Source organism: Quercus lobata, unplaced genomic scaffold (genome assembly GCF_001633185.2).
Source record: "Quercus lobata isolate SW786 unplaced genomic scaffold, ValleyOak3.0 Primary Assembly Scq3eQI_1902, whole genome shotgun sequence".
In the NCBI taxonomy this organism is placed as follows: domain Eukaryota; kingdom Viridiplantae; phylum Streptophyta; class Magnoliopsida; order Fagales; family Fagaceae; genus Quercus; species Quercus lobata.
Window position 1 is genome coordinate 734,445 of NW_022154706.1, and position 65,555 is coordinate 799,999.

At 34.5% G+C, this 65,555-nt stretch overlaps 4 protein-coding genes across 8 annotated transcripts; 2 read left to right on the forward strand and 2 right to left on the reverse strand.

Moving 5' to 3' along the window:
• The first annotated feature begins 13,486 nt into the window (after positions 1–13,486).
• Positions 13,487–13,972, forward strand: LOC115972915 (TMV resistance protein N-like). The gene has a single exon (XM_031093142.1). It carries the CDS (start codon positions 13,487–13,489, stop codon positions 13,970–13,972), a length of 486 nt encoding a protein of 161 aa, XP_030949002.1.
• Positions 13,973–26,327: 12,355 nt separating this feature from the next.
• LOC115972896 (DNA polymerase I-like) lies at positions 26,328–51,351 on the forward strand. Of its 5 annotated transcripts, none has more exons than XM_031093118.1 (17): positions 26,334–26,438; positions 26,534–26,621; positions 27,218–27,419; positions 27,638–27,860; positions 31,537–31,616; positions 33,666–33,704; positions 34,031–34,049; positions 37,187–37,240; positions 41,440–41,567; positions 41,651–41,719; positions 44,127–44,212; positions 44,550–44,659; positions 45,441–45,491; positions 46,939–46,997; positions 48,118–48,162; positions 49,932–50,006; positions 51,118–51,351. In XM_031093118.1, the coding sequence occupies exons 3-17, from the start codon at positions 27,261–27,263 to the stop codon at positions 51,238–51,240; spliced, it is 1,320 nt and encodes a 439-aa protein (XP_030948978.1). In that variant the 5' UTR covers positions 26,334–26,438; positions 26,534–26,621; positions 27,218–27,260; the 3' UTR covers positions 51,241–51,351. The 5 variants fall into 5 exon arrangements, with proteins under 5 accessions (XP_030948979.1, XP_030948982.1, XP_030948978.1 ...); XM_031093123.1 differs by having other exon boundaries at positions 26,374–26,448; positions 26,560–26,621; XM_031093119.1 differs by lacking the exon at positions 26,534–26,621 and having other exon boundaries at positions 26,328–26,438.
• On the reverse strand, positions 32,692–33,376 carry LOC115972897 (40S ribosomal protein S9-2-like). The gene has a single exon (XM_031093124.1). It carries the CDS (start codon positions 33,286–33,288, stop codon positions 32,692–32,694), a length of 597 nt encoding a protein of 198 aa, XP_030948984.1. The 5' UTR covers positions 33,289–33,376.
• Positions 51,352–53,681: 2,330 nt separating the features above from the next.
• Positions 53,682–60,147, reverse strand: LOC115972886. The gene is made up of 8 exons (XM_031093112.1): positions 59,979–60,147; positions 57,737–57,834; positions 56,830–56,903; positions 56,571–56,665; positions 55,923–56,031; positions 55,062–55,075; positions 54,030–54,131; positions 53,682–53,946 (listed from the first exon to the last, which is right to left on the reverse strand). The coding sequence occupies exons 1-8, from the start codon at positions 60,048–60,050 to the stop codon at positions 53,806–53,808; spliced, it is 705 nt and encodes a 234-aa protein (XP_030948972.1). The 5' UTR covers positions 60,051–60,147; the 3' UTR covers positions 53,682–53,805.
• Positions 60,148–65,555: the final 5,408 nt, after the last annotated feature.

Sequence of the window (65,555 nt, forward strand, 5' to 3'; positions counted from 1 at the left end):
AAACACCTAGAATGAAATGCATGAATGTTATGCTATGCAAATCCTAGAAACACAAAAAAAAAAAAAAATATAAACCAAAGAACAATGGTCACAAAGGGTAGAGCAATGAAGCACAAGGATCATGTCAGAAAGACTCAGTTAGGTCGAGTCTTTTGCATCCAAAACCTTTTAGATGCACCACGAGCATTGGAGTTTTTATTCACTTGAGAATGATTACCAACTCCAGGATTGGAATAAAGGTTTAAAGCCTTTACCAAATCACCAATAAGTACCATAGGATCAAGTGCTTGAGGCACATGTACTTTTGGTTTGTTTGCTCTCTTTGCAGCTTGCAGATTGTATCAATTTGGACGAATGTGTCCAGTCTTTCCACAAAAGTGACAAACCCATGCAGGTTTATCATGTGTCTTGTCCTTAGGTAGGGTAGGCTTCTTAGGCTTAGATTCTTTCAGATCAACCCTAATCTTTCTAGATGATGAACCTTCTAAGTGTTTAGCAACCTCACTCACAGAGGGTTTGACAGTTTCACTTACTATCTCACTCACTAAAGGTTCAGAAGAAGAAGATGAAGGAACAAACTTAGTGGAATGGGGAGCGGACACACAGATGTTATCAACATAACCTAAACCAGTTTTGTCAGAAGACGACTTTTGAACACTTAACATTTGATCAAGTTTAGTACTAGCAGATCTAGCAACAGATAAATCAAGTTCCAAAGATTTAACTTTATCATGCAAAAGCATGTTTTCAGTTTTCACATTGTTCAAAAGATCATTAGCATCAAACAATTTAACAAGCAAATTTTTCTTTTCAAGCTCAAGAGATTCAATTTTCTTCAAGCCAAGTTCAACATTTATTGCATCCTTTGCAGCAACTTTGCAAAGTTTGTTATAGGCCTCTTGAAGATCTGCATCTTCAGAGAGTTCCCCATCAGAAGGGTTCTCTTCAATAGATATGCTCTCATCAACTACAGCAGTAGCAGTGAAAGTAATGAAGTTTCCATCCTCATCACAATCAGACTCATGATAAGAAACTTCACCATCACTAAGGGTTACAGCCATAGCCTTACCTTTAGACTTCAAATAGGTTGGACATTCAGATTTTATGTGTCCATAACCTTGACACCCAAAACACTGAGAGCCCAAGAAATTATTAGAAGCTTGACCTACTCTTTCTCTAGGCTTATCATTGTTGTTAACCTTAGTGGGATCATGCTTCCTAAAATTTCTAGGTTCAGCAGTGTTTGTGCCTCTTGCCTTTCTATTACTATTCCTGAGAAAATTTCTAAAGTTCTTGGTAAGATAGACAATCTCTGTAGCAGAGAGCTCATCATCAAATCCACCACCTTCAACATTATCAACTGACTTAAGAGCCATTGATTTGGATTTGGTAGTTTTGGGTAGATCCAACTCATAGGATTGAAGAGATCCTACAAGCTCATCAACAGGGATGGAGTCCACATCCTTGCTTTCAGTAATGACAGTCACCTTGGGTCTAAAGTCTTCAGTCAAAGATCTAAGAATCTTCCTAACAATTTTAGATTGATCATAGATTTCACCCAAGTTAAAAGTAGAATTAACAATATCATTCAATTTAGCATAGAATTCATCAAAAGTTTCATCATCAGACATCCTAATGCTTTCAAATTTAGAAGTCAATTGCTGCAATTTATTTATTTTGACAGCCTTTGTGCCTTCATGCACAGTCTGGAGGATATTCCAAGCAGTATGAGCGATCTCAACATTCGAGATTCTCTTAAATTCCTCCATAGAAACAACGTTAAAAATCGCATTCATAGCCTTGCTATTAAATGAAGCTGCTTCTTTTTGAGAAGTTTCCCACTCACTGACAGGAGTAGTGGGCTTTTCCCATCCGTATTCAACGGAGTTCCACACCCTCTCATCAATGGATTTCAGGAATGCTTTCATCCTTACTTTCCAGTAAGCATAATTATTCCCATCAAAGTGAGGAGGAATAACTAGAGAGTGTCCGTGTTCCATGACAACAGGGATCAAGGATCAACTTAGTGATCAAAAGATCAACAACAAAAGAGCTACTTGGCTCTGATACCACTTAATGGTTTTTAGACCCCTTAAACAATTGATTAAACCTAGGTAATTAGCCAAGTTGTTACTTAGTCCAATTAAACAAGTCTAGGTTATCATAATATAAAAGATCAAATCATGCAAAGCAGCGGAAAATAAATAACACAAGATATGATCACCTAGGAAACCAAAATGGTAAAAACCTGGGGAGGATTTGACCTATCTATCCTCAAGGTAAACTTGAATCCACTATCTTGAAAGAATCGAAGTTCATACAATAAGACTTGCAAGCCCCCACGCTCGACTTCTTATTGCTACAAACCAGTAGAACTTACTGACACGACCACGTGCAAGTTCCGAATCCACGGACTCCTTCTTTCTTGGATTCCCACTAGCTACAAGCACACCCGCTTGTGTATTCTTTAAGCTTCAATGGCAGCAACTGAATTGATCATCAAGGTGTAGAAAATATCTCCTCCTTGAAAACCCTAAGTTTGTGTAAAGGAAAGCTCCTCTAGATCTCACAAGAGATTCACACAAACCGCAAATATGAGCAACACTAAAACGTGGCTAGGGTTTGCCTTTTATACTTAGGACAAATAAGAAACCCTAAAAACGTTTTAAAACAAATAGGGCTGAGTTGGACGAATCTGCAGAAAAGCAATCTGCCCGAGCTTCGATCGGTCAAGCCTAAGTTTCGATCAATCGAGCCAGGCCAAAAGCTACAGTGCTTCCTGCTTTAAACTCGATTCCAACTTTACATTGACACACAACTTTGAGCTAATTTTAAACACTTTTAAACACAGTGTTTTGATTATGGTTTGCCAACAATACACATTAGAGTTCTAAATACATAAAATCCTAAACTTTAAAACCTAACAGTCTTTGCATAGCTCTCTTCACGAGAACACTACAGAGTCTTGTTATCTAGTGACTCTTGGCCATCGTATAATTTCAGGCAGAACACATTGGGGCACTCTTTTCAAGATCAATGGAGAGTGGAGTTACATACCTCTATATTGGGAATGGCTTGAAGACGATCTATACAAGACCTTGAAGATGAAGATTGCCTCGAAGATAAAGACTATCTTGAAAATGAAGACAGTCTTGAGGACAAAGACTTGCCTTGAAGATGAAGACAATCTTGAAGACGAAGACTGCCTTGAATATGAAGATTGTCGATGCAAGGTCTTGAAGATGAAGATTGCCTTGAAGACAAACACAATCTTGAAGATGGAGTTTGTCCATGCAAGGATGCGCATTGGTATCTTTGCAATGGAGCAACTATCGATACAACAATCTAAGGACGCGCTTTGGCATCTTTGTAATGGATGCGCATTGGCTTCTTGCTATGATACTTTTTAAAGGTATAAAATGATGAGTACTAGACTTTAGAGATACGGGATGACACCATTCAAAGTTTAAATATGTGAGAAGATGACACCAAAACTTCGAGGATTTGAGGTGATCCAACTCAACAGAGAGGCAACTCAGTCCAAACTTTAGAGATGCAAAGAGGTGCCACCGAGTTTTTGAAGATGCAAGGAGATACCACCAAGTCTTTGAAGATGAGGGGCAGCACTATGCAAACTTTAGAGATGTAAGGCAACACAACTTAGAAGGAAAGCAATGAAATTCAATAAAGAGGCAATGCAATGCCAACTTTGACAATGCAAGACGACATGACTTTGAAGGGTTGCAATCCAGACTTCAAAATGCAAGGAGATATCACCAAGTCTTTGAAGATGTTAGGAGATATGTACCACCAAGACTTTATACGTGAAAGGTAGAACTACTTGACTTTAAAGATGAGAGAGAAAGCACATTTTAGAGATGCCAAGAGACATTCTCACAATGATGTTTGCTTTCATGGTGACTTTGCATTCCTTTTGGTTGCAATGTCTTACAATGATGTTAGCCTTCATACGGTAGCATTGTCTTCTTGTAGCGACTATCTCATAGTGATGCTCGCCCAAAACTATGATTGCACTTAGTGTGACATATCAAGTTTTGCCTGTGTTGCACTTAAGAGAGATCGAGTCATCACGTGGTTCAAGAAAGTTTTTTATCAAGTAGTTCAGGAGGAGTTTTTTTTTTTTTTTTTTTTTTTTGAGGATGTAATTGAACTTAGTAAATGATACCAAGCTGCATACATACCCGAAAGGGGATCAAGTCAACACGTAGTTCAAAAGGAGATTTTTTTTTGAAGATGTGACTGAACTCAGTAAATGATACCAAGCTGCCTATGTACCCGAAAGGGGATCAAGTCAACACGTAGTTCAGAAGGGGATTTTTTTTTTTTTTTTGAAGATGTGACTAAACTCAGTAAATGATACCAACCTACCTATGTACCCGAAAGGGGATCAAGTCAACACGTAGTTTAGAAGGAGATTTTTTTTTTTTTTTGAGAATGTGACTGAACTCAGTAAATGATACCAAGCTGCCTACGTACTCGAAAGGGGATCAAGCCAACACGTAGTTCAAAGGGGATTTTTTTTTTTTTTTTTTTTGAGGATGTGACTAAACTCAGTAAATGATGCCAAGCTGCCTACGTACCCGAAAGGGAATCAAGTCAACATGTAGTTCAAAAGGAGATTTTTTTTTTTTTGGAGGATGTGACTGAACTCAGTAAATGATACCAAGCTGCCTACGTACCCAAAAGGGGATCAAGTCAACACGTAGTTTAGGAGGGGCAAAGTTTTTTTTTTTTTTGGTGCTCTAACTTTTGCCTAGGCTGCCTTTTTAAAGGTTTTTAACCTAGCGAGCTTTTAATATCCTAACTTTTGCCTAGGCCACCTTATAAAAAGGTTTTCAACCTAGTGGGCCCTTTTTTTTTCTTTTTTCTTTTTTCCTTAGAACACTTTCAAGAGTAATGGGAAAACATCATGTACTCTTTGAGTGTTGAGGTAGGCAGTTTAGGCTCTTACCAAGGAGTGCTTCAATCTTTAGGCATAATAACGTTTCAAGAATTTGCCGTTGATAAGGCCAATTCTCAAAACGTCTTTAGTTGTATCAGTGTTGATTTCCTTCAATTCATCAACTGTAGCTTGTATGCCTTCTTCAAATATGGGTGGCACATCCTTAACATCATCTTCGACTTCTTGGTTTGTGGTCACCATTGTACACCTTTTTACAGTCAAGGCTTCTCCAGTATTCACTTTCCAAATGGTTCTACATTTCATACGAGATGGAATGGAGTTTCGAATCTCATTTGAATCTTGATCAACAATAAGTGTGTTGTTAGCACCTCTAAGGAGGAAATTTTTCCTTTCATTCTGCTTTCACTTTGCCTTTAAATCTTTTGAGAGTCGAAATGGGATTGAATGACTGAGCCTTGTGAGAACTGAACCTCGAGTGCCAACTTGAGAAGGAGTTGAGTGACTAAGTCTTGTGAAAATAGAACCTTGAGTGTCAACAACAGAGTTATCTTCTTGAGTCCCCAACCTATCAAAGACTGAGATATGTGAAGTAGGTCGCCCAATGCGGTCAAAAACAGATGATTTCTTTGATAGATTCAAAGATTGTTCTTCTTCCTCATAATTTGCCAAAATTACAGAAACACTAGCTTTTCGGATGGGAATATGAACATGAGTTGGTAGGGTGTATCCAATTCCACCCTTAGAACTTGTTAAACTGAAACCTTTAGCCTTTGACCCCTTATGTTCTTCTTTTCCAGAGGCTTCATGAACAGTGCAAAACTGCAAGTGCACAGTATCATAGTTTTATAGTAAAGTGATGAGAAGAGTATTGTCCTCAGGGATTGGTAACTTACTTTTGACAAATACCAAAATTATGCTAATCTTGATTTTATCTAGAGAAGTCACTAAAGTTTTTGTAATTGGAATTCAAAATAAAATCAATTTAAATAAAAGATACGCAGAGGAAAAGAAAGATGTTGCTTGAAAATCAACTCATCTAGCTAATTGAATTTAATTCTCTCTGTTTGTTAGCAATCTCCAAACTCTTCCAAAAGCCTCTTTCGACAGTCAATTAGAAACATTCTTGTTCATCAATTTACACAAGAGTATGCAATTTAATAAAACAAGAAAGCATTAAGACCAACGATTTTAATACTACATAGGTTCATATAAGTCTTTCGATCTCTATATTTACCTATACTGAAATATTCAAGATCTATCTTATAATTCCCTCTTTCAACAGTAAATCACAAGATTAAAATCATCTAATTAATGGCCAGTTAATTAGAAGCAATAAGCTTAGAATAAATCAGACAAACATGAAGAGAATTTGTTCAAATTAACACAGAAAAGCAAGCATAGTTCGAAACTAGATTACATCGTTTTCCTAGAATAAAGAAAGTTTAGTTCATGCTAAAAATTAAATTCAACATAAACGAATTCACCATAATTTTTCTAAGAAGATTTGAAGGAAAAAATGAACACAAAAGAATCTTTTTCGGTGTCTTTTCTGCTTCAGCCCTCCTTTCTGCTTCAACCCTCTTTCTTTCTTTTCTTCTGTTTCAACCTTCTTTCTTGTTTTTGTTCAGCGCCACTTTTTTTGTTTCTGTTCAGCACTCCTTTTCTTGTTAAGCTCCTCCTTTTTGCTTCATTTAGCGCCTTCTTTTTGTTGTCTTCTTGTAGCCCTACGTTTTTTTTTCTTTTCTTTTTGACGTGTTGCCCTATTTTTTCAGCCCAAAACACTTTTTCAGCCCAAGAACTTTTTTAGCCCAAAACGTTTTTCAGCCCTCTTCTTTTTATTTGTGGTTCAGCGCCTCCTTCTTTTCTTCTTTTCAGCCCTTCTTTTTTTCTTAAGCGCCTCGTTCTCTTTTTCTTGCCAACTTCTAAGGCCAAAAATATTCTCTCTAGCTGCTTTACATCTCTTTTATTTGAGTAAATCTTTATTTTCTTCAAATCTGGAATAAAATTTAAATAACAAAAATCAAGTCTAAAATCAACAAAATAAATAAAATTAGACTAAAGTTTAAAGTTGAGAAGTGATAAATTACACTCAATTATGCAAGTCATCACTTCAAAGATGAGCTTACCCAAACCACTCGGCTTCTCATGGTCATAACTAGCCTTAACCATGAGTCTATATGCATTAGGGTCAAAACCCTCTTTGGTTCGTTTGGTGGGCAAAGTCCCATGTTCAACAATCAGCCCTTGGGACGGTCTTGTGAACCCTTTCAATGGTTGGCTTGTGATTCTTGATTTTGTGATTTTAGCAACTGGGAGAGTTAATCCCTGCAAATCTTCCAATACTAACTCTCCATCTCTTGAAAAGGGTGATTGGCCCTCTTTTCTTTTGGTGACTGGGACATAGTGTAACACAAGAGCTGCCTTAATAGCTTTAGGAACTTGATGCTTCTTCTCTTCTGTGGAAGTCTTTGTTTGCTTGGTTTCCTTCTCCTCAATTGGCTTGGCTTCCTTCTCCTCAATTGGAGAGTCAATCCTTGAAGTTTTGTAGTGGAGGTTTACATCCTTGCTAGATGGTGAAATAATGACTTGTACTTCTTCTAGCATATCATCTTCCAAGTAAAATTTTGCATCAGCAAAATGTGATTCAGCTACAGTAAAGGGCTTTTGATCAGCTACTATCTTCTTAACTTGTCCATCTTGGAAATATTTAAAGCATTGGTGATACGTAGATGGCACAACACCATACTCATGCAACCATGGTCTTCCACTAAGTAGTTTGTAAGTGGTCTTGGCATCAATGACATGAAAGAGTGCACTTGATTCCATTTCCTCAATGAGCATATGAAATCTAATCTTCCCAATAGCTCTCTGTCCACCCTGATTAAAGCCTTGAATAATCAACCTACTAGGAAGTAGTTCATCCAAGGAGATTCCAAGTTCTTTCAATATTTTGAGTGGGAGGATATTGACTGCAGATCCACCATCAATAAGGATACGATTGACTCATTGTTCTCGAATGTACCCAGTTACAAACAAGAGGCGATTGTGAATCTTGGAGCCCAACAAACGATCATCATTAGTAAAAATGATTGAAGACCAGTATGCCCTATACATGATAGCCCGTTCTGTCTCTTCCTCACTATCTGAAGATTCTTCTTCACCACTTACTTGATAACATGTAAAAGATGAAAAGATATAATTCTCGGGAATTGGCACTGTGGAGAAAGGTACTTTCACCTCAATAGGCTCAAATGAACCAAATTGAATGGTGAGAAAAGTAGAAGTGGTTGTTGAGGCCACCATGGCAAGATTAGAAGTCACAGCTTCATCATCAAATGTGATCTTTCCTTGGTGGGCTAGCTCGATAATTTTGTCTTTCAACACAAAGCATCACTCTATAGGGTGGCCTATGAGACAATGATACTTGCAATACTTAGGGTTATTTATTTGGTTAGCTTCTTTAGGCCATTTCATCTCTGGTAGCTCAATCAACTTCAACTCAAGTAGATGATCCAACATGTTGGAGATATCGGAATCAGGGAATGGATATTGCTTTTCTTGCATTTCCTGTAAGGTTGGTCTTCTTCTTCTTTCTTGTATGAGAGCATATGTCTATTCTTTTATCTTGGGTTTAACTGGAGCTTTGAGAAGAGCAATAGTTACAATTAAAGACTACTTGTTTTCTTGTTTAGGAGGGAATTTGCCCCCTTTGTGAGTATCTTGTCTTTCTCTCCCATTGTAGGGTTCTTGAACAAGCGGGCCTTAGTGACCATTGGAAGTAATACTAAGCTCCATGTCATGAGCACGTGTTGCTAATTCTTCAAATGTTTTAGGCTTTATTCCTTGAAGAATGTAGCTTATAGCCCAATTCATTCCTTGAATGCACATCTCAATTGCAAATGCTTCAGATAATTGATCCTTGCAGTTGAGACTAAGATTTCTCCACCGTTGAATGTAATCAATGACAGGCTCTTCTTTCCACTACTTTGAATTGGTGAGTTCTATCATGCTAATAGTACACCGAGTACTATAGAAACAGTTTAGGAATTCTCTCTCCATTTGATTCCAACTATCAATGAAGCCGAGCGCTAGATCAGTATACCAATCAAACACATTTCCCTTCAAAGAGCGAACAAATTGCTTGACCATGAGATCCCCAAAAGTTCCAGCATTGTTACAAGTTTCCACAAAGTGAGCTACATGTTGCCTTGGATTGCCTTTACCCTCAAATTGTTGGAACTTCGGTGGCTGATAGTTTTGAGGCATCCTCAAGAGATCTATCCTTTGAGTGTATGGTTTAGCGTAGGCAATGGATGCTTGACTTCCACCCCCAACTTGGTCTTTGATAGCCTCCTTGATTAACTCCTTGAGCTGGTTAGGAGAGATAGACCCCTCTGTAGAGAAATTAAGATCCTTTGTTGAATTTTCAGGTCTATCATTATGGGTTTGTTTCGGCCTAGAGCTTTCATCTTCACGATTCTCTCTAGATGTATTCCCCATCTTATCCATTACGAGAGTTATTTGTGCGTCTTTCATTGCTTCCCTTTCTTTCATAGACTTCATTAATTCTTCTAAGGTCTAGGCTATAGTCGAGACTTGTTCCTCCAAAGATGTTGTGTTAGTCATCATAACTGGCATGGAAAATGAGCTAGCAGAGTGAGGAGAATCCCTAAGCTTGGAAGCAGGAATATCGTCTGAAAAAGAGACTTCAGAGCCATCAAGTGATTCATCCTCTTTGTCAACAATCGGAGCTTCTTGTGTTGGTTCTGGTGACAAAGCTGGTTGAGACAACATTTCTTTGACGAGGCTAGCTACATCTTTGCTTGCCCCCTGAGTAGATGAGGCTGTTTGTGACCTCTCAGTTTCAGAAGTGTTGAAAACAGACGAGGATTGGGGTATAGGTGTTGTTTGAGCATAGACTTCTGCAAGGGCTTTTATCCTTCCCCTTGTCATGGGTCCATATAAGGAATATCAGAGTTTGAATCAAGTGTAGGAACAACTTCACTTGTTCCAAAAAAAGGGTTGTTGATTTGAGTCTTCTTTGAAGCCATATGGCTTCAAAGGATGTGACCAGTTGATGAAGAAGAGATGAGAGGTAGAGATTGTCTTACTGGGCGTGCCAAAAATTTGTAAACACAAAACTTTCTCAATTGTAGAAAATCAAACAATTGAAAAGAAATAGGTTTGCAAATATAAATTTATATTGATGTATAATGAGCACAATCTCTATTTCGATTCTTTTACAAAAGAATACCCTCTGATTCTATTTTCATTGAATTTGACTCAAACAAGAATCTTCTTGACTTTGGTTGGAAGATGGATTGAACAGTCTTCACAACAAATCTCTAGCTTTGAGCTTATTAGAGATTTGTTGTTCTTCAAGTCTTCGAACGTGAAGGCTCTTAGGCTGAAGTTCTTCGGGGCTTTAGAGGCTTGATCTGTTGTGCTTCAAAGATTTGGGTTTGTTGAGGTTTATGGAGGCTTTTCAGCTTAATTCCAATAGAACTTCAAAGAACTCGAACAAGAGATCTTCTTGATTTTGATTGGAAGATGGATTGAACGGTCTTCTTAACGAATCTCTAGCCTTGAGCTTGTTAGAGATTTGTTGTTCTTCAAGTTCTTCAAGCCCTTTGAATGTTCTTCAAGTTCTTTAAAGATGCTTCAAGCTCTTCAAAGATTCTTGAGACAGAATTTCTCCAGAGCTTGGACCCCTTTGAAAACTTGGTGTTTAAAATGAGAGGAGATGTCCTCTATTTATAGTGATTTCAGAGGATAAGCTCCACTATGAATTGATATGCTTGAAAGTATGTAGCAAACTTTTGATTGGTCCAAATTCTTCTTAGAGATAATTATCTTTATTTATCTTTAATAAAGATCATATTTTGATAAAGATAATAATCTACAAAGATAAATAATTGTCTCTATTTAATTTATTTAATAAAGATAATTATCTACCAATTTTGAATAGAAAATTTGTCTTTATTTTATTTATTTATTTATTTTAATAAAGATAGTTACCCATAAATTTTGAATAGGAAATTTATCTTTATCTTGTGGGCCAAATAACACATGGCAAATTTTGATATGCCAATGTGATGCCAATTTGGATGACACATGTCATCATCTAATTTAATGACATTAATTTAGAATTTGCCACTAAACTTTGATGTGGCATTTTATAATTGGCTTAAAATTTTGCCTCTTACACCTACATCTGGCTGCTGAGCCACACACCCACGTGCTTTGATTGCACAATTCAATTTTAATTTAAAATTTTGTACTACAACTGCCATGACTTTGTCAACACGAAACAAAGGGCTTTTTATTATTATTATTATTATTACTACCAAAATGTAGGATCCATCTAATATTAGAGATTAAATTTTATAAGGATAAGGTGTAAACTCAAGTTTTGCAGTCTTCAATTCAAACATGCCACATCATTTTATAACATATTTAAGAATAAACATAATTACACTCAATTCAATTCTAATATGTATATATAAATCCAACGAAATTAGGAGTTTATTGAGATGTTATTAAGTGAGGTAAGATGTATTGAATTTTAAGTAAAAAACTGATGTGATAATTTTTTTTTATTATTATTATTTTATACAAGATAGAATTTATACTCTAATTTAATCTAAATGTATACGTGTGAGAAGTTCCATCCTGGAGACTTGAACCCGAACCCTGGCCCTTACCCCCCACACCCCATAAGCATTTATACTTATGGAGTGACCACTGCACCAAGGGTGCGCGGTGGTTGACAATCTTTTATTGAATGATGTTAAACATGGGTTTTACACTCATCCTTACCAAATTCAAACTTTTAGTACTAATCTCAAAATATAAAGATCAAAATAGTACTTTCCCTTAATTTCTAATATCATTGTTGATGCACAAATTTTGTAAGTAAATGTCGTTTTGGATTTTTTTTTTCTCATCTTCATAATAGATAAATTGTGTATCTATCATTATTAGTTTTAAGAAAAACTTTTCTGTGCATTGTGCATGTTATAGATTAGTTAAATAATACTAAAACAGTAAGTATAATGGGTAGTAAAATCATAATCTAACATTGTTGTTGGGTCACTCTATTAATTATTCGGGATTTTTGTTTTTATTACAAGGAAAAAGTTAAAGAAGGCTCTAAGTGAATTAATTTAGAAATTATTTCTAAAAATATATGACAAGAAAAGAAAAAAGTAATTATTTTTTTTACAATTTTTTATATTTTCTATTAAAGTGGTATTAATACTTTTCTACAATAATCCATTAATAAATTTCTAAAAATACCCATTAATCGAACTCTTATTATAGAAGGTTAGAAACTAATTTGACCCTTCGGTTAAGTTGTTAAATTATTAATTGTATAAATTTAATCCTTAACCTTATTTTATTATTATTATTTATTTGAAAGTTTTGAATATCATTATTGGAAGTTGGTTAGCTGGGGAGTGCAAATGTGCAATTCCTCTAACATTACTTCAACTTTTTCATAATTTTCAACTCCTTTTATCTCTCTAACTTTTTTAACATTCTTCGTTCAATAGTTTTATATCAAGTTTCTCAAAAAAAAAAAGAAAAAGTTTTATATCAAAAGTTAATCTTTTTGACATTTGATCCGTGGACCATTCAAAATGGATTGCACAAAATTAGCAATGAATAAATTGGAGGTAATGTGCAAAACAGCTGTGCAAAAGAATTGTATATAGTTAGTTAGGCAACGTTTGAAACAATAAAGGAAAGTAGCATCTCGAGTTTCTAAACTCGAGATCCATCTTAGAACTCGAGTCCAAAAGACTCGCTTAGCGAGTGTGAAAATGCCACATAGATCTCGAGTATTTAAGACTTGAGTTTCATGCAAAAAAATTTCACCTATAGTGGCGTTTTTAAGCCTTATAGTGACGTTTTTAAGCCTTATAGTGACGTTTTAAAGCCCTATAACGGCGTTTTCCTGCAAAATTTTTTTTGTAAGTACAGGTTTAGGGAGTCCTATAGTGGCGTTTTTAAGCCCTATAGTGACGTTTTATAGCCCTATAGCGGCGTTTTTATTCAATTTATGGTAATCGAGTCTTTAAAACTCGATTTTCAACTTGATTTTTTCCACTTTAAAGTAATTCACTTACAAATCGAGACTTAAAAACTCGAGTTTTATCTTAGAACTCGAGTTTTAGACACTCGAGATGCTAGTTTTCAACATTGTTTTGAAACGTGACAACTAACTAAATTTCTTAATATTTATTGTTATTTAGAAAAAAAATTCAATAAATTAACTAGATGATGAGCATTGACCGAATAAATTTACTAGATAGCTGACTTAGATTATGGAACAATAGTTAACGATAACGATTGTATGCAACTTTACTAGGTCTCATTTTCCCAAAGACAGCAGTGTCCATACAATATCCCAAAATCTGTAAAAGTTCTCACTTTTCTAGTTTTCTTCACACCCACACCCATCTATCTTGAAACTGAAACAAAACAACAGTAAGACTGTTATCATTTCTGATGCGTACCTGTTTTGGTGGTTTTTAGCAACTTTGGCTTGTAACTCCTATGGCAAGCGCTTCTTCTTCGTCGCTTACTCGCCAATGGGAATATGATGTCTTCCTTAGTTTCAACCGCGAGGACGAAAGTTTTGCTTCTGAACTATACGATGCTTTGGCTGAGGAAGGAATCAAAATCTGCAGGGATGATGATATAGTACTTGATAAAGAAACAGCGCTTTGGTCAAAAATCTTTACAGCAATTGAAAATTCAAGGTTTTCAGTCATCATTCTTTACGAAAAATATGCTTTTTCTGATTGGTGCTTGGAAAAACTTGCAAAGATTGTGGAATGCCAGAATGAGATTGGGCAAACAATTCTTCCTGTTTTATTAGATGTTTATCCTTCTGAGGTACGAAACCAGACTGGGAAGTTTGGGGAGGCTTTCGAGTTACAGGTAGAATATTTTGAGGAGAATTTGGAGGTTGTCAAAAAATTGAGGGCTGCTTTAATAGAAGTCTCCAATATCCCCGGATGGATTATACATCACAAGTAAGAGTTTTTCTCTTCATCTTCTTCTTCTTTCACTTTTGATTATTCAAATGTTAATCAAAAGAGTAGTGTTAATTATACATTTGTTCACAATTGTGTTTTTGGGTTGTGCGCACTTCCGGGTGTGGAACAACAATTTTTCTAATCAAAACAACAATCCCAAAGACCCTTTGCTAAGTTGTCAACATACTATGTTGGGGGTAACATTAGTTTCACATGGGTCCTCGGGTGACATTATTTTTATTAGAAAAATGTTATGGTCATGATACTTTCACAAAGTGGCATGTTGTTACGTATTGTTATTGTTATTGGTAAGCAAAAAATTAATTTTGGTAGTAAGTTCAAATTATAACTAATAATAACTAATCATTATGATTTGTTGTAAAAGTGTTATAAAAATATTATGGACGTAATACTTCTTTTATTTTTATGGGCAAAGATTGGGTCCACAATGAGCAGTGCGCCATCAAATGATGGCCCATGCCCACTTTTGATCACATGTCGTCATTGCAACAATTTAGAGCACTAGATCCAAGCCAAGTCTTATTTTTAGTATGCACCAATTACTACTTGACATATTAGTAAAATGTGAAATTGGGTGTGTAATAAAAAGTCTTTTTTATGTTGAGTGGGCTTACATATCTGACTATATATGCAAAATAAAATAAAAACATGCATGCTTTTGGGTCTTATAGAAATACTTGAAGATATTAACAAATCCTAATTCTTTCAATAAAAGTTTTTAATTATGTAGGGATCAACTTTGTCTTCTTTTATTCAATACCTGTAATAAAGTCTTGCAACACACTTGGACTTTTGCTTTTCACTTCTTTGTATGATTACACTAGTTGAGTTGTTAAATTCGGAAATATTAGGGTTAAGAGAAAAGAAGGAAGAAGAGAAACATAGATAAAAAGGGTGTGACATAGGGTAGGAAAAAAAATTTAGGGCTTAATCAATTAATCCTTCACCTTAATGCATATTTATATCTCTATTAACGTTGATAGGCCAAAAAACACTGTATTGACCCCTTGTGATGAATTAATTGATTAATTAGCAAAGTTTTATAATTATCAAATTAACATGCAAACGCGTGGTAGCATAAACAAATCACCAATAAACTAAAGTATGCAGTGGAAAATAAATTGACATGGTGATTTGTTTATGAATGAGGAAAACCTACACGGCAAAAACCCCACCGGATGATTTTAAGGTCACCACTCCCGAAATTCCACTATTATCACAACAAGCGGTTACAAGTAAAAGAATCCCAATACCTTATACCAACCTACAGTTGAACCCTTACCCCAATATCCAATTGGACTTGTTCTGTAGTGACAATTTCTCCTTTTGATACACGGCTCCCAAGTACATGACTAATCAACTGCGCGAATCCTAGTACGCGACTTCAATCACCAATTAGAGAAGGTTGTTGGCTGCAAAGTTCTTTAATTCATCCCAACGATGAAAATCAAGAAGATGCTTGGTCACAAAACTCTACGTTGCACATACAAGCAACTTCTTTACAAGAATGATGAACTAGGGCAAAACTTTGTCTCCAGTCGCAATTTGCTTGAACAGACTTTGCTTAATGTTTGTGCAACTTGTGTACTCTTTAACGGTCTTTAAAACAATCCTTTTATATGTCTAGGGTTAGGAGAAAAGAAGTTTCAAAGACACATTCACGGATTCCAAGAAAAACATATCAGAATTTATGTTTATTTCTTAAACCTCGACAGATAGGAAGTCTCAAGCAGCTGTCGAGCACACGGGCTGACAGCTTCTTAAACCTCGACACATGTTAGCTATCGAGTTTTAATGAACTAGCACTTCTAAGCTTGTTTCTTGAACAGACTTGATGACTTCAACACTTGATCTTGAAACACAGTTTCTTGAAGTATTAAAAACACATAGATCTACCCAATTATAAGTAAAGTTCCTTTTATCAAAGGATTAGTCAATTACATAAAATAGTGACATATGTTCTTAACAATTGAATCACATATGTCCTAACAATCTCCCTCTTTGGCAATCCGTGATAAAATCACAACAAACAAATGAACAATTGAGAGAAGTCATAAATCACTCAACTCATACTCATTGAATACAATAAAATCTATACTAACACAAACTCTTGAAAAACTTTGCAAGAATAGAGTTTATGGCAGGTAGACTTTGACAACCTGTATTTCTGAAACACTTTAAACAAAATTCATCAATGCATCTTTGTGTGAAACAGAAATAATAGATTGCATACACGTAATAAGAAGCATGTACATAAAGAAAGAAAAGAAACAACACATGTAAGGATAGGTGAAAGAAAAACATACATCCACATATAGAAAATAATAAGTGCAATGTATGTCAATAATGGTCACAAAACCTAAAGTACAAGAACAATGTATCTATAAAAGAAAGAAAAGAAAAGATACATAAAATCCTCACTACATCCCTCAAGATATCAACACTCCCCCTAACAAAAATGTCCTATACTAACTCTCCTCCTAAGTATGACTACTCTCATATACCAAAACTACTTCCCCTTTTTGTCACGAGTGACAAAGAGCAAGAGTGTCAAGTAGACATCTCATCGGTAGAGCTAGTATCTCCATCATTAGCATCAGAAGCATCATTGTCATCACCATCATCATCATCCTCATCCTCAGAATCAAAATCAGAAGCCACTGGAGGAGGTGGAGGAGAAGCCTCAGAAGCAAAACCACCCATAGTCGCTTGCCGCTGTGCGATATGACCGACACGAACGTTCACTTGATACAGCTTTGTAGAGAGTGTATCTAGGCGAGCATCCATGCGCTGTAACTGCACCATGATGTCTCTTAGTGACATATCGCTCGTGGAAGAGGAAGGAGCGGATGTGGATCGAGCAGATCGAGATGGAGCCAGATGGGAGGGAGGAGCTGCTGATTCCTGTCGCGACCTAAACTGCGCTTCGCTATGTTTTACGGTAGTGGCGTCTATGGAACAAATATGAGTGAAGTGGTCGAACACAGGAAAAGAGACGGAAAATGGCGTAATATCCTCGTGATAGCGAAGGTAAGATGAGCTTATCACAGGATGTCGAATCTAGATGAACATCTATAATGAAAAGAATAAAATGAGAAGGGAAATCAATAGTAAGATGCTCAAGAAAGATAACAAAAACAGAGCATGAGACTCTGTAATGGAGTTATAATGAGAGAGAGGATAGACTACAAAGGTCATCACCATGTTAAAAAACTATGGGCCTTTTGCAAAGGCCGAACAGTAAGTGAACTGGTACTCACCCCACTCTGAAGGACACTCACAAAAAGCGGATTTGAGCTCATCCTTGGACACAGTCCGCAGATGCTCACAACTAGGGTAGTCAGGGAACTCTACCCTAGGAACTTGAAGCACATTCGCAACAAGCTGCGGTGTGACAGGAATGCGCGTACCTCGAACGCGAGTGAAGAAAAGAGGTACTAAACGATCAATCCTGTGCATGTTGGAGTAAAACTCCTGGATAAGCACAAGAGGACAGGTGATCGGGACGTCACACAATGGCTCCCATCCCTGATTGTGAATGACATTGGGAAGGTTGGTGTCGGCGAAGTCCGCCAGAATGACTTGGCATTCCAAATGAATGCTGCGTCTAGAAAAGTTCTCCAAGAATGCCTTGTGGGCATCATCATCACGGAACCGAAGAGAGATAGGAGCAGAATCAGAAGATAAAGAAGCTCCGGAATAAAGAGGGTTCCGGGCTGGAGTAGATTTAAGCTTAGATGCCATAGACACTACTAACATAAATAGAAAGAGAGGGAGAGACAGAGAGACAATTAGAATAGTCCCAAAACATTTCAAATATAACAAGTATATTGAAAAATAGAGTATGTATGCATGGGAAATGCATGAACATGTGACATGCAAAAGAAATTGCATCATGAGCTCAGCCCAATCCAATCCTATTAGCACACAGTCAATTGCACACATCGAAATTGCATGATAATACTGTTATTATGCTAATGTGATGCAATGCATGAGATTTTAAACTCATTTAAGCAAAAACTCATCCCAAAATTTCAACAATCACTCATCAATTTTGAAAAACCCCAAAATTTTCAAAATCCCCAAAACTTAGGTTTCAAAACATGAACTGCATGAAGAATGAGAGATTAGAAGCTTACCAAGTGAAGAAAACTCTTGAAAAAGCTCAAAAATCCCTTGGAAAGAGGTTAGGAGTGAGTGAGAGAGGTTTGGGAGGTGAAAAGATAGAGGTATCGAGAGAGAGATCGAGAGAAATGAGGTTTGGATCGCACGAGGGAGTATATATAGAACCTCAGTAAATCTTGATAGATGAAGGTGTAGAGCAAGGTGTCGAGCCAGGTGTCAAGGATTTGGCCGTTGATAGATATAGGTGTCGAGAGAGTGTTGAGGTACAAAAACATCAGACACAAAAGATGAGGCTCAATTGATCCACCAAGTTTCAAGGAGCTATCGACGGGAAAGGAATTTTCTCCCTCGATCCACCAGGTGTCGAGATTGCGATAAGAAAAAGCTTGGAAGCTCGATAGATAGCCAAGTGTTGAGGAGGTGTCGTGCTAGCTTTTAAAAACAGTTTTTCGAGAAGAGAAAAATACAGACATGAATGCAATCAAGCATGCAACTCAATCAATGATCCAAACACCATATTAACCTCTCAAAATTATCTCTCAACAGTAATTTTAAACACATGGATCCTAAAAACACAAACACACTAAACAGGTCTAACCAATTTTATATCTCAAAAGTAAGTCAAGATAGTTTAGTGAGCATATATTAACACATGTAAACCTTGTAATGGCCAAATCACATTGTACTTGTATATGTATCAAGAGTAGCAAAGAATATTGTGTGTTGTGTGTGAAAAACATCGCAAGATTGCATAAGGGTATACATGTTATGACGATTTGAGATATGAGAAAATTACTTTAATTCACACACGATCATAACTGTTTGATGGAGACTGTCACCTTCGAGGTACATCATATAACTCCTACATCTCTTAGAAGACACGCTTGCAATCATGTTTAAAGCATTTTGATTCTTTTTGCTTTTATTTTCTTTGCATATTTTTCTTTTAAGCAAACCATGCATGGGCATATAAGAGATAGAAAAGAAATACCTAATTATGTTAAGCATTTGACAATGCACTTTTGCTATGCCGAAGCATACAAATGTCATTGACATTGCACTTTTGCTATGCCAAAGCATACAGATGTCATTTTATGATTGGCAGGCAACAGTGGTGAGATGGTTATTTATGCATTTCTCTTAGGATTTGCTAGTCCTTCCCGTAAAAAAGAGTGATACGAGTGTTAAGTATAAGAGATAACTTAATCTTACTCATCACAAACAAGAGCCACAAAGCTCACTTGTTTAGTTGTGCATAGAGATGCTCATCTAAGTTACAAAAGATACAAAGTTTAGAAAACTTTGTTTCAATGGCTATCCAAGGTACACAAGTACCAATGTACACAAAACACACATTGTTTTTATATTTTTCTGATTTTTCAATTTTTTTTATATGAAAAACAAAATAAACAAAACTGAAAACAAATAAAAACATGTTAAGCAAAACAAAGCATAAAAACTAGATTGACTCAAAATAAAAACAAAACACACAAGTTAAAAAAAAACAAAAACACAAAGAGGGAGAAGAAAGTGATAGAATCACTTGGAGCCTTTTTCCTTCCACACCCTGAAAGAACCTTTCCTTTGATAAATCCTTAAACCGGCGGTAAGGGGGAAGAATTAAAATAGTTCAAGTCCGAGTATGACTGGCAACTCCATAATGATGACAGAGATGCTGCTTCTTCTATTTAGGCTTTTGAGAGTTACCTTCTTAGCCTTAGGGTTCTTAGCTTCCTTCTTATCTTGCTTAGGGGGTGTTCCTAAGATAGATTTACCTTTGTCTATATTCTCACTAGTTAAATCAGTTTTAACATCAATGTTCTCAATTTCGACATTATTATTAGGAGGAACAAAAACAGTGGTACTAGTAGAAGTAATATTAGAAGAAGAGAAATCATACCCTAATCTTATTCGATCTAAAGCAGATTTCTGAATGTCGAGCATCTCGTCAAGCTTTGCACTTGAAGCCCTCTCCAACTGAGCTTTGACTTGAAACAGCTCTGCTTCAAGCTTCTTGGTCTTCTCAGCCAAGAAATTGTTCTCGAACCTCAGTACTCCAATAGTCTAATTAGCTTCATCAAACTTTGTAGAAAGCTCTTCACGATCAAGTTCCACATCACTGAATTTCTTAGTGGTTAGCCTATAAAGTTTCTCATGTTTCTCAGAAAGCTTGTATAATTTCTCATAGGCTGTATGAATATCATCTTGATCATCCATCTTCTCAAATTTGGACTCCACCAATTCTTCTTCTTCATCCACATCTTCAACAATCCCACCAGTAGGATTGACAGTGGCAGTGAACGCATTTAAGATTCCGTCATCCTCATTGTCGGAATCATCCTCAGGCTCAGTGTTGCTCAAAGTAGCAGCAAGTGCCTTGCTCTTCCCAATGCTCTTAAGATATGTAGGACACTCTTGTTTCTTGTGACCGAAACCTTGACACCCAAAGCACTTAGGTCCTGTGGGAACAGTGTACTGACCGCCATCCCTTGCATCCTTCTTCCCTTTGTCTTGGCTCTTAAACTAAAAAGAAATGGATTGCCTACAGTCCTTGTCGAAGCCCTTTCCATTGGCATTCTTCATAAACTTCTTGAACTACCTAGTGATGTAGGACCTCATTTTAGAATCTTCATCATCGGAAGACTTATTTGTGTCACTACTCTTGACCTTCAGTGCCATACTCTTGCTCTTTCCCGACTTGCCAATCCTTGATTACCCTAGCTCGTAGGTCTGCAGATTACCAACCAGCTCTGTCAAAGGAATCTTGTCAATATCCTTTGATTCCTCAATTGCGGTGATCTTAGCATGGAATCTCTCGGGTAGAGATCTGAGCACCTTTTTCACAATCTTGGGTTCAGGAATGGTTTCCCCAAGATTGAACGCTGAGTTCACTATGTCTTTAAGCTTGGCATAGAACTCATCGAACGACTCATCCTCCTCCATCTTAATCTCTTTGAAGCTTGTAGTGAGCCTTTGTAGCTCTGAATCCTTGATAGCCTTTGTTCCCTCATAGGTTGTTTGGAGGATGGTCCAAGCCTCCTTGGCAATTTCAGTTGAGGATATCTTTTTAAACTCCTCATTGGTGACCACACTGAATAAGACATTCAATGCTCTGCTGTTGAAGTTTGCCCGCCTTGATCTTGGCATCATCTCAACTGGCTGGCGCTTCTGAAGGCTTAGTCCAGCCTATCTCCACAACTTGCCACACTTTTTCATCTAAAGACTGCAAAAAAGCTCTCATGTATACTTTCCAGTATGCATAGTTAGTTTCATCAAATAAAGGAGGTATGATTAAAGACTGTACTCTATTCATGACAAACAGGGGTCAATGGATCAACACAGCAAATATTAAAACCTAATTAGAGTGTGCTTGCTCTGATACCACTTAATAGGCCAAAAAACAACGTATTGACCCCTTGTGATAAATTAATTGATTAATTAGCCAAGTTTTATAATTAATCAAATTAACGTGCAAACGCGTGGTAGCACAAACAAATCACCAATAAACTAAAGTATGCAGCGGAAAATAAATTGACACGGTGATTTGTTTACGTATGAGGAAAACTGACACGGTAAAAACCCCACCAGGTGATTTTAAAGTCACCACTCCCGAAATTCCACTATTATCGCAACAAGCGATTACCAGTAAAGGAATCCCAATACCTTATACCAACCTACAGTTGAATCCTTACCCCAATACCCAATTGGACTTGTTCTGTAGTGACAATTTCTCCTTTTGATGCACAGCCCCCAAGTACGTGACTAACCAATTGCACGAATCCCAATACGCGACTTCAATCACCAACTGGAGAAGGTTGTTGGCTGCAAAGTTCTTCAGTTCATCCCAACGATGAAGATCAAGAAGATGCTTAGTCACAAAACTCTATGGTGCACATACACAGCAACTTCTTCATAAGAATGATGAATTAGGGCAAAACTTTGTCTCCGGTCACAATTTGCTTGAATAGACTTTGCTTAATGCTTGTGCAACTTGTGTACTTTTGACGGCTTTTAAAACAATCATTTTATATGTTTAGGGTTAGGAGAAAAGAAGTCCCAAAGACACATTCATGGATTCCAAGAAAACAAATTAGAATTTCTGTTTGTTTCTTAAACCTCGACAGATAGGAGGTGTCGAGCAAATGTCGAGCACACGGGCTGACAGCTTCTTAAACCTCGACGCATGCTAGCTGTCAAGTTTTAATGAACTTGCACTTCTCAGCTTGTTTCTTGGACAGACTCGATGACTTCAACACTTGATCTTGAAACACAGTTTCTTGAAGTATTAAAAACACCTAGATCTACCCAATTATAAGTAAAGTGCGTTTTGTCAAAGAATCAGCCAATTAAATAAAATAGTGACATATGTTCCTAACAAGTGAATTACATATGTCCTAACAAATGTGATATGGAAAGACTATAAGAATAACTTTATGTAAATAGAAAATAATAATGTAAAAATAATCAAATCACCTAAATATTACTGATAAACCTTAACAAGGTTTTATCCTCAACCCTAATTATAAATTTAGCTACTCACGGTAATTGAAATAAAACATAAAAATAAAATACTAAACATTAAACTAGACAAATAAAATAGAGAAAAAAATAGTCACAATGCTATCATGGAGAAAAGCTATAGAGAAGTCACATGCGGCATTGCCTCTTGCTCCAAATTTTTGTTTTGCATCTCAGCCCTAGCACTAGCCTACTCTTAATTTTGCCCTAAAAAGCCTTTAAATAGGTCAAGGAATCCTATTACAAGTTGAATTTCCATTTGGAGAAAATCTCAGATTTTTAGATTTCACTTAACCAATGATTTTGGCCTATTTAATGTCAGAATTCGGACTTTTGGTAAACTACAAAGTTGTAGCCTGTTAAGTTAACTTTCCAGCCCAACATTTGAGCCGAAAGTTATGTTAAAAATACTAACTGATATGCAGGATAGAATCTTAATCCGAATTGGACTTGGATTCGGTGCATATTTCCTTTGATTCCTTACTCCAATTGGACTTAAATTTAATTGGGTTGGCCTTCTTTAACTTCATCATTGCTCTTGTAAAAGTAAAGTCCACTAGTTTTCTTCTTTGCACAAATTAACTTATTTAATTCCATTTTCCTATAAAAAACAAATTCACGCAATAAAATTCAATTAAGTACAAAATTGGTTATTCAGCATAATTCCAAAATCAAATGTAAAATGCATGAATTAACTCAAAATAAGTGTGATAATGCTTTCTAATAATGATATAAATATGTATAATTAAGCTATTATCAACGCACATCATTTAGCAAAAAATTTTCAGTTTCAGCTAAATAAATTATTTTCAAACGGACTACAGTAGATGAGTAATTCCACCATTTCTCATCTCTCCCCTTTCAACCAAACACAACCATGTATTTTGTGCCTTCTTTTGTTTTATGGGAAGGTTTTCTTCTCTTTTAGTTTCATTTGTCTAGTGCTTGAAACACTCTAAGTATTTTAATGATTTTTAATGAACTGATTAGCGGCAGACTTTTAGCTATAACTACACATTCCAGGGAAATTGTTTAGTTTATTTAATGAATTTGGTGCTTTTAAGCACCAACATCGGAGTAAAAATAATAAATAATTTATAAAAAAAAGGCATTATCAAAAGCAGAAAATAGCAAAATAAAATTACTCAATCTGAGAGCCTATGGCTTTGATGCAACACATATTACTGTCTTCTTCTATGGTATTGCTTTGGCTTGAAAACTCTTATAGTGAAATTACTACAGTAAATTGAAGTTAGGGAATACTTGATGAATTGGATTGGCAAATGAGACTTTTTTTTGCTACACTGCCAATTGGTACCTCTGTAGAAGGAACATGAGAAGTGTTATACGCCACTCAGCTTAGCTGGACTCAACTCATTTACAATCCTATCAGTATCTAAGGTTTTCAGACCCGGATCGTTTATTGAACCGTAAAAGGGAGAGGTTCAAGGTTTTTGAGGTCGAACCGAGTTCGAACCGGGGTCGAACCGTAATGACGTCATAATTAATTTAATAATTAATTAAAGCTTAAATATAGATATTAAATTTATAAAACTAGCAAAATTGACAATATATCTATATATGTGAGGGAAATTTAATGATTTTCAAGCATATATTTAATAATTAAATAAGAAAGTTAATAAAATAAAATAATAACCATGAAAACATTAAAATTTATGATTAATTTTTGAAGTAAAGTTGAATATCTTTGAAGGATTTTAATTATAATTTTTTTTTATTCCTTGTAAGAGATGGATAATTTAATTAAGAAGAATAAAATTGTGCTAAGTTGTTTTTTTTTTTAAAAAAAAAAACTGCTAAGGGGTTGGACCGCACGGTTCTCACCGGTTCGTGTGGTCCAACCCCGGTTTTAGGGGTTTACGGAATTAACAAAAAATCTGGTTCTTTATGCTTAAAAAATCGGTTTTCATCCCGGTTCCCGATTTTCACGGTCCAACCTCCCGGTCTGGTCCGGTTCTGAAAACCTTGTGACAGTATCTATTGCAAGCCTACCTCCAAAATCACTAATGTTATGTTTGGAAGTTTGGAGGGAGAGGAAAGTAGTGGGGAGGAGAGTAGAGATGAATGATTATCCTCCACCTTATTTGGATGTTTTTAAAGTTAAGTAAGGGGGAGGAGAATAATTAGCTTTTTTATAGTTTGTAATTTTATTAATATGACAAGGGTAAATTTGGTAATTCATTTAATCAAGTATTTATATACTCTACTTTCCCTCCAAATCTCTCCAATTTGGGAGAATTAAAAATGAGGGGTTAGAAGTAGTTCGAACCCCTCCAAACCCCTCGAACTCCCTCTTCCTCCTCCCTTAAAAAAATCCAAATAAGGTAATTTGGCATACTCTCCATTCTTCTACTCTACTCCCCTCTACTCCCCCTCCATCCAAACAAGCTATAACATACACACCAACTTCCCTTCCCTAGTTCCCCTCTAACCTCACCCTCCACCAAATCGTGTGAAATGAGAAAGTGCCAATGAGAAAGCCCATTTGTTATATCAAATCGAGGCTTTTAAGACAACATTAAAATAGCAGCAATTAAGTTAATTATTTGAAGCCTTGGAAGCCTCAAATATATGTGTATAAATGCCATATGAAAATTTGGTCCAAACAAGTACATATATATTTTTTTCAAAAAAGAAGAAGAAGAAGTTTTAGACACATACATTATGCATGATCCAACAAGCACCATGCAATTGAAAAGGTAGAAAATTGGAAACAAAGAAACAGTATCAAGTGCTTGAATAAAGCACTCGTTGCTACATTTTAAATAAAAAAGATAATTTATTTAAATTAAATTACTTTGTATTATACAACAATATATTTTCAATAATTTTTTATAATACCAAGTTTAATAATAATTTATGTTGTATTTACAAAATGAACGTTATGATGGATGTTCAAAATTCATTATGGATTTACAATATTTTTTTTAGAAGAATTCTTTTCACACACACAGATATATATATATATATATATATATGTATGAAAAATTAAGAGGTGTTCAAATTTTTTAGGTTAGATTAATGTTTTGTTTTAAAGTTGAATAATGTGACCCAAGAGTTTTATAGTTTAATTGGTTGGTATATCCTGAGATTTTTAATTGAGACATTCATTCTAGAAGAAAAAATATTTTATATCAAATAATATCATGTTACTTGTATCAAAATTCAATAACGAGAGATATATGTACAAAAATAATTACTCAATAACACATTTTTTTCATTTGTTAGTGGGTAATAATTTTTGCAACAAATATCTCATTTATTGAATTTGCTACTACTAACTTAATATCATTTGTTACCAAATAAGAAAATTCCTTATCGGTTATAATTATCAAATTATAAAAAAAATTAATTTGAATGATTTGACTTCATAATTAATTAATCCAATAATTAAATCAAATATAATGATTTATAAAAGTTAGAAATATTAAATAAAATTAGCAATATCATTTTACAAATTAAGGCATAAGTAACCATCTAGGCATTGTCTGGGACTTGTGGATTGTGACGAAAATGTTCAAAATTTAAAAAACCTTGCAACCAATTATGAACCTAAAAAAAAAAAAAAATATATATATATATATATATATTTGTGGGGGCCAGCGGTATACCCACGTGTCACGATCATAGTGGCATGAGAAAATATTCATGGAAGATCAAACACCGCAGAGCAGCTTATCCTAATTCCCACATTTTATCGCCGAAGTATAATCGCAAACTCATAAAGTTTGTTTTCGCGGGCGATTGTACTTCATACACACTCATAGCTTTGCCGAAATCAGGTTAGAGAAAGTAAACTCTCTCTCTCTCACAAAATTTGATTTTTCACTTGTTCTCCGTTTGGTTACCGAGAAAATAACATAGAAAACAACATTAGGGGTTTCTCCTGTTTTTTGACTCCAGAAAACAAACCCTAAGAATTTCACTCACTCAGTGGCTGTTACGAACTTCTGGCTTACTTTTTGGTAAGGATTTTCGCCAGCACACAACTGAAAAATATTAGAATTCTAATTTTCCCTCAGTTTCTCGGCAACCAAACAGCAGGTTTCAGTTAAACCACTAAAGAGGATTGTTTAAGAAATGTACCAGCCTTTATATGTTAGGTAGTTCAATGAATGTTGGAACTTGTGTCAGAAATTGCTTAGTTATGAACATATAGAGCCAATTTTTCGACATGTAGGGTTGGCTTAATTACGCTATTTTGTTTTTTAATATTCACGAAAACGAGACCTTGATTTGACTTGGAAAATAATAATTTTTTTTTTTTTTTTCATTGGTGGAGTTTTTTGGTTTAATTTTCACTTTTTGCACTATGTTTGGTTGCCTAGCACAGGAAAAGAAAAGAAAATGTTTTTTAACACCTCATATTATTATTGTTTTGGTTCTTGGAAAGTATAGTACTGTAGGTAACTGAATATCTGATAGGAAATAATTAATTTTTAAAAATTGTTATTTTAGTAGGATTTTATTTTTATTTTTTTCCATCTTGTATTATTCCATTGCTTTTGGTCATTTTATTATGCATGTAATTCTGATATGGTCAAAATCATTGGAATTTCAGGGCATTGCAAACATTACAATGTAAGGTTTGCTGCTATGAATTCATGGCATCCTATCAATCTTCGCTTGTCCACATTCATTCCTTCTGGAGCAGCTTTACATGCTTAGGGAGAAATTCGTTAAGGACGCCAAACATTGGAAATTATTTATGCAATCTAAAGAGATCACATGTGATTCTTCCTTCCTACAAGCTATTGAGAAAGGTATACTTAATTATATGTATCTATTATCTACTGATTATTACTTATTAGATTCTCTGAAATATAACAAGCTTTCTTCCTTAGGATTGGCAGTTTCAACAATGGATATGACATTACAAATATTAGGGAAATTTTCATTTTTAGAGCACAGACAAGTGATTTTAAATGTTGTGTTTGTCATTCATTCATCTTATTTTGGTACCCAATTCTTGTGTTTTCAGGGCTATTGTAATTTATCCAATAATGCAAAGTCGTCTTTAACTGGTGTTGCAAATGCAACTTCTCTTAACAATGTAATCATTCCTTCTGATATACTGCATCAAGATGCACAGCTTAATTTAGCCAAGTGTGAAGAAAGGGCACTGAATACTAATCCTTCAGATGGTAGAGTAATGCTCATTGATGGCACATCAATCATCTACCGGGCTTACTACAAGCTTTTAGGTATGTTATGTTATTTTCCTCTTGGCTTATATCAAATGATTTTTATAGAGGACAAAGTCTGAACCTTTTATTTATTTTTATTGGTAATTACACACATTCAGTGCGTCTTGAACCGATGACCTTAGTCTCCACCTTGCTCTTACAAGGGGAGGAGGTGTTATTTGAGCTAGATCTCATTGGCTTAGGACAAAGTTGGAACTTTTGTCTTGCTTCTTATGTTTTGGACTAGATTTAGTATACTTATGCGGGATGATGGGTTCTTATATTTAGTAATTTTATTTTACTGCATGAACTAGGATTATTTGAAACATGGTTACTTTGTGCTTAATGTGGACTGTTTGGAAGGAACGTAACCTGCGCATATTTGAAAATGTGGAGTGTATGGGGAGTCAGTTGCTAGCAGCTTTTTCTAACTCCTTATTTGATTGGTTTCATACATGGGGGCTTTATGAATTGTGATTCCATTGCGGTGTTTTTAGAGGTCTTTTTGTACATAATTTTTCTTTGTAAATCTTTAGGTTTTTCATGGTTATTGTTTTTGAAGTAGTCTTTTTTTTAATAAAATTATTCTTACCTATATAAAAATAAGGAACTTGGATTACTTCATCTAAAATATTGAAAAGAGTGCTTGAGTTTCAAGCTATGGGTTTATGGTTATGTAGCTAAGCTAATTTGTAGTATATGTTTTACGGTGCATATGAAATGGGGGTGTATTTTTTTTTTTTTGATAGGTAATAAGAATAATTAATCAAGATGAAAAAATGAAGAAAGCAAATACAAGGTGTTCATGAAGGTGAACACAAGAAAAAGCAACAAACAAGAAGGGAAAAAAAAAAGTTAAGGTGCAATACTAAGAGAAGAAAGAAACTCAATGATAGAAGAACAATTTGAGTAGCCCCAACACCTAGACCAATCAGATAGAGTCTTCTGGCATAGAGCTTGTAACTGAACCAGTGATTTCTCAATATCCTCAAAAGAGCGCTGATTTCTTTCCGTCCAAACAATTCACATCAAACAGCTAGAAACCAACTTCCAAGTGTTTGAATTAAATTTTCCCAACCCTCCAACAAAACACCAAGCTTTCCATAGAGCCTAGCATGACCCATTGGATCTCGAAAAACTAAAGCATATGCACCCACAGCGAGTGAGCTATAGGACAATGGAGGAGGAGATGATCCACAGATTCCTCATTACAATAGCACATACAACACCAATTCGCCAAAGAGTGCCCCCTAAGCGTAAGATTATCCAAGGTAAGGATTCGCCCATCAACCGCTATCCATAAAAAAAATGCCACCCTCTAAGGAATTTTAACTTTACAAACATCCTTTCAAGGAAAATTGGAGATAGATGCACCCTGAATCTTATTGTAATAGGACCGTAATAGGACCGAATATCAAACTTGCCATTCCCATTGAGGCGTCTATAGAAAATATCACACCCAAACAGAAAACCAAAGACCACAACTCCCAAGCTATGGATCATACTGTTCTTGAGTTGTTTGAGCCTTGGCAAGGAAAGTTTGCGCGACATCGTCATATTGATGTTTGGAAATTAGTGCCTCACTGCTTGATTTGGTGCATTTGGCGTGAAAGGAATGCTAGAAGCTTTGAGGGTTGCGAACACTTTTTGCTGGAGATTAAATCCTTTTTCTTACGCACTCTCTTTGAATGGAGTGTGGTCTTTTCTCATTTTTCTTGTTCTTCCTTTTCTATTTTTCTTGATCGTTGTTCTCTTGTTTTTTGATTTGTGCCCCCATAGTACATCCCCAATGTACTCGGTTTGGCAATTTTATTATTAATAATATTCTTACGTTATTTATCAAAAAAAAAAAAGAAAATATCACACCCAACACCCCTAGGAATCTGAGAGTGAATGAACACAAGGAAAGAGAAGGCAGCCTCTAATTCCCTTTCATGAAAATCCCTATAAAATCTCAAATTCCAAATTTTATCATTTCCACCCTCTTGATAGCATAGAACATCCGAAATGCAAGCTTCCTTGTCATTTGAACATGCGTACAATTGAGGATGGAGCATTTTAAGTGAGTTATCCCCAACTCACTTATCATGCCAAAAAAGAATACGAGAGCCATCACCCACCACTAGGGCCACTGTTTGGAGAAACTCTCCCATTCATCGTGAATACCACGCCATAGACCACACCCCTGGGCCCTTCTACATACTTTAGTATTCCACCCCCCTTAACCCTCCCCATATTTAGTTGCAACAACCCTCCGCTAGAGATGGGTGCCTTCTTGTCCAAACCTCCATAACCATTTCCCTAATAGGGATTGATTAAAATGCACTAACATCCTGATTCCCAAACCACCCATCTCTAATGGCAAACACACCTCCCAGGCCACCAAAGGATATTTGAAACGCTCCTCTGAAGATCCCGTAAAAAGTTTCTCTGAATATGCTCCAACCTATCAGCCTCAGCTACAAGGATGGTAAATAAGGATAGGTAGTATGTAGGAAGACTTGAAAGAGTACTCTTCAACAGAGTAAGTCCACCACCCTTTGATAAATAAAGACGCTTCCAACTTGAGAGTTTCTTCTCTATCCTCTCCAAAATAGGATTCCAAACAGATGTTTTATATGGAGTACCCAATTCCCAAGTATTTCATAGGTAGACTACTCACCCTACATCGAAAGATGGTAGCCAAAGCGCCTATATTTCCAACTTCCCAATTGAAACAATCTCACTCTTCTCCACATTTACTTTCAAACCAATAAACGCTTGAAAGCAAGTCAAAGCCAGCCTAATGGACAACAACTGATCTCTAGAAGCATAAAAAAAAAAAAAAGATGGTATCATCTGCAAACAGCAAGTGTGAAATGCGTACCCCGATAGAGTTAACTGGCCCCACATGAAAACCACGAAGAAGACCACAATTAGGTAATTGACTGCATTATGGTTCATAAATGATGATGTTGTTATCTGCCGTCAGGATAAAGTTATTAGAATATTTGGGGCTTTAAAGGGAACTATTCTGTTTGGACTGGTTGTCCAGTCACTATAATTGTCTCAAATATCATGTGAAATAGCCAATGGACCATTTGAAATTTACAGTAATAGCCATTAGTAATCTTTCACTTATTTTTATTTGGAGTTGCTTCCTAAATCCATTAATTAAAAAAAGGGGGGGAATTGCTCAGTGTTCCTAGCACTTATTTCATCAGAAAATAGAAAGGTTTGAGCTATTATTATTCCTTTACTTTGGTGGAAACTAAGTTATTTAGAAGTTGAATAAGTTTTTAACCTTTGATTGCATAGGCCAATTTTCTTCATAAGACAGTAGTGAAATTCATCTTGTTCCAATTTGGTAGAGCTGATGTCATGAAGTGTTGTCCCAGCCTGAAGCTGGACTAGTTTTTCCATTCATTTGTACAAAACGGATGAACTTCACCATTTTACTTGTCCTGTTTTCTGAAGTCTTAGAGATTTCCTTTTGGGTGAGGTCATGGGTTTAGGACCCATTGGGTGCGTGTATGTGTAACTTAGCAATTTAAAAAGAAAAAAGAAAAAAGGCTTCCTATGTAACAGCAACTTTTAGCTTCTGGGTGCAACTAATGTTAGCATAGTATAATGAAATTGTGTTTTCTTCCTTTTTATTTTTGACTATAATATAATTCTACTTACCATTTTTTTGTTTTCTTTTGATCGAGAGTAGCAAAATTGCACCATGGCCATCTATCACATGCTGATGGAAATGGAGATTGGGTCTTAACTATATTTTCAGCTTTATCTCTTGTAAGTAATGTTTATACTGGGTTTATAGATTTTCTTTCAGTTTGTTTCTTCTACTGTGCTTGAAATGACTTTATTAAAGCATTGACCTGGTGTAACTCCTTTTCTCTCAGATCCTTGTTAGAGTTATATTTTCTCTTAATATGATATTTATTGGCAAACTTATGTAATTTTGTTCTTTTCTCTTTCCTATTAGAAATTTGAGTATCCAATATGCGCTATGTTACCCTGAATATCTTCTTCTGAGCCTGAATATGTATGTGTTTATATATATACATACATATATATATATATATATATTTGATAAGTAATAAACTTTTATTGAAAATGAGGATTTATCTCATGTACACAGGGTGTATACATAAGGTATCCTAAAGAATTACAAATGAAATGAGAGAGAATTAGTTGAATCTACAAAAAGAAAAAGAAAAAAGAGAGTAGCTCTAGAACTTAAAGCAGAAGACTGCTTATATAATGATGTATTGAAACACGTTATCAATTGAATCGCCAAGTTTTCCTCATCATCAAAGTGCAATGACTCCTCTTCCTCTATGATGTCCTAGAATGGCTACATTCCAAACAAAAGAAGCGTTGCCAAACCAACTCTTCCAACTAAACAAAAGATCACCAACACTTCTTGGCAAGACCCACTGGACTCCTAGTACAAAAGAAAATATAAGTCTGCAGAGCATATGCAGTATCACAGTGCAAAAACAAATCTGTCCACAGACTCACCACCACGCCTACACATGCAACACCAATTTACGTCATCAATCCTCTCCATGCTTTGAGTCAATGACCTACCTCCACAATCCATTTGCCCAACAAGGCATGGTTGAAGATGCCCAATTTTCTTACCCCGAAGCCTCCATTTCTTATTGGAGAGCACATAAAATATTTTTTGAACCCAAGAAAATTCTCACGTACCTAATATCAAATAATATGCAAAACCAACATATTCTCAAAAATAATGAAGAAAATAGCAAAACAAAACTTAACTGACATAGCCTTCTCAAAAAGGCCAGTCGCAGTTGAAAAAGAAATGATGATCATTATTGTCTTATATCTAAAGTTCAGCTTACTCTTCCTTATCCTTGTCTCCTCCATCTCCACCAGCAGCCTTCTTAGCAGCTGCCTTTTGGTTCTTGTGCTTCACTCTCCCAGGGCGTCCACCACCGAAAGGACTATTCAATGAAAAATCAATGTGCTTATGTGAGTCCACCCTAACCATAAATGAGGGAATATTGACCACCTGTCTCCTGACCCTTATATGCTTCTGCCTGATAAGCACTCTAGCGTGGTGAATGGACTTGGCCATACCAGACTTGAACACCAGGGTCTGTAAACGTTGCTCCAGAAAGTTCTCGACAGTGAGTGCCAACACATAATTGAGCTTGTTCTGGCTCTCGTCTAGTAACCCATACCTGTTCATCCTCCTCAGAAGGGCTTCACCCTCAAAAATACGGCGTTGGTTCTTCTCATCTAGGGTCAAAAGCATTCTAGCATTGTTATGAATTTGACTCAGAGCATACTGTACTCTCCACAGCTCTCTCTTACACCTCAGCCCATACTCTCCCACCAGCTTCAACTCCGCATCCAGACGCTTCTTCTCGTAGGGATGTCTTGGCTTCTTAAAGGTTTTCCCATAGTTTCGGTAAAAGGCAACGTGGACCATGGTTTGAGTTAAGCCGTACTGTTAGTCCTCTGGTTAAACGATCTGAATACAGTGAGAGGTTGGAGACCACATAAAATTCCAATCCACAAGATGGAATTTAACTCATCATGCTGCCCTCTCTATAAGCAATTAGGCTGTAACCTTTTTATTCTATTAGTCACAAAAGAAGGTATGGTAAATGGAGATATGTAGATGTTGGGAGACTCGTTTTTTTTTTTTTTTCAAGTATTGTACCAAGTATGTTTAGTTGAAGGATCATGGAGCCCAGGAATTACAATGGCAGCATTTTCATTTGTCTTGTTGATGAACCCTATTATCTTTTCAATTTTTATTGAATAGTAGGTCTAAGACATTTCTCATTGTTCTTGTTCTTGCAGATAATTGATGTCTTGGAATTTATTCCTTCCCATGTGGCGGTATGATTTCTTTCTATTATGTGCGTGCGTGTTTGCATGCTCACAAGTTGATGCATGGTTGTATAAACATGTAGTTGTTTATCTCCCAAAGAGTTGCTTTATTAGAATGTTTGTTTTGTTAAAGGATTCCTGTTTTGCATATAGTGTTTTTTATTTTATTTTTTTTACCTATGAAAAATAAGATATCTTTTTATTGTTTTCACCTTCTGTCAGATTTTGCTTATATTATCTTAATGGGTTTTCCTTATTCTTTTGGACTTCCTTTTGATATCTTTTTTCTCTTTTAATTATAAAAGTTGGCTCATCATTTTTCTTTTCCTTTGCAGGTGGTATTTGACCATGATGGTGAGATATTCGGCTGCATTTTTCTTTTGGATTTATTCCCTTAAAAATATGCACATTCTTCTATTTTTTTGTTACCTTATGCTTATAATGTATTCTTCTATTCTCTATATTTTATAACTATGTTAGCTGTTATGCATGCCATGCAGGATCTCTTTCTGCATGAATTAAGCCTTTTAAACTTGCTAATTTTTGTTCTGGAGTTCATCTGCAATGTATAAATAATTTGATAGTGATGTGACTCCAGATGTTCTTGGGTTACCTCAATCTTTTCCATCCATCTTGACAAATTATATCTGCCCTTGGTTCTGGGTTTGGCATCAACCTTTGGGATGGTTGTGGTTAGACAGAGAAATGAAGCTACCCAACTGGTGTAGTGCCTTTAGGACTCTCAACAAGGGAGAAAAAAATTGGATAGCTTGTTATGTTCCATATTCTACCTTAGAGGAGTTTCTAGATTTATTCACTTTTAGTTGAAACTTTGTTGCCTCCTTTAGTACACTGCCTGTGTACCTGGGGAGCACTTTAGTTGCTTTTTTAGTAAAGCATTATTGCTTATAAAAAAAAAAAAATTCCATCTTCTGCGATTCTTCTAGTCATTGTTGCAAACATTTTTTCCAGTTGTCTCCTGTGATTTTACTTTTAAAATAAAAGTTTTCTCTGGTGATTTCTTCTTCTGTCTTAAGTACTGTGATGGGAAATGTGACTAGACTGGGGAATGCATTATAGAGTTCCTCCAAGTACGCAATCTTTACCAATATACTCTGAAATAAGAGTGGAAGCCACTCAACCATTAGGGATTTGGACACATATGTGGCAAGCTTTTGGGTGTGGGATGCTTATTTAATATTTGTATTCATCTCATTTCATATATACTGGGGTGCATAGTGTTGGGTTCATATAGAGTCTGATCCTAGGTGTATCAAAAAACAATCATGAACAACCTTGGACCATGTCTACCCAGAAGAGCTTCATATCCTCCTTGCTCTCTGTCTAAGATTGGACAGGTATCTTTTTCATAGGTTTCTCTTTTATCTAAGAAACCTTAGGTTGCATGCTAGCCTCAATTTTAGCTGAGACCATGTCAAGAGAAAAATTTGGGGTTATGTTTGTTACCATTTGGGATGAATTGAAATCAATTTTCACAAATTAAGACTCTAATCAAATGTGATTGTACTCGCTGGAGATCGAAAAGAAAATAAGATAATAATTATTAGCATCATGCCAGTGGGTTCTTGGGAATCACTCCAAAAAAGAAACCATCATGCTTTCTAGGTTTAAGAGAAACGATAAACTGATAGCAAACTCCAATAAATACTAATAGTAGTAATAATACTGTTCTTAAACTCAATTAGGCTTCCCGATGGCCTAAGAAACTAATTCTCGACTTAAATAGACTAATTTGGAAAATGCATTATTGCTAAAGAGAATACATATGAAAGACCAGAAACCTTTGCTAACTGGATCCACAAATAAATAAAAATTAGACTTGTAGCAAGCAAAAGTCGATTAAGCTTCTGTATAAGATGCACATTATGATCATCCCACTAGATCTTACTTAAGATTGATAAATATTTCCCTTCTTATTTCTCCTTTAAACTTTAGACGTGGAATTTTCTCCTAAAGATCATTTCCCAGATTTGTTCAGTTTAGCAGTGGATAGAGAAGCCTCAGTGCATCCAATTTGGGTATTGTATATGATCAAAATGCATGGAGTTGGGATCACGAATTTATTCACCCCTTCCATGATTGGGAACCATAGTTTGTGGCCAAGTTTTTTAGATTGTTGTATTCAAACTTTTTGGCTATTATGAGTTTTTGAAAGGGTATGAAGGAGAGTTCTTCCCTTTGGGGATTTATATGGGGTGCCAAGGTGCCTCACAATGTATATGGACTGCGGCACGGGGTGAAATCATCTTGACAATAGATAATCTTTGGAAAAGAAATTCATGATTATTGACTGGTGTTGTATGTGTAAGAATAGCGGAGAGTCAATCTAGCATCTTCTCCTCCATTGTTAAGTGGCAATAGATAAATGGTTGTTTGTGTTTCCATTAGATTGTGCTCTAGTTGCTGTAGTGTTGGCCAAATGGATAACCTTGCCATTTTGAGTTAAAGGTTTGGAAAGCAACTCGTATGTGTGTTTTGTGGACAATTTGGTGAGAGAGGAATAGAAGAATTTCTTATGGTGTTGAATACCCAAATCATATTATCAAACAACTTTTGCTTAGATCTTATTACGAGACTACGAGTGGATGGCTACTTTGGGTAGCATCACTTCATTGTGTTATTCTGATTTCATAGATCTTTTGAATCTGACTTTGAAATTCTTTAGGAGTGGTTCAAGTGCACATTTTGTACATTTGACAAGTCTCCTCTTTTGAATAAAATTATTTTTACTTATTAAAAAAAACTTTAGGTGGCTAATCTCTATCAACATGTCACCATCGTACTCCTTGATGTGAGGCTTGAGTGAATGATCATTTTGGTCAACTTTTATGTATGATTATCTCTTTCTCTCTCCCTGTCCCTGTTATGCGCATGTGTATGCATGTGTGTGTGCTTATTAATTCAATCTTAGTTCACATTGTTCTTGCAGAAACATATTGGTGTTCAAGCTTGTTCTCAGTTAAGGCACTTTCTTAAAATGACGAAGACTGAGTATACAATTAAACTTATTGGAAAAAATAGACGAGTATATGTTGAATCTCTTTATGCATATGGCTGACTTTGACTAATCTAATAAGGATCCATAGCTGACCAAAAAATTTGGGACTAAAGTTTGGTTGTTATTGTTGTATGTTTAACCTCTTGAATGGGGATGGAAGTGAACATTTATTGCCAAATTTGTATGTGCAAAGCTGAAAATAGTCTCATAGCTCTCGTTTTGGGATGTAAGATATTAGCTGTACTCTCATGTTAACATGTTGAAAGTAGGTAGTATCTCATGTTAACATGTAAGATATTAGTGCTAGTTAATTTCTAGGTAGTATCTTGTGTTAATATGTTGAATAGGATTTTTAGTCTTACAAACCTTTTACCCCAAACAGTGACTAATTTATATGGGTCTTCGGAAACTTTTGTTTGTGAAGATGTTCCTTCAATCAAAATTTTTGATAGAGCAAACCTTTTCTTTTCAGGATTTCCATTTGGTCATACTTGTAATTCATCCAAAGAAAGTGTTAGAGCAAAAGGTATGCATTTTTCTTTCTTTCTTTTTTTTTTTTTAAAATAAAATTTTCTTTTACATGATAGTGTTGATAATATAAGTTAATTTGTAAGAGACTAGGAGATCACAATCTCTCTTAGAAAAAAGAGAAAAAAGACCAGAATTACAGAGGTAGATGTGGGTGATTATGGGTGACCCTTACGCAAATGATTAAAGAATACAGTATTAAAATACAGGGTGAACTAAATTTTTGTACTTCAAACTCAGTGAAGCATTAGTTCTAGAACTTTTGATTTTGGAAATTTAATCTTAAGCTTGTGCATTTTAAAGTGAACCTTCTCTTGGCCCTATTTTGATTTTGACTAATGTTATGAGCATGTGACCAAGCATATAACTTATGTTTTCCTAATTACTTACTAGTGAAGCTGTATCTTGCCATGTGGGCTAATTCTACACAATAAATGAGAGATTTAATGTTCAGAGAGAGAGCTAATGGCAGTTCACCATGGAAAATAAGTCATGTTGAGTCAGGTGCTCACAATGTTAGTCAAAATTGAAAGAAAGCTAATGGAAGTTCCCCGTCGAAAATAAGTCATATGTTGAGTCGGGTGCTCACAATGTTAGTCAATATTGAAAGAGGTTTTTTATTTTTTTTTTTAATTTTTTATTTTATATATATAAGAAGTAATAATCTTATTAAAAAGAAATAACCATCAAGTACACGGGTGGTATACTAGATTTACATACAACTATGATTTAAAAGAACAATAATCAATTAGTTCCATCTAGTTTGAGAAAGAAAACTTCCCTGAGGCTGATAACCACCAGAACAAAGTCCTCAGAAACTGCGACTTTAGATCTAAAATTGACATCTCACACCCATCAAAATGTCTTGCATTTTGCTCCCTCCAAATACACCACATCAATCAATGAGGAATGGCCTTCCTAATCTCCCTATTGTGATGCTGCCCAAAATGGCCTTGCCAACTCGCCTGTAGATCAACAGCCCTCCCAGGCATCACCCACTAAACCCCAAATTTATAGTGCATAAACCTTTTCCCATAATTCCTTGGCAATAGGGCAGTGCAATAATAAACGATCCACTATTTCCCTATCTTCTTGACACACAACACCAACTCATAAGAATAATATGATGCTTACTCAAGTTTTCTACTGTTAGAATTTTCCCCATTGAAGCTGCCCAAAGGAAGAATGCTACTTTTGTTAGTGCTATTGGCTTCCAGATGCTTTTCCATGGGAACATTTCATCACCCTTACAAGCTAAAGCTCTATAATAAGTTCGAACCTCAAAACCCTTGTGAATAGACAACCTCCAACATAGCGGAGGTCTTTTTATTCCTTTTCTTGAACATATATGGTAATATATGGTGAAGAAGAGTAATTTGAGATGGTTTGGTCATGTGCAAAGGAAAGTGCTTGATGCATTGGTGAAATAGTTATTTGAGTCAAGTTATGGGGAACAAAAGGAGATATAGGAAGACCTAAAATAACTTCAGTAGAAATTGTAAAAAATAGCGCCTTAATTGAAGAGGTGATATAGAGAATGATTTTGTATAGGATAGAACAGCGGTGAAAAATACATGTGGCCGACCTAATCCATAGTTGACCCAAATTTTTGGGATTAAGGCTTTGTTGTTGTTTTGACATGGTATGTATATTGTGTGTCTATTTGCTTTCTTGAATTACTGGTGCATCCAATGACGAGAGGTTGTTTGCAACTAGTAATACTAGAATTGCAGGATGGTACAAATGACTCCCTAGTATAAAAATTATTAGCAAATGATTTTGAACCTGATATGCATGATAAACCTTGTTTATTACATTTTATTGAATTCCATGTGTGCATGTTGAAGGCATGGCCTCATGTCTTGCCACTTGTCATTTTCACTGAATGCATTTGATTTAGGTTATATATTTTTGAAATCATTATAGGCTGCCAATTCTCTTTAGTCTTCCTCTCATGAGACAACATTCTTTGAAGAATGTTTCTCTCAAAGTAGATTTTATGGATCTCTATCTCTCTCTCTTATTTACTTATTAGTAAGTCACATACGTACCGTTTAGATCTTGAACCCACGACCTCAGCCTCTATCCATTATTATGGGAGAAGAAAGTGCTAGTTTAGCTATAACTTGTTGGCTAGATTTTATGGATCTCTTATATTTCAAAACTCTTTCGGAGTCATTATTGCTTACCTAAATGAGGTTGAGTCTGAGTGTGTTTGTCCTTTTAGTACCCTTTTTTTTTTAATAATGATCTAATCATTAATTTAACTAAATTACCAAAATCAGCCATTTTCAGATCCAGCCAACTGGGCTTTTCACCTCTTGCCATAAGTTGTTTTACTTGTGTACATGCCACTTTTCTTTATCTTTACGTGGATTGTTACCTCGACTCTCCATGTTGACAAATGTCATAGACACTGGTAGGGGTTACAGCTACCATACCCCCAGATATGGAAAGGATGACAATAAAAAGATAGGTAAAAGGTGCCTTTTTTCCAATTTTGTTGTTGCCCAAGGGTTGGTGTGGGAACAACTAGCTGGAATGGTTAATATTTCTCATAATTTGTGAGAAAGGATGGTTGGCAATGATCTTGATAGGATGAAAATAATATGTATGGTATATCCTTTTATGCTTTAGCATTATTTAAAAATCTACAACATACAATTTTTTAATTTTATTTTAGTTAGCCTATAATCAGTTCTTTTGGCATCTTAAACATTTCTAAAGTTACAATATAAAGCGTCTCTAATTGGGAAAACGCTTGACAATCGACAATTTGAGAAAAAGGAAGATTTGGATATTGGATTGGTGTTATATGTGCAAGTGTAATGGTGAATCGGTTGACCATCTTTTTCTTCATTGTCCAGTTGCTAGGGATTTGTGGTCTATGGTTTTTGGTTTATTTGGAGTAAGTTGGGTTATGCCACAATCAGTTGTCGAGGCTTCTAGCTTCCTGGCTAGGCTGGTTTGGTCATCATCGAAATGGGAATATATGGAGAATCATTCCCCATTGCTTAATGTGGTGTCTTTGGAAGGAAAGAAATAGCAGATGTTTTGAAGATATTGAGAGATCCATACCCGACCTTAAGCTTGTTTTCTTTAAAACTTTATTGGATTGGCTGTCTGTTTTGCAAAACCAATCATTCTCTTCTCTTTTCATTTTCCTTGATTGCTGTAATTTTTATTTTTGATTGTTGACCCCTGTACACTCCCTGTGTACTAGGCTGTCCTTTTTTGATATCAATAAAGCTTATTACTTATCAAAAAAAAAAAAAAAAAAGATTCTTAGACAAGTGGCACATGCATGCCCCATTTCCATGTGGCTTGGCTTTCTAGTTAGTGCTATTGCTAATTTCCTTTGTGTTTGTGGTACCTAATAATTATGACTAGTGCTGATACTTGAAATCTGTGGGTGCTATTGTATAGAATTTTGAGACATATCCTGAACAATATAAGGAGTTAGTGATATTAAAGTCAATGTTCAAATTCCATTTTTCTGTTGAACCTAATGGGGCCCTGTGTCCCAACCACTTGGGGTTGGCTTTGGCTTCAAAAGACATTTTTCCCATACTGCTCTTTTGAGGGTCTTTTATGCAGGGCATTTCAAGCGGCTGCATCCTAATCTTCTAGAAACTAATTACTTAGTTAGATGATTGTTTAAGCATTGGCCAATAGGTTTTAGACATTCGTCAATAATCTAGAGGTTGCCAATGCCAAAAAACTGGGATAAGTACTAGAATGTAAGCACTTTGTAAATCAGTTTGTATATGTGAATGAAAATAAGCCTTGAGAGCTTTTATTTCAGAACTTTGTGTTCTTTGCAGAGGTGCCTAACCACCTATCAATGTGTTCTAAGCAACTCACTTTCCATCTAATTCTAAATCGTATCAGTCTATCACTTTCCCTGCATCAGTCTTATATTTTGTTAATTGATGGTATCTTAACAGCCTGACCCTTGTTTATCTGTTTGTATGTAGTTTTTTCTCTCCTTTCTCTTTCTTGCTCCTTCAGTTGACTTAATTATTTCTTAATGTAAGGATTTTTATTTTTACATTTGTATAATTATAGACATATCTTTTATCACATTGTATTGTCAAGGCAATACATCATGTAGGTTGCTACCCTTGGAAGTTAGAACTGACGTGCCTTATTTCATGTGCTTTATTATATTCACTTTTGTTTCTTCTTTGTTTGAAGGCCTGAATTTTCGTCACACTTTATATCCTGCATACAAGAGCAACCGCCCTCCTACACCTGACACTATTGTTCAGGGACTTCAGTACTTGAAAGCATCCATCAAGGCAATGTCAGTAAAGGTGATTGAGGTAATAGCTTTTTATTGCAAATTTATATGGCTACTAGACCCTAGTCAAATTTGGTTGTTGATCATGAGTATACTCAAAGGCAGGTACCAGGTGTAGAAGCTGATGATGTGATTGGAACATTGGCAGCACGGAGTGTTGATGCTGGGTACAAGGTGATGTTCTGAATCCATATTTGAGAAAAATGGAAAAATGTCCTTGAAACATAACCAATATTCTTCCAGTAGGGATTGTTTTGTCTCCATGGTTGTCACATGTTAGTTCAGACTGTTTTGGAAGCAAAAAATACAGCTCTGTGAATAAAAGGCTCCTCTTGCTGTAAGGATGACCATTGGTTAACTTTTAAGAACTCTAAAGCGGTGTTGATGACTGAAACAAATGGCTCGTGACATATGAGCAATGTTTACAATCAATAATCGTGGCTGTGCAATAATGGTTTTTTTGTCTGTAATTTATACACGCATTCAACGGGCCATGATCCAACAATCTCAAACTGCTCATTTTTTTGGGAGAGGAAGTTTCATTGAGCCAAAGCTCATTAAGCAGTTTTCAATAATTTATTGACAAAAAAAATGAGTGAAATTACTTTTCAAAAAAATGAGGGAAAATAGACATGTTGAAGAGGCTTGAATAGCTATGTCATTGTTAAGTAGCCAGTTATGAGTGTCTGCTTTTCAATAGTTCTAGCTAAATGCATTATTATGTTCAATTAGGGTCATTTTTAGTTTTAGTTAATGGTCAATTGATATTATAGTGTAACATAAGTGCAGGTCTACCCATAGCATTCAGCATTAAAATTTTTCTCAATTTTAGGATAACTTGAAATTTGAAAGCCAATGAGCTTTAGCTCAAATTGCACTAACTCCTCTCACAAGAGTGGGCGGATGGAGGGTGAGATCGCGGGTTCAAAACCTACTTGGTGCATGTGTAACATCCCAACAAAAAAAGTGATAGTCAGTTCCGTGGATGAATTTTCCATGCAAAATATGTACTCTTGTTTTATTCCTTATTCATACAGGTCAATGACTAGCATTCAGCATATAAATTCTTTCTTTATTTATTATACCTTGAAATTTGAAATTCAGTTCTTTGAATGAGTTTTCCACATGGTTTTAAAAACCGAACTGGAAGCCGAACCGTTTTTTTTCAAAATGTCCGGTTCAACCCGGTTTTTGACCGGTTGTCACCGGTTTTAGGGGTTCTTACCGGACTAGACTGGCTCCCAGTTCTCCGTTGAACCGGCAGACCGGCTGGTCCGGTCCGGTTTTTAAAACATAGGTTTTCCATGCAAAATTGAGATATATATATGTATATATATATATTTTTTCCCCGGTTGGTTTTAGGTATCTTCCAATTAGTGTTTTGGCGATTTGTTAGATTTGAGCTTAAGTTTATTTGTGGACTTTAAGACTTTGTTTGCTGTCTAACCCCTCTGATAATGATAATGATAATGGTGATAGAGGAAAGAAACTCTACATGAGTTCTTGGACTGCATTTTATCCTAGAAGGCCAGCTATGCTTTATTGTATGGGATGTTAGGTAATTAAGAGATAACATATCTATCAAATGACTAGTTGAGATAAGTATATTAAGATGGAAACACAATAAAAATAGATTAAGGGAGGAAGATTTCTAGTGAAAGGTGCAGGTAACATCAATTGTGGTTGAGATGATGATGGGAGTTGCTTAAGCTGGTCTAGTCACGTGCAATGAAGACCTACCAGTTCATGGGTGAAGAAAAAAATGATTTGTTTCAAGTTGGAGTGAAAAATTTTAATGGGAAGCCAAAAATGACACAGCAAAATAGTGAGAAAGGATATGATCATTAAGAGATATGATTGAGAAGATTACGTTAGGTAGGGTTAAAAAGTGGATCAATGGAGAATTGGGATATTGGACCATGAGACGAGGGTTATTTATTTATATAATATAGAAATTACATATTTATAGAAATTTCTTTTGTTAGAAAAGAAATTTACTATTGGTCCTTTTAAGTTTCAAAACTTTCAATACATTGAGTCCTGTGGTTGAATGGTATTGCTCAATTCTTCTTGATAGGTATAAAAAGAGTTTTGAGACTTACAATTAACCCTCTAGACATTCAAATTGACGTCCAATTGGCCTCCCATCAGGTTCTGATAACTACAAACAATTCATCACCCCTAAAAAATGTCAATTTGTATTAGAACTTAGAAAAAAAAAAAATTCAAACTTAGTCCCTGAGGGACCAAAATGACAGTAAGCCCAATGTCAGAGGGACTAAAATGCATTTTGGCCTTTTTTTCCTATGTTTTTGACATTTTTCTTTTTGTGGAGCCATGTGTTGTGTAAGTTATTATTTTGATTACAGTGGTGAGAATTTAAATTAGAATGACATTTTGACCATGCAACATTGCATTCTATTAGTCAAAAGTGTTCTTGCAAAGGTGAGGAATATACTTTAATCAGAAGGTTATGGTGGGCAATGTAGTATTTTGAAGTAATAAACAACAAATGGTACAAGTTAGAAGAAATATATGTAAATTTTGTTAGTCACTCTTGATTGTGATGTCTTTTTGACAGGTACGAGTTGTTTCCCCAGACAAGGACTTTTTTCAGATCCTAAGTCCTTCATTACGACTTCTACGGATTGCTCCACGTGGCTTTGAGTAAGTGTCACATTTTTATTTCAACCTTTTTGTAGTGCCATCCTCAATAAATATTTTTTAATTAGTGATAAAATTTTATTAAAAGTGAGGAACCACCTCATGTACACAGAAGCTTCCCTCTGTTATTCTTAGTATAATATCTTTAGGAATCTTCCCATTTTGGTTGGTAAATGTTTGTACTTGTCCTTTTTTTTTTTTTTTTTTTTTTTTTTTTTTTTTTTAATTTATTGTTTTATTCTAAATCTTTTTTAGTGTTGTCTGCTGCCTAACACAACAGTATTCTTTTACTTATATTCTTTGATTCATATAGTTTTGGGCTTATCGTTTGCTTTCTCAGGATGGTTTCATTTGGAATTGAAGATTTTGCTGAAAAATATGGAACCTTGAATCCTTCTCAATTTGTTGATGTGATTTCACTTGTTGGTGATAAGTCCGATAACATTCCAGGTCATTGTTTTAATTCTCTTTGTAAAATTAATTTCAGAATCCTCTGATCTGAAACATTTTAGTAGTTTCTTTTTATAATTTTTACGTGCCTAGTTGTCGGAAAGAAACATATCTATTATCACATATCAATGCCTATTGGATGCGGCTGGGATGTGTTAGATGCTGATGCAGCCATGGTAGATTGATGCAAAACTTGAGGAAAAATTTTTCTTTTAGAGGGGGAATCCTGATGTTGGGCATTTTAACATGGCAATTGCACAGGGAAATGTTAACATGGCCGAGTATGCTACATAGCTATGATAATGATATGGCTGAGTATGTCATATGGAAATGGAAATGACATGGTTGAGTATTCCACTTGCCAGAATGCATGAAGACCTAGCCAAAACATGTGGCTATAGTTTCTTATGCTTTTAAAACATGTGATTAATTTTTTTTACACATATGCTGGCTATTGTTTGTTGAGGAGTTGTTAACATGAGGTCAGCATGACCAAGTCCTTAGTGTATAAATAGCCAAGGATTGGCCATTGTAATTAAAATTTGTCTTTGAACAAAATTTCCTTCTATAAAAATATTCTGTGAAGGACTGTTATCCGTAATCTGGATAGTGGTTCTTCGGAATATCAATCATAAGTCTGGACTGTGATTTGCAACTTTTTTCATTGAATTTTTACAATTCTTGTGAAAGAAGCCATTTTTGTAACTTCTATAAAATATTTTCGATATTTAAATTAGAGTGAATTATTGGTGCCTCATACATCTATATTTTATAAATGCAGGAGTTGGTGGAATTGGAAATGTTCATGGAGTGCAACTGATCACTAAATATGGTACGTTAATATCTCATTCTCATATTCTCTTTAGAAAATGCGAAACCAGAGTATATTCTGCATATCCTTATGCAGTGAAAAATAGGTGTAATATTATGTTTTGACATTTGTAAAAGTTGGTGCAGTCCTAGCGTATTTGCAAACTATTTTATTTGTTTATTTCTCTTTTATATGTAGCTTTTTATATTTATTTTTTAAAGCCTTGTTGGCCCAATTAATAATAGTCTATCTGACAAGATGAATCAGGGTGATCTAATGTGCCAGTGCCAGCATGTTTCTTCTTCATCACTTACTCTAAAGCAAAGCAATATAAATTCTTAGTGAATATGTAAACATTTCTATAATTTCAAAATTTACATTTGAAAGATGACATCAATTTGGGATAATGTCATGGCAAGAACTACTGAGAAGTTAGATAATTGGAAGGGAGAAACTATTAGGGCCACTCAAGGCAAAGAAGCTATTATCTACCTTTTGACTTTGAAACTTGTTTATTTAAAAAAAAAAAAAAAAAATGTCCTGTTTGGCATGCTTTGACTTAAGCCAATTGTTTACCATCATTGCCTACTATGCCTCTGCCTGTTTGGTGCACACATCATCTCCTGACCTTCTGTCCCTTTTTCTTCCCCCCCTCCACCCAAAAAAAAAAAAGCAAAAAAACTTTGTATTGTTTAAGTGGCCATTGATAACTACTCTGTTTAACACTGAGTGGGTTTTGACTTTTGAATGCATGACCTCAAATTTACCTATTCTTGCGGAAGAAGGAAGTGGCATTGAGCAAGAACTCATTGGCCAACTGTTTTACAAGTTTTTTATACCCATCACTTTTCTTTAACCTTTCTAACTTCCAATCGTAAGTTTTTTTTTATCTAATTATTTTGTCATTTCACTATCTCAAATTAAAATCTTCATATAATTTAAAATTTTGATGTCTCTCAAGCTTCTTCTATTTAAATCATACTGGTACCAAACCAAAAAAAAAAAAAAGAAAGAATAAATACAGGAGCAGATGTGGTATTCTCCCAAAATGCCAAAAAATTGTTTCAGTAAATTTATAAGAAATTCAGAAACTATCAGTTGGTTTGCTTTATATTGTCAAAAAATATTCAAAATAAAAATAAAATGCATGATGGTGTATGTCAATGCTCAGAAACTTTTCCTTCCAATAAATTGTTTAAATACCAATGTCATCGACCTTTCTTACATTTTGTTAAATGTTATTTAATTTTCAATGGTAAATGATTGGCTATTGATTCCAAGCAACCCAACAATTTTGGGAGTCATCCTCTAAAATTATATTCAACTGTCCAATTACTCATTAAGCATAATAGTCCAAGATCTGTTGTCTTTCATGATGTTCTAATTTGTTCATTTTCAATTACTTTCTTTCTGGTGCTTGAACTTTCTTAATTGCTGATTGGTAAGATATCCTCACTTCTTTGGGCAGGCACATTAGAGAATTTGTTGCAATGTGTGGATGAAGTTGAAGAGGAGCGTATAAGAAAGGTAGAACTATTCAGGGAATGACTATCGCATGAGTGATCTGGGCATAAATATATATTGATCTTTACCATGGTTCGTGTATTAAAATCAACATTGATCTCTTAAAAATTCATAACCAGGGCATCCAGAAAATTGGAAAACATTATCTTATTTGAATTTTCTATGCACTGTGAACTAGATCAAGTATGTTATAGTACATTGGGCAAGTTCTAGAACCCATTTTGTATGTATTCAAAATTTACAAAGAAGATAGGTATCCACTTTTAATTTTGTTGTTTTGGTTCTATTAGTGGGAGCTTGATTCCAAAAAAAGAATAGTGTTTGCTAAACCAAATAGAGAAGTTGATGATAGGTGAAGGATAGTAAAAGAAAAAAATTCCTCCAAAGATCTGTGAATGTGTTTGTTAAATTATTGATTTTCCCAAAAGTTTAAACTATTAGGAAATGGTGAATTTAATCATTTAACCATTATTCTAACACTCCCCCTCACGTTTGAGTCTTAACTTCCCCTTAATAAGTGGGGCCCAACATGTGGGATTTTTAACATTTTAATTGGGAGGTAGAGCAAAGACAGAGATCAAATTCAGGATCTCCTATTATGATACAATGTTAAATTATCAATTCTCCTAAATTCTTAAGCTGTTAGGACATGTGAATTTAATCACTTAACCATAATTCTAACAATATTGTTTCAGTTCATAATAGAAAATGTGATTAGTGAGAAGAAATTTTCAGATAAACATAAAACAATGCTGCAAAGAGTTTGGTACTTTTATTCCTGTCCATCTAGGTAAAAAAAAAAAAAATACAAAAACTGTTTTAGTGAGCGTCTTGACTATAAGTCTTTGTTAGGAAGTCTTTGTTAGGAAAAGCAATAGTAATTTTATTTATAAGGTTCTTGGAATGAATACATACCTTGATTTCCTTTCTAGTTGAATATGACCCATATATAATAATAAAAGCAAATGTTCTGGCTATATAAATGTTCTCTTGTTCATTCATACATACGTACATGCATTTTCCTTTGAACTGTATTCTGCACCTTGTATTCTTGCGTAATTACAGTCTCTGGTTAATTAGCACTTTTATTCCCATAATCCCATACATGTTTTTACCCTTGTAGGCCTTGATTGCAAATGCTGATCAGGCTGTCTTGAGCAAGAACTTGGTAATTTTTCTAACCTTTTGATATTGTTTGCACTGGTAACTTTTCTTTATATATATATATATATATATATATATATTTTGCATGGGAGCTCATTCTTGTGATTTTATCTGTACCAAAAATGATGATTTTTGAGAGCATAAGGAACTCAATATCTTAATTATCAAATTTAAAAAATGACACCTTTCCAACCCTCAACATAAAGAAACAAGAAACTTTTCAACTGGTATGGAAACAAATGAGCCTGGTTGTATTTGCTTTCGTTAGTGTTAAAGTTTGATTAATAATATTCTTATTACCTATCAAAAAAAACAAATGAGCCTGGCACATGGAGTCCTAGAAGGAACAAACAAACCAAGTCTGATACAATGCTTAAGCATCCAAACCAAAAAGCTTAAATTATTAGGCTGACAGGCCTAATTTATTCAGTGGATTGGTATATGTTGTGCTCTCCATTGCTTAACGGAGGGTTGGGGTGAGAAAGTTATCAAGATTCGATCAAGCTTTCTTGGCAAATGGTTATGGCGGTATGGGGATGAAGAAAATCATTTATGAAAACATGTTATTGGGGTGAAATATTGGGAAGCTTATGGACATTGGACGTTTGATTTAGTAAGGAGACCCTGAGACCTCGTGGATGTTGTTTGTGGTGAAGTACTAAGGCAGGTTGGACTACTGGGTCTGATTAGAGATGGTAGAAGTGTGCGATTTTGGCATTACGTGTGATGTGGAAACACAATGTTCTTAATAGCTACAGATAAAAAAATGTGTATATTCTTTTTATGGATTGATCTGAAAATGGGAGATCTTGTTTATGGAATCCTACTTTTATCCATGCATTTCAAGATTGGGAGTTAGGAAGTAGTGTTCTCCCTTTTCAGCCTAGAATATGCCGAGGGGCTGTGGGAATGGTAGATTACATTGGAAACTAAAATGTGCATGTAAATTTGATGTGGTCTTATTAAGAAGTTACAATGATATACAGTTTTCTTGGAGTTAGAAAGGTTGTTTTCTTAGTTTGAACAGCAGCTTTGGTGAAAATCTTAACAGTAGATAATCTGATTAAAAAAAAATGTTTTCCTGGTGGATGGGTGTTGCATGTGTAAGGGAAGTGGAGATGGTTGATTTTTTTTTTACAAATATAACCATATTTAGTTATTTAAGTTTCCCATGAAATTAATTAAAATGAACATCAATCAAAATATAACCAAACTCTTGCCATAAAAGAAAAACGAAAAAGAAATTAGTTGCGCACCATGGGCTTTAGGGTCAAATGCAATTGTTCTGCCCCCAATTTGTTGTCCATTTTATCTCTATACATGAATACTAACTGCCCCACACCCACCACCCACCCCCCCTCCCCCCCCCCCCCCCCCCCCCCCCAAAAAAAAAAAAAACTATTTTTAAGTCCCAGGTCCAGGAAGGTGAAGTCTGTACTTTCTAGTGCTTTAACAATCAATAGCGTGTCACAGCCTGTATGCGTTAGCTGGTCCTTTTCATTTTCATCCATTTTGCATTGCATATCTTTTTTTCTTTTTTCATAAGTCATTTTGCATTGCATATCTTGTAGGAAATGGTTAGAATAGAAGACTGTAAAAACTAGATTGGGTCTAATATATGTTCCAAACATTTGAGAAAATTTGAGTGATTCAGCCCTACTTTTCTAACAGGAAGTAACTAATCATCTTCATTTTAATTGACAAGCAATAATGTGCTTGAATATGTATTCAGTGGAATATGTTTTGACATGTGAAAGCTTTATGTTATGGCAGGCTCTGCTACGTTCTGATCTCCCATTCTATATGGTACCATTTGCTACTGGAGATCTCGCATTTAAGAAACCAGAGGTGTGTGTGGTTACCGTTAGACTAATCTTTCTTTATTCAAGGCTATTATTTCCAGAGTATTTGTCTTTTTTTTTTTTTTTTGGGGAAAAGTAAGTTTTGGCCCCGAGGGGAATCTCCCCTTCCCCCTTCCCTTGGCCCAAAACTTACTGGAAAAAAGTCTTAAAGTCAAACTATTGACTTGGCTATTTAAAATTGGATCCAAGAATAAGTGCTTGAGTCATGCATTACACAGGACCATGATTAGTTTTAGTTTCTTAGTGGTATATTTGCTTCAGTTGTCATGAAGCATTGGCCTTTAAAAGCTAGTCTTCTTGAATGGTTGAGTTCCTGTATTTTCATGTATGATTGTTATGAAATGAATTCTTGAGAAAATAATAAAGTCAGCAACATTGGGGTTCAGGGATTTCCATTTATGTAACTCTTGTTACCATGTTGTGTTAATGTCTTTTCAAATTTACTCCTTTGGATGAATTCATTGATCTGTTTGGATATACTGTGTGAATTATTATCCCCACACTCTAATTAGGGATGGAACTACAGGGGGGCCAAGGCCCCCCCTGGTTTTTTTTAAATTTTTTTGTTTAATTTATTTATATTTTTTCTCTTGAATGTTTAGAGATGGAGAACAAACATATATGTAATTCTGTAACTACAGGGCTTATTTCTTCATTTTCATTTCCTATTAAGTGGGTTCATTGTGATCTTCGACACACCTTTCTTGGTGGCACCTTGCCCTCTTTAGACATTTTGATATGTACCATACTACTAGTGCAATCATAGTTCTATGTTTAATATATTTATATTTTATTCTCTTGAATGTTTCTCCAAAAAAAAAAAAAAAAAGAGATGGAGCACAAACATACATGTAATGCTGTTACAACTGGGCTTATTTCTTTGTTTTCTTTTCCTATTAAGTGGGTTTATTCTTGTTGAAAATGCATTATGGTGTGGTGAATCAAAAGAATGAATATATTTATATTCTAATTGCATTTACCCATTAAAATACATTTTAACACATCTACCTTGCACATGGATACTTTTGCATATTGATGAAGCCTTTAATGATAGTACTTCATATGCTTCTTTAGTAACTAATTGAAAATGGGTACAGGATAATGGGGAGAAATTCACGAGTCTCTTAAATGCCATCGGTGCTTATGCAGAAGGATTTTCAGCTGATCCTATCATTAGAAGGGCGTTTTACTTGTGGAAGAAGCTTGAAACTCAACGTTAAGTTGGTTCTGCAATTGGGCATCACAGACCTGTTGGCACTGGATTTTCCAGCAAATGAGGCATGACAAACTTCTTTGTACAGTTAACTTGGCGAGACTGGCTGATTTTAAAATTGAAAAATATAGGAAGATGGTCCAAATCTGCTGGTTCTTAATTTTGTCATCGTCTTATTTTGGAGGCCTCAAATCTTTGAAGGAACATCAAGTCTCTACATATAGAAACTTTCTATTTTCTTTTATAACTCTTCCAAAAGAAAATCAATGCAATGCACTACTAGCAATTCTTTTATAACTATTCCAAAAGAAAATCAATGCAAAGCACTCTACTAGCAATTCTTTTGTTACTCTTGATGGTGTGGTTTGTCTTTGTCATGTTTAGCCTGTTCCTTTGCTTTGATTGTTTGTTGATAGGACGGACAAAAGGCCGAATGTGTCTCATCTTTACAGAAGTCTAACCTCTAATGATGTTTCTTGTCCTTACCGCTCTAAGGTTTCAGAAGCTGTGAAATTTGTAAGAAATAGCAGGCAAATGAAGGAAAATGGTCTAGGCAGACTCACGGTTGTGGAGTTCCTCATTGCGGTTTAGATGTCTATTGATGTGATGTCATAAAAAAGGAACTGTTTAATGTATGCCTCTTATATCCCAAAGGAGCAAAGGAATTCTTCAAAAAAAGAAAAGAAAAGAAAATCAGTTGGGCAAAGTTGTCTTACAATGTCACATATATGAAAGATATGACAGGTCCCATTGTGCATTGTGTAACCATCGCCATAGCCAAGATCTGCATGACTGAAGCAAAACAAAAACAGACCTGGATGTCGAATATTGTATTGTATGGATGTGCACGATGGTATTCGTGTCTTCCCATGTATGACGAGTATATGGTTGAATGATTGGCTATGAGAAATTTATAATGCAGTGAGAGTTTTATCAGAACTCTTCAAGTTCTTTATTTAAATCAAAATTTTCCTTTTTTTTTAAAAGTGGACGGACATGAATATTGCATTGCATTTGCTTTACAAATGTGGCAAAATTTTGTTTCTCCTTAATGTTATTTTATTTGTTTATGTTTGGCCACAACCCTAACATCAAAACCCTTGATCACTGGTAGGTAAATAACATTTTTATATGAAGAGATGGAGTCACTGTGGTAACTGTTTACTGTCATAAACAGACACAACTCAATATTAATCATAATATTTATTGTTGTTCCGTTTTGATTGAGTCATATTAGCATAGTATTTCGGTTTTATTTTGGACTAGTTCGGTCCATTGGGTCCCCTTCAGCCAATTTTAGACTAATTGGGCTTTAGATTAAATTTTTTTATAGGATGTATTTTCAATTTTGGCCTAAAAATTATTCTTCTTTTTTTGCTCTTAATTTTTGGATTAAAAGTATGAAATTTTATTTTATTTGGACTAAACTCTTTAGTTTTTGGCTAAAAAATTCAAACAAAATGGACATTAGAAATTTGAGATATGACCCTATATAAAAAAGAAAAATATTCAAAAGTTTACCTTAAAATTCAAGTTTCAATAATATAGGTATTATACTTTATATATATATACATATATACATATATATATGAAAGTAATATTATGAAACAAAGTAATTTAAAACAATAGTAAGGCGGTAGAACTAGCCAAGCAGTATATATGAAAGCAATTAGAACCGTCCAAGATGGCGGTAGCAACAAGTAGTATAATAAACTGAAAACTGAAAATACTTGTTATTGAAAATAGAACAAAACACTTATAGTAGTAGTAGTTACAAGATTGAAACAGTTCAACAACTTAATAGTTACAAGATCTCAACAGAGCAGGTTAACAGTTACAACTTACAAGGCTTGAACTAGTCCTAGTTACAAGGATTGTAGGGAAATAGTAGTAGAAACAATGAATATGGAACTCACTCTAAAGAAGGCTTTTAAAAAGAAAGAAGTTCTGGAGAAAGAATTCTGTCCTAAGCTTAAGGAACAACCCCCTTAAATAGGTAAAATTTTGAAGTGAACAGTACCATGAACAGTAAAAGTGAACAGTAACTGTGAACAGTAATCAATGAATAATACTTTTTCACTTTTTGACCCAAGTAATTAGCAACAAATTCTTGTCATTTTCTTCAATCTAAAGTGCCAAGACTTGCCAAAAGAGAGCTTGAGGTGACCAAAAACCTGAGGAAACTCCTTTTACAAAGAACATCATCATAAGGAATCTCTCTTTTCAAAGAACATCATCATAGTAGTGGAAATGAACAGTGCATATATATATCACTACAGAGATTTATTACTAATATTATTATTTAGACTTCCACCTCAATAGAGGTTGTATTTATATCAAAGTATTAGTTTATTGAATTAGCCGATAAAGTAAATGCATATATTAATTAGTTATAGTTGTTCTTTAATATTTTATAATAGAGGAATTTATATGATTATTTTTTATAAATTTTATATAACAAACTATTTTTATTTGTAACTGAACACATCAATTTCAACATTGAATGAGTAAAGAAGACTCAGAAAGAAAAAAAGAAATGAATGTTTCATTAAGAAGAACGTCATCATGAGATTCAACTTGATGTCTTGATTTCTGAACCTTCAAGTTCAAGAACAGCATTAAATCTGAATTCTTTGCCAGGTATAAACGATGACATTAGCTCTTCTGCCTTCTGGATTGTGTTAATTTTGTTGTCCTTCACATTCAAATTTTCCTGTCATGGAGTAGAGAAACAAAATAATTACCATAACTTAAGAAATAAATGGCGATAACTAATAAGTGTCGACAATTGCTTACATTCTTCACATAATCATCCATGGTTGAGTTAACTATTTCTTGTATAACAAACTTAGTGACACGCTCTTCACCAAGCATTTGTAAGAGAAAGCTTTTTGGGACCTGAGGAAAATTATAAGTTTGCCATTTGTGAAACTATTATGTTGTATGTAACCAAAGAAAATATTTCTAAAAATGCATAAATCCTTCACAAGAAAAACTACAGGATGAGAGCATCAGCTATTTTATCAAATCACAATTTCTTCCATATGAGTTACATAGGTTTGGTTAAAGGAGACAAGTGCAAAGGCACTACATACTTAATCTACCTCAGATATTTATCAGATAATCATAACTTACATACCAACAATTCAAACATAAACCTGGTATTTGGAGCTGACAGAAACAGTTTAAAATAGTTTCACTTATATATGTTCATATAATATTTACATATGACCAATACTATTGTCAAGTTTAAAATTTTTGTGTTATAACTTGGTTTGTCAATTTTAAACCAAGTGATGTGAAATTGCAAGATTTGCTATCAGAGAAGTAATTTAATCTCTATTTTATTTTTACTTCTCAAGTGCGAAAGGATGTTTTCTTGTAGAACCTGAGGTTGTGAAGCACTTGTAAGTTATGGTGAACAGGCAAGTCCCACCCCGAGACACATAACTCCTAATATTAGTTCCTTTTGTACATGTAGGATACTTGCAGTTGCAGACATTCAAAATAGAGCAAAGGCTCTATAAAGAGGGTGTAGGAAGCAGAACTTGCTGGTATGAAGAATAATTCCATTGGTATGCCATAAATACCTTCTATGAAAGTTGAATCACACAAGAAGAATAGTGAAACAACGGTTTGAGACTAGGAAGTTTAAGTATTGACCTCTTTTCCAAATAATCAACATCAAAGTTGGAACTATGAAGATCTCAAGTACATAACTAGAAAGAGGCTAAAAAATTACAGATTAAACATGGATACCAAAATTCGGGCAATAACAATTGTTTTATATATATTTTTTTAGAAAGCCTAAGATCAGAGGCCACTTGCCTGCGATGTTTTTCCTTGAGTAGCGCCAGTGCACAAGCAAAACAAAATCTCGTTAGAATTCATGAACAGAAAAACTAATAAGCTGCAACAATACGATATCATAAACAAAAGGATGTCATAGTACTATCATTATAAACTATGCCCTTCACACATATAACTGTTCAAAATTAACTACGTTGGACTGAAGTTCAAGTTTATGATCATAAGCTTGTCAAAGTGATCAAGCCCTTCTCCATGTTATTTCAATCATTAAATATCATGTAATTAATCACAAGGCTAAAATCACCAGTATGAGCCATTAAAAATGTAGTTAAAAGCCCAAAAGGTATCATGTAGTTTATCACAAGGCAAGCTACCAGTTTGAGCCATTAGAAATGCAGTTAAAAGTCTAAAGCATATGAACTGAATTGTTTTTTTTAACAATCCTTATGTTTTCAATTAGATATTATACAAGAACAACTAAACACAGTAAAATGAATATATTTTATACTGGCTGATCTTAAACCTCAATAATTGAATTAAAGCCAGGCTATGCAAGGTTAGGAAAAAGTTATTACAACAAAGTAAATGTATTCTAGAAGGAATAGAATAATAATAAGCACTATAATTTTTGTCACATATTTACATACACAATTATGTATATTATTGTTTTCATGAAATTACAAAGCATCTGAGAATTTTAGAGGTCTTATCAATAAAATAACCATAATCTGTTTTGTATCCACCTATGCCCGTCAGATAAAATAAGCCCCTATCTTGAGAAACTTCTTGCCATGACCATATCTAATTATTTCTAAAGAGAATAAACACAAAGCATGGTTATAACTTGAACAACATTGGCAAGGGATATCAGAATTTTACCTCCTTTTTGCCTGCGAAATCCTGGAACAGGTGGGGCTGTGCGAGCCAAATTTGTTAGAACCTGATTAAATACTTTTTCCGTCTCATCCCCAGTCAAGTCCACTTGTATCTACCAATTGAATGTCATGAGAGCATTGCAATATAAGTTTCCAAGACACCTAAGTAGGGGCAATCCAAGAAACACAACCAAATCTGGCCATCTATTTCACAAAAGGTTTAAGAAACCATATGTTGTCCACAGGACAATTGTTTTTAATAAAGATCCATTCAGATGCATCTTCCAAAGATGAATTATATGGCCAACTTGATAAATATAGTATTGGAATTTCTAATTAGCCTACAAAACTAGTTCTGTCTTCAACCATCTTCATTAATTGACATACCAAATTTTAAAACTATATCCAGAATGGAGAAAGTAACAAGTCAAACATGCTTAGCCAAACCAAGTAGAAGATCAGTTCATATTTGGTAATTATTTTATTAATTCACATTCACGCATAATTAAAGAAAAAAGAAAGCAGGAAAGAAGCATAAAATTTAATTCACAAAAAAATCACATCACCTTGTACAAAAGCCAAAAAATCTTTTATATGAGATTATCTATCAACAAAACAAATGAGTAATACAAATTTAATCTTGCAGGCTCACTTGCATCTTATTTTCATCTTGAGACTCAATAACTATCATAGCACTCTTCAACTTTATTGTTTTGCCCTTCTGATCTGTAATAGATGCCTCAAGACCTACATTGCCAAAACAACATAATACTTAATCACTTACAAAAAACAAATGTAAAGGTAAGAGATTAAACTGCATTACTACCAATGAGGTGGAAGAAAGACAAAATGAAGAGGGAAAGAAGAAAAAAATGGCATGAATTTATAAGTGTACTTTAAAGTTACTTCACCTGAACTAGAAGCAGATATTGGCTTGGTCAAACGTGTTAGACCTCTTCTTTGGGGACTACTAGGGAATAATAAACTGAAAATAACAAAAATATGTAACATGAGTGTTCCTATAACTACAATTTATAAATCTCAGAAACAGTAGCTAATTAAGTTAAACCCATATTTGTATGGTGACATTAAACGGCTTAAAAAAATTTAGATGTAGAACATCAAAAAAATTGGCGCACAAATAGACTTAACTTCAGAGAACTAAATCCTGTACTAAGCAGGAGAATTAAGGTTCAGATTAAGCAACATAACGAAGTAGCCTAACAAATACTTGACACAAACACACACACACACGCACAAGGAATCTAAGGATATTCAGCAGCTTATAACAATTGATGTGTAATCAGTTCATTCAGCATGTTCATATTGTCTTACTGTAAATCTTTGTCAACCTTTTCAATAGACTTATTGCTGTCCAAAAGTTTAATTAATTAGAAATATATATGTAAACTAGGCACTAACTAAGGACTACAATTGAAATGCAAATTGATTCAAAATCAACGCTTCCTAGAGTGTAGTCCAACATGGGATCTCTCATGTAATATCTTGATATGATTAGACACTTAAAAAAGAAATTATTCTAAACTAAAAGAAAAAGGTCCAACTTTTGGTGTATAATTTAAGTTGAATACTTGGTTCCCATTATATGCCTGTCTCACATTGTATTTTCCCGTATCAATTTGCACATTAGAAATTAATTCAGTTTGTGATCACAATAAGAAAGCAAAATCCATTGGAACCAGTGAAACAATCATCTTATCTTAATTATGCCTCTTACATTATGCAATAAGCTACAGTAGATTCTCTACATAAGCATAAAATAACTGCTAAAACATTGTACAGAAATAAGTGATTTACCTTCTACACAGATAGTGCTGCATATCACAGAAATTGGTGCATGTGGACTTTGGACATGTAAGAACGTGACTGCAGCCAATTGTTACATGACAAGATTGCTGTAGAAGAGAACTAAACTGAATTATCTGTTAAAAAATAACAATAAAAACTTAAGCTTCCTAATTTTTTTAGATGCTCTCTATACAGGACTGATGAGGAACATGATTTATGTTGCACTCTTGCCACAAGAATAACTAGGTAGTCACTTGCAATTAATGTCTCCTAGCCTGAGTCTCTCTCTATTTTTTTTTTTTTTTTTTTTGAAAAATTAAGTAGATTGCATTGAACTTTCTCAAAAAAAAAAAAAAAGTAGATTGCATTGAAAAACAAAACAAAGTACAAGCACCAAGCAGAAAATGGCTGCACGAAGAGTCAAACCAACAGCAAAAGAGCATACAATACAGCATGCAACACAACTGTTACATGCAAAACAACACCTACAACCATACTACTCCCACAACACAGATAAATTACTAAGTGTCAAGAGCTGAGACACAGACAGAAGCCTCCACAAACAAAAAAGAGATTTGTTTAGGATTGGGTTCCTGACATTTTTTCGCCACAACAGCCTATGGCTTATATCATTCCTGAATTTCCTTGAACCAACAATCTTAGGTAGTTTGCTCTTTCTTTAGTTGCCTATCCTGGTCTGCTAATTCCTCTTTTGGTGCTAAGGTTTTTATTCTTCGCTCAAGCTGGAATCTTGTGAATAAGCTCCCCTTGAAGCACAAATACATTCAGTCTTATGGTCATTTGAAATCTTTTTCATATAATTTCTTCAAAGCCCAGCCTGCCTCCTCATTCCATCCTCCAATCTGCCTACCATAGAGAAAGAGCACTCAAAACAAAGATAATTATGAGATTTTGATTCTACTCTTACAAAAGGAGCCAAGCAAGTAACCTTCATATCCCCAAGAAGCAAGCCTATCCGTAGTTGTAAGCCTTTTGCGAAAAGTTATCCAAGGCATAAATGCATGATTGGAGTATTTTTAGCAAAACATATCATGTGCTACCAACAACTTTGAAGGCTTTGACAGCTCTTATAGCTCTCCAGTTATCCATGCAGTTACAATTTTTTTTTGCAGCAGGGAGCCAAATCACAGCATCCACACCAGCAAGCCACATTTCACAGACTTTGCTCTGAATTTGCACTTAGTCATTAGATCTTGTAGGAGGCCACATTCAATTACCATCAACAAGGAAATTTAGATAATCTGTCAGTGGAAAACTAGTAGCATCATATACATTCCTCTATTGCCATAGTTTTGAAGTAAAGGTCCATGCTCATGGCAAGAGTCATGCCAAACAAAGATACGCTTGCCACTACCCACAATGTGCTTCAACAGAGGCCCCTGCCACACCTCTCAACTAAAATATTTTTCTCCAATTCCAGTAAGAATCAGCTGGTATGGACACCTTCTAAAAATATCTCCCTTTAAGGAGGTCAGTTTGAGCCCCAAAAAGGTCCCAAATAAACCTCAACACAGCAACCTAGCTTATTCCAATCCGCAATCCAAAAGAATTCCACCCCTCCTTTTATGCCATACCCAAGTCATTTCATAAATTATACTCTAATTTCTGCTCCACTAACTCAATTACCCTCATTGGGAAGAATAAACAAGCTAGCCCAATATACCTGGATACTATAAAGAAATTGCAACCTCTCAGCATACGACAACTGCTTGCCACAACATGAATTTATCCTGCTAGTGATCAACCAGGGGCTTGAAATCATAAATTTACAGCTTCACAAAAACCAATAATAATTATATCATGCATCAAATATATGCTTCCAACCTCTCAAGGTGTGTGGACCTCACAACCTATACATATATCCAATCCACGAGATACCTCCTCAGCAACCAAAGGGGTCACTAAATTTCTAATCTAAGAATTTTAGTTTCATTTGAAGCATGGGAATATAAGGAAACCTTTAAAAAAAACATTCATTTTCTTCGTTACCCACTAAGCCATGAACTCATAAAAAATAAAAATAAAAACGTCAACGTTGTAATTCTTCGTTCAATTGTTTTCTCTTGAGGTCATTAATCTTAGTACCACTCTCTCGAAGCTCTCTTAACATGTGCAGTTCCATTCTTACACATGCATGGACATAACTAACCATGTACATATGCAGTTCATGAATATCTACTTCTTAAGTTGGTGTTTGGTTTGTAATAATTTATAAGTCGAGGTCTCTTACTGTGAAGGTTCGAGGTTGTCGTTGGAATTCTGAAGGAATTGTTGTCATCATCATAGTCGTGATTGAAGCCATGCTGCTACTGCTACTTCTTCCTTGATGATTCTTGTTCTTACAAACAGGTTCTTATCCGTTTTTTTATCCTGGGACTCAACGACATACCGTTTGGTATGCGACTTGTCGTTTGACTTTAGGATTTAAGGAGATTTGAGCCTGTTTGGTCTTCCAATTTTTGTATTTTTTTTCTCCAAACTTATAGAAAATTTTTTTTCTAAAAATTATATTTGAAACCAGTTTTCAAAACACAATTTTCACCTGATTTGTGTTTGGCTCTTATTTTTTAAAACAAGTTTTCAAGAAGAGATAACCAAAAATTGTGTTTGGCTACTATTTTTGAAAACAAATTTTGATTAGTCTGAAGGAGACAACATATAGTGTGGCCCCTACAAATTTTCGATGTATTTATGGGATTGCCACCAAATTTAGTTCTCAGTTTTAAGAAAATACCAAAAACTTGTATAGCCATTAACCATTGCGTGCAACAAAGACTTAGAAAGAATTAAGTGAGAAATAGGTCACATGGAAAATATGAGGCACCAATGGTAGCAAGTGATGAATATAAATTCTCTGTACCACTTTTTGTGTTCTACTTTATGTTTCATCGATCAAAATTTGTCATGTATTTATTTAACTTTCCTTAAAAAATAGTCAAAGTTTAAAATGAAAAAAAAAAAAAAAAAAAAAAAACAACATATAACACGTTGTAATTGATGAAATATAAAGTGAAATATAAAAAAGTGATACAAAAAATTTATATTTGCAAATGATGGGTACATTATGAGAACATATGTTTGCTGTCAATCAAATTCTAATAAGGCATCGCATGTTTTATCTCTAGAATGAAATATGCTCTCTTAAAAATAAGAAGAGGGCACTACTCAAAGAACTTCCCATGGAGTTAGACCTAATAATTTTGAGAGAGAAATCTTGCATGCAACTTTATACAGAATAATTAATCATAGTGGACATGGATGACAATGGATATTTAGTAGGATTTTTTTTTTAATCTCAACCCATTCATAATAGTGAGGGTTTAGGTTCAAATCTTTAAACCAAGATTTTTTTATTTATTTTTTATTTTTTGAGAAAGAACAATGTAAGTTTGGGAAAGGTTTGATCTTACAAGTTATGTACTTGAAATCGTTTCGATTATGTATTTAAAATTTTAAAATGCCTCAATATTAATTTTATTTACAAAAACATACTAAATATAACAAAAATAACTGTCGCCTATAAAAAAAAAATACAAAAGTAACTGTGTCTCATTTTTTCTCTTAAAATATTATTTAATATAGTATAAAAATGATTCTCAATACCTGAATTTATGTAACTAATATTTCAAATGTTCAAGTTTCAGTGAACACAACTTGACTCAACCCTTTCGACTCTATTCATTGTTAAATAAACAAGCGAGTTTGTGTTTTTCAAATATAAATGGTATAGGTTTGGAATTTGGATCCTAAAATTTAATACAATTTGGCATGTAACTAAAAATTTGGGTTTAGACTTTAGAATTAAAAATGCTTTTTTTTTTTTTTAAGAAATAAATCCTATGGCAGGTAGAATCAAAGAAATTCAAACCCGGAATTCATGTTCCACAGTCTGACTTTTGGTGATTGAAAAAATAATGGAAAACACCTTATATGATACGCATGCTTAAAGTTTCTTCTAAATTTTTTATATGGTTAATAATTTTGTTGATATGAAATGGTTAAGACTTATTAAAGGTAAACAAAAAGGTCTTAGGATCCTCTCTACAAATGAATCTATATATTGTGGTGGTCATAAGTCTATATATATATATATATATATATATATATATCAAAAAGCTGAAACTTAGTATTTATTGTTACTATACTTGTATTGTGCTACCTCATCTACCATGTCATTGATTACATAATCATTCTTTTTGTTATTTATTTTTTATTCTTAAATTTTGTTGACAATAAATAAATATATATATATACACACACACACTGACTTTACACATTCAACTTTGACTATTTTAACTTTATGTATAATTTTGCATTTACATATTGACCTACATTAATTTAGATCTTTATACATAAACAATAAACTCAATGAATAATCTAAAACCACAAACAATATCAATACACACACACACAAAGCTCTTTTTGTGTCACGTCATTAGCATCCTTTCTTATTTTTTAATTTTTATAATTTTTACTTTGTTCAACTTTTCATCTTCTTCAACCATTGTCTTTTTAGTTCAATTCTTCATCTCCTGCAATCTCTATCTTCTTAAATTTTTTATTTGAATTCCTATATATATTTTTAAATTTCTCCTTTATTACTTTCTAAATTCTACCGCTTCGCTTTTTTCAATATTTCATATACTTTTATCCTAACTCTTCCATCTTAATTATCTTATAAATTTCTTTTTACTTCTTTTCCACCACTCTTCCATATTCCTTCCAAGTTGTTCATGGCAAAAAGGTCAATACTCTCTCTCTCTCTCTCTCTCTCTCCAATTTTGTTTCTTTTTTAGTGAATTTTTTTTATTGTTTCAACTACTTTTTTTTTCCGTTAATGGTTATTTTTGTTATTGTTGATTTAATTGTCACAGCACATTTTTTTTTAAATCTTTTTGGCAAATTTGTATCGACTTTTATGCATATTTATTAGGAATTTTGTTATTCCAATTCCTGATCACATTGTTTTTCTTTATCCTATTGGTTTGAATTGATTTAATTTAATAATTAGTTGTTTTGCAAGTTAGAATTTGATTTTTTTTTAGTGATCCATCTAGATGTTAAACTATGAGACTTTATGAAGTTTCGTTCATTTATTTTTTATCCTTTTGGGTAAGCAAAATTGTAGTTTTTGTAGAGAAAGTACTCCTAATAGTTTTATAAGAAGTATTCTATAGTGTCACTTATTTAGATAAAAGCTAAGTTTAATTAGTCAAACAAAAATAATTGAATGAGTGACATATTTTTGCTTTTGTAATTGTATTATTATTATTATTATTATTATTATTACTATTATTATTATTATTATAGAAACTTAATAATGAGATTTTGCTAATAGTTGTTTATTTGATAATCTATTTGGGTGAAAAAATTTGCAGTTTCTATAGAAAAAATAATCTTAATAGATTATCAACAACAAACTGTTCTTCTAATTAGTCAAATTAATCATTGTTAAGTGATGATTGATATGACATTTTGTTTGTTTGAAAAGCATCTTCATATGGATTTGTTTTGATTAGGTATATTTTATGAATGTATTGAGATAAGTATTGTATTCAAGAAGAGAGATCATGGTCATACTTTGTATACTTTAAGAGAGAGAGAGAGAGAGTGTGTGATTTGGGATTAAGGATGACATTAAAATAGAAGGCTACAAGTTGAAATTTTGAACGGTGGCAAAAATATTTTAATACACACTATATTCTATCACTAGCAAATTGGCTCATAATATGAGTAGATAAAAATTTTAATATTAAAAGAAAGCAAAAAATATATATATATATAATTTTTTATTTATAGAGAACACAAAAGTCATTACTTAAAAAATATTAATAAAGTAGTATAACATTGTTTATTTTAGGGGAAAAAAAAAAGATTCTTGCCCTTTGTTTACCAAACCCTTTATTAGTTTGGTAAACGGTTATGTGTGGTCCTGATTTGTGGCCAAAACCCAAAGTATAGGGGATCTCGGTCCAATGAGTCCAATACAATAAATTTGTAGAGAGTGGGTCAAAGAACTAGGCCTTAATGAATTGAACAACAGCTAATATGGAATTAAATGACAATCAGGCACAAACGAGATGTATTGACATTAACAGACTTTCGGTCTGAGGAGGCTATAATCATGTATATTGATCACAGTTAAATATAGAGACAATTTTGATTACTACAGTGTTCTGTTTTCCTTTTTTCGATCCCTTCTTCATGAAGAGTCTTTCACCTTATATATCCTTCTTTGGATCATCTTCACCCTTCACCTGTTGATCATCCGAACCTTTACTTGAGTACCTGTCCCATCAGACATCCTCTCTGATTTTTTGTGAGTTGTGGTAGTTAAGGTAGTACTATTTAGAGGTCTTCTCCACATAAATGTGGTCAGAAAAGTAGTTGCAGTGCATTTAATGCGGTGGTGGCAGCTTTCCCTTGGATATTTTTGAGTTTCCTTCATTCTCGTATGTTCATGAAATATGTCTCTTTTATTGGAGCTTTCTGGAGGATTAGGCTGACAGATGGAGTACATATTGTGAACTATTTTCATCATATCCGAGGAGGATTTCCTCTTCGGATTGCCTCCCACTTGTTCCCCATCTTTGATACTTTAATTGGTAACGTTTAACAATTACTTGCTCCTCCTCAGACTTATCAATGTCCTAGTCCCTACAGGTTATATAAAGAAAATTTATTGATTAATAGTTTAATACATCTAAAATAAAATTCTCTTATGAGAAAAATGCTTTGTTACAGATGATTAGTCATAATTATATAATTTTACGAATATTTTAGAAAATAAATTATATATTATATTTCATTACAAAATAATTAGATATTCACATGCATCACACGGGGTTACGACTAATTTAAAATAATTTTCAGTACCACATCATTTACATCAACAGTTGAATTTTCATAAACTACAATTTTTAATCCTTTGAATGAAAATTTCAATATCTTGGCATATCCATTCAAACTCACAAACATGAAGATTTCAAACTTACAAACATGAAGGTTTTAGATTTTCTTTACATTGCATGACTAGCATCTTACAATAGATGGCAATTTGCGATTAGAGAGAATAATTTCAGGCAGTAGTGATAGGATTCTTTGGAAGAGTGAATAATTTCAGGCATGGGATGATAGAAATACATTTTTTTTATTCTTTCTTTTTTGAGAAAAATGATAATAGTAATGCTTTATGAGTGCAAAAAAAAAAAAAAAAAAAAAAAAAAAAACAAAGATGAAATCCACTACTTTATTTCAATAACACAGGACATCGATATTATTGCTTTTAAACCATAAACACAAATAGGAGTATAGCACAACAAGAGGCTTTTGTCCAGTGGTCAGTTCTACTAGATACGCTAGGATACAGACACGTGTTTAAAACTGGACACGTGTCCACAGCTCAACGTATTCAGTGAAACTAGTCATTGGACACAAGCCCTTATTATTATGTCAATTCTTATTTAACAGCAACTGGTCCATATCTTATATCTGTGACCCCGTCAATATTTTCAACTAGTTTGCACCGTGACATTCAACTGGACAACCGAGTGTTGGGTAGCAGTGTCCAAGAAATATATCTTAGAAGTTGCATAGCCCCTAGCAAATCGGAATTTCCCAGTCCCGCCCACCACTGCAACCTCTGTATCAGGATCCTGATTAGTACCTTGTATTTGTATGGTGCTTCTGTTGTACTCTTCATTTGTGAACACTATTGATGCCGTAGCAAATGCACGCAACCCATCAAACGAGGCTGTCACGTACAGGCCTTGAAATTGCGCAACTTTGGGTGACTTTGGATCTGGGG

Coding starts and splice junctions, on each gene's coding strand:
- LOC115972886 (XM_031093112.1), bottom strand. CDS start 60,050: ATGGCTTCAATCACGACTATGATGATGACAACAATTCCTTCAGAATTC. Junction 56,904..57,736: donor CAGCACTATCTGTGTAGAAG/GTAAATCACTTA, acceptor TGTTATTTTCAG/TTTATTATTCCCTAGTAGTC. Junction 56,032..56,570: donor AAGATGAAAATAAGATGCAA/GTGAGCCTGCAA, acceptor TTCAATTGGTAG/ATACAAGTGGACTTGACTGG.
- LOC115972896 (XM_031093119.1), top strand. CDS start 27,261: ATGGCATCCTATCAATCTTCGCTTGTCCACATTCATTCCTTCTGGAGC. Junction 31,617..33,665: donor TATTTTCAGCTTTATCTCTT/GTAAGTAATGTT, acceptor TTGTTCTTGCAG/ATAATTGATGTCTTGGAATT. Junction 44,213..44,549: donor ATTGCTCCACGTGGCTTTGA/GTAAGTGTCACA, acceptor TTGCTTTCTCAG/GATGGTTTCATTTGGAATTG.
- LOC115972915 (XM_031093142.1), top strand. CDS start 13,487: ATGGCAAGCGCTTCTTCTTCGTCGCTTACTCGCCAATGGGAATATGAT.
- LOC115972897 (XM_031093124.1), bottom strand. CDS start 33,288: ATGGTCCACGTTGCCTTTTACCGAAACTATGGGAAAACCTTTAAGAAG.